Source organism: Falco peregrinus, chromosome 10, assembly GCF_023634155.1.
Source record: "Falco peregrinus isolate bFalPer1 chromosome 10, bFalPer1.pri, whole genome shotgun sequence".
Taxonomy (NCBI): domain Eukaryota; kingdom Metazoa; phylum Chordata; class Aves; order Falconiformes; family Falconidae; genus Falco; species Falco peregrinus.
Genome location: NC_073730.1, coordinates 4,952,016 through 5,017,555, shown reverse-complemented (window position 1 = coordinate 5,017,555; position 65,540 = coordinate 4,952,016). Strand labels below are relative to the sequence as shown.

Sequence of the window (65,540 nt, the reverse complement as noted above, 5' to 3'; positions counted from 1 at the left end):
GGTAAGTTCGTTACTTATTTTTATGCCGGTTTGTCTAGCTTCAGCGCTCCATTCTTCAACTGCATTTGTTTTCTAAAATACCTTTTTTTCCTGTCTTGTCTGATGTTTCAGAGGGACTGTAGGTAGCAGTCAGGGAGCGGGGGGTCGGGCTGTGGGACAGTGCTGACCTTGCGTTGGCTGTGGCTTGTCACGGAGCCTCTCGGAACATCTTTGGGCTGAAATACCCGGCTTGGGAAGCCAGCCTGTGCCTCTTATTTTATCTTCAGGTCACCCACTGTCAGTGCTTGTCCTGTGAAGCCTGGGCAAAATCCCAAATTCAAGTGAAGCTTTTGGCTTCTGTAGGTTGCTGCTGACTCTGGAGCAGATGTATAATGCTGGTCTGAAATAGGAGGTTTCTGGGGGCAACGTGTGCTGCCGTCCGCGGCAGGGAGAGCTGCAGACCCAGGGGAGCATGAGCACTGCTTCCAGCTTGCCAGAGTGTTCCACTGACTTGAAGTCCAGGTAGAAACACCTTCCTCAGATGTTCTTTGCTCAGCGTGGGCTGAGCTTGACCTCAAGGTCCAAGGGGAGGGACCTTGCTGATGAGGGACTGAGCTGTGCTCGGGTGGGTTTTTTATCCTCTGATTCACTGTGTTTTTTCTCATGGTCCAAGTTCAAGCTCCATCATCTCTCATGTGCTCTCTGGAGAAGTGAGAGGCTGGCAGGGGGCGAGGGGGAGCCAGGTGGCCGTGGGAAGGACTTGAACAGAGCGGCATCAGTTAGGGGATCAGTTAGCAGCCAGGGTCTCTGCTGCTGGGTAAAAATCATGGGGGTGCTTCTCGCAGCAGGATGGGAGAGAGCTGCTTGAGGAGGGGGGCTTGGTGCTCCCTGGGGGATGGGAGGTATCATGGGCTGCTCGGGGTGGGGGGCTGAGGTTCAGAGGACCTGACCTCGTGGGGCTGCAGAGCCAGGTTCTTCCTCGCTTCTGAGGAGGGTGAGGTTTTGCCAGGAGTTAGCAAGTGCGGGGAGCGGCTCCAGCATGTCTGTGTGGGTCTGAGGAAGGAGAAGAGGACATCGAGCTGTCCCACCAAGCTGGCAGTGTCCTGCACTCCCCATCTATAGCTGTGACATCTTGGACCACGTTCTGGTTAGTTAATCTTTCTAGTTAGTTGCTGGACTGGTACCTTCAGTGTGCTCCATCTGAGAAATATCAGGAATGCCACTTAAAAATACATCCCACGTCGGTCCCCGGAGGAGCCCGCAGCCACCGCTGCAGGGCACGGGTCGGAGACGGGGACGCGGTGGGATACAGTGCTGCCTTCCCTCATCTCCGCGTGTCGGTCTGTCTGTCCGTCCCACCCCTCACTAGTACCGGCAGGGCACAGGCGAGGCAAGGCCAGACGTGACAGCCCTTCTGTGCCGTGCTGCTGCCCTGCTTGCTCACCGCCGTGACCCCGTGTCCCGCTGCCTGCCGGCTCCCTGCCTGCCTCTGCCCGTCCCCACGGACCATCTGCCCCAGCCACCTCCTCTGCCCCAGATGTCTCTGGCTGCCAGCAGTTAGGTCACCCCCCAGCAAGGGCTGCCCCAGTTGTCCAACCGCACCTCTGGACCCACCCAACCCTGCCAGAAAGTGATGTCTCCTGAAGGAAGCCCTTGTGTTCCCGAGCAAGGAGATAGAGATATGTACAGGTATACACACGCTTTTTTTTCTTTTTTTCTTTTTTTTTTTAATTTTAAAGGATCAACTGATAACATCACAGTCCTTTAAAACCTAACAGATTTTCTGTCTGGAAATCGCGCTGTCTCAGGGAACCACCTCCGCACCGGCACGGGGAAGGCAGCTGGGCGTGCTGGCCCCAAGCCACTTCGGGAAGCCCAGGGCACCCGTCTGGCAGAGGAGAGGCTGAAGTCCAGGCTTTATTGCTGCTGCACCATGCACCTGGCGATACCGGCGCGGCAGGATCCCTGATTTTCCCCACTGAGGAAATCCTGGGTGGCAGGATCAAGGTCTGCTGCTGGACTGGAGGAGAAACTCCTCAGGCTCAAGGAGGCTGGGGGTGAGCACGTGCATGCATGTGTGTGGTGGCAAGGACAGTGGGCAAGCAAAGAGAAAATAGCTCGAGGTAAGGTTCTCAACAAACCCCGCAGGACCAGCCCGCGGAAGCAGCCAGGACCTGAGCTGCAGGAGGATGCTGCAGCTTGGAATGTCCCTTGTGGAGGGAGGCTTGTGGGTGCCAGGGATGAGCTGTGCTGCAAGGACATGTGCAACATCCTGGTGTCGTTTATCTGCCACGAGCCACCAAAATGGGTTTTCTTACATGGATAAAACTATTGCTTCCGGGCTTTCACACATCCATTGCTTGCCACTGGCAACCGTCGGTGAAATTCAGATTATTATGTGGATTCAGATGACCTTGGAAGTGGTTAAAGCTGCCAGGGCCACGTCCTCAAGGACTGATAAACTTGCCAGCCACTGAGGTGTCTCCCTGCAGTAGCAGCTTTCTTAGCTCTGTTATGAAGAATGAGAAACGGGACGTCTTCAGAAGGACTATTCTTATGTTGCAGATTAAAAGACCTGGGTTCTGCAGCAAAGAAATACTGTTTCATTGCAGTGTCTGATGAGCACCGCTACTCTTCACGCCTCCCATTGCTTACACTTCTGCTCACCCTAAAAGGCAGCATTTCTGTTACCCATGTTTATAGGAGACCTTTCCCAAACAGTGCTGCTGTCGTGATGGGTTGCAGTGGGCAGCATTTCCTGTGGGGAGGGTGGTGGGCATCAGGGAGGGTGGTGTTTGTTCCAGATCTGGTGTGTTTAGAACATCAGGGCCCCAGAAAATGTATTTTTGGTACACTCGTGGCACGCAGTCATGTGGCTCTCAGAGGAGATCTTAAGGATGGTGGAGGACGACAAGGTAAGAGTAACCTAAGTAAATATACAGAAATGACTGGAGAGCTGTGTCAGTCCCTTGTTTGCCCAAGTGGAGAGGTGGGGTGATAACGGTGAGATAGAAGCAATAACGTGGAGAAGCCAGATAAGGGAAAAGGTTCCTGATGGTGAAAGTTGGTCTTCCAAGAGAGAAATCGGCCAAGCGCTTGGGCTGGGCAAGGTCCAAGGGAACCGCTGTATTGATGGTGCTGCTGGAGGAGATGGATTTCCTGAGCAGAGGGGTCTCTGTGGGTGGGAAGGATGCAGCAGAGGTGTTTGGGGCAAGTGATGTACTTCAGAGCAGAAGGGGTTAAGTGTTTTTTCTTAGAGGAATAGGTAGACCCTATGAACGGCCAAATCGGTGGGAACACCGTAAGTGGTTTTGTCTCACTTCTTTAAAAAGATAATAATAAAGAAAATACACAGAAGACAACCTTGGGTGCTAAAACCCTACATGCTACCAGCGAGTTCATGAAGCTGGGTTCCTTGTCAACTATATTAAGACCCATTGTGTGAAATTCAAAGGAAATGGCCTGTTTATAAGAGTTGACTCAATCGGCGGAGGCAGGTAAGCTTGACAAACGGAGGCGTGAAGATGTGGTGAATTTGGGCTGGTTGTGCCCATGAGCTCACCAGGAGCCGCAGAGGAAAGCCCTCTGAGTCAGCTCCAGGTGCACAATGTCTGGAGGCTGTTGGGCAATGTAAGTCTCAGATGAGGACCTAAATATTAATCACCTGGGCTTGTTAGCTCTGAAACGAGCAGCGTGTCAGCACCGTTGGGTGGAGTTCCAGTCCCTAGTGCAGAAGGTGACCTGAAAGGCAACTTGTGTCTTAGACTGGGGGCAAATTTGTTAGGTGTCTTCATTCCACCCAAAGGGACTCGTGGACCACTCGCAGTCACTTGTAGGTGTCCCCTGGACAGTCAGCAGGGGAGATGCTGTGGGACCGTCCTTCCTTGTGATCTTCCGGTGGGTGGCTTTTGCCGACCAGGTGGATGTACCAGCATTTCCCTTATCCTGATGTATGCAGGGCCAGGGGGACTCCAGCCTCCGGGTTTCTGTCTTCCCTTGTAGAAGTGGTTACGTCCTCCTTTGAAGCTAAGGTGGGAAATAAGGTGGAACTGGCCTTCATGTCTTCTGTGGCTTGTTGGCTACCCTTGAGGCCAAAATGCTAATGGGCCTGGGCTGTGGAGCCTGGCATCCTCACCCCAGCTCCATCAGCAGCCTCAGGACGCCTTTTCCCCTCTCTGTCTCCGCTCCTCATCCTCTTTCTAGCATAAAAGTGCTTATACCAGGTCAGGCCAAGGAGCTATCTAACCTCACCTTCTGTCTCGGCATTAAATGCAAACAAACATGTGCGGTGATGCCCGGCATCCACCCCATTTCTAGGTCTGGCAATTTCCTGAACGTGATGCTTGCCTGGTAAATCCCAGCAGATCTGTGGTCCCAGTAGGTGGCCAAGCTGATCGCGGGGCCTCATTGCACCCCCAGCAGCCCTCGGCTGTGAGTCCCGCTAAGTCACCTCTTGTGGCTGGTTTTGGGCCCTGCTCTTGTGGGTTGGGTGGCTGGAGGTGGCTGGTGAGCCGGCGGTCCCCATCCACCCTCCCCAGGTTTCCTGTGAGCTCATCGCTTTCATTTCCCTCCCTGCAAGCCTGCATGCCCGGGCAGCCCAGCTCCCCCAGCAGCACCAGTGCCCTGCCCACCGCAGCAGCGGGATGAGCTGGGCGAGGAGGGGATGGGCAGGAGGAGTGTCTGCGGGGGCTGAGGTTTATGTTTCCCTGCGAGGTCGCGCCCCGAGGAGGGTGCAGGCAGGAGGTCCCCGGGGTGCTGCGCCCCATCCATGCCTGGCTGTCGCGGGGCGGGCGCCTGTCTGCGCGCCCTGGGCTGGGCTCTCCCGGCTGGGCGTGAGTCAGCCCACGGCACACGTGCTCTTCCTGTTGGGAGTGACTCCGGTGGAGCAGCCGATAAAAACCACGCAGGGGGGAAAAAAGCAATAGGCAGCCGGTGGGGAGCCCTGCCGTCGCCTGCTGGAGCGGGGGCCGTGCGCTCCCGGCACCAGACATGGCTGGGTGCTGGCTCCTGCCCCTCTGCGGCCTCGTGGCTTCTCTCCTGCCCGCAGCCCGGAGCGCCAACGGAGGAGAAGGTGAGGCCTCGGGGAGGTCGGCTGTGCCTGCTTTCGTGCTGGCGTGTGGTCCGGCTGGCAGCCCTGCCCCAGCGCCGGGGAGCCGGCTGGGTGCTCGCCCCTCCTGCCTTTGGGGTGAAAACTGGATCTATAGGTGCTTCTCCTTACATTTCCCCTGGGGTTAAATATCCCATGGCCATCAAGGCTTTTGGGTTTTTTTGCTGTCATTCCCTTTAAATAACTTCTGTGCAATTACTTCACTGCTTTCTGTATAAAGCCCTGCTACCTGGGTGGGATTTGGGTGTGAGCACGAGCATCGCCCAGGGAGCGGGTGGCTGATCTGCCTGCTGCTGCTGCTGGAACCAAAACCTTCCCTAAGCCCGAGACGGAGCTGGAAGCAGCCAGTCTGCTGTAGCAACACGTGTGGTGTTTGTATTTTGTGCAAGTCCGTAGGGCTTGTGAGATGCCCCCAGCCCCACTGCACCCCACGGGAGGTGGCGAGTCTCCCACGGTACACAGACTGACGGCGAGCTGTAGAGGTCCAGAGAATCCCCTTGCACGTGTAATTGTAGCAAAGAGCGCAGTGTAGGGATGTCTGCGTGCATGCAGCCCAGTGACGATACAGGAATGGGGTTTCAGTTGCATTGGTGAATAGTCTGGAGATGGCTATGTTTGGCCAAAACCAGGTTTTCACATGTGTTTTGTGAACATGATTTAAGTTTTTTCTGTCTGCACTCCTGGCCTTCTGAAACACACTCACAGGGCTGGAAGTTCCAAAAGAGGCTCTTTTATTAATCTTGAAGTGTAGTGCAATGTGACAAGGGAAAAAAGTGCTGAATAAGTGGTTTGCCTTTTTTTTTAAAAAAAAAAAAACAAAACAAAAAACAACCACTAAACCTGATTTGCTTTGCATGCTACTTGAGTAATTATTACAGCAGCCTTAATTGCATGCAAGTTTTAAAATACTCATGTAGATTCTTCCCCTGGCTCTGCCTGGCAGCACTTGGGCAGCTGCTGCTTTTCCATGGGCTCTTGAACCTTTTCTGCACGTATGTAAAAGCCGTAGCCGATAACTGACTGTGCTTTTATGCTGCAGCAGACCTTCCGAGCTGGTTCAGTGGTGCGAATTAGTCTCCTGTACTGTTACTCCTCCGATTGTGGCGTTAGATGTGTGCCTGTAACTAGCAACCGTTTGCTTGCAAATGAGGTACTTGAGTCACACTGGGCTCATGTACCATCTGGTCGAGCGTTGGTCAGGGCGCTTGTCCGGCAAACTGCACGGAGCCTTGCCTGAGCAAGCGAGCGTTGGCCTGGGTGGTGGGTGCCTGCATCACCTTCAGACCCTGGAGGGGTCTCCCAGGCTTTGGGGAAGAGCTGGATGTGGAGGTCAGAGCTCAACAAGGTGTCTAACTCAGTGTGTTGGAAAGAAGGCACCAGCTTTTGGCTCCTGGTGTGTGGTCTCTCCCTGACGATGCTGATGGAGACACGGGCAGGTCTTCCTGCAGCGAGAAAGCTGTGGGGTGGGGGAATGGGGATCCCCAGGACCTGGGGCAGCAGGTGGGACAGTCTTCTGGGTCACTGTCCCAAAAGCACAGAGCAGGGAATGGCTTGTGTTGTCGTGGAGGCTTCGTTGCATGCAAAGCTCTGCTGGATCTCTTGATGAAACAAATAGACATTGCAGACCAGCTCGTGCGTACAGGGCTATCGGATTTGCTCCTTGCAGACCCAGGGCCAACCTCATTTTCTGGTTTTGTGAATTTAAAAAGACAATTTAAGACGTCCGAAGCTGCCCGACTCCTTCTCCAAGCCTTTCTGATGTGGGAATTTGTCTTGGCACAGCAAACCGGCATTTTTCACACTTCGTTCCACTGGGTGGGAGCTGGGGGAGTGATGTCTTGCCGGATGCATGCCATGACCTCCTTCATCCCAACATAGTGCTGAAGAAATACGGCTGGAAACTTCTCCTCTGTAGAGCCTGTTCTTCTCCACAGTTGTCTGAGAACTGGATGATCTCAGGGCAGAGCCTCAGGGCACCTGGATCCAAAACTGATCCTGTCCTCAGCTGGTGCTCATCTTCCAGCAGCTCCTGCATGCTCTGTCTCGTTAGCAACTCCAGCGTCTCGCTCTTGGTAAAGATTAACCTGCCCGAGCTTTCCAGTTTCCAGGAGAAGACCAGCAACAGGAACAGCTACACTGCTGAGGTGGTGGCACTAATCTGTAACAGCATCTTAAATGGCTTCAGATTAATGAACCCTGAACCCATGGCAGCGCTGGAGAGCTGGCTCTTAACTGCTGCGGCCTCAGAGCAAGACCTGAAAAAAGGTTTTCCTTCCCCGGGGGAATGGTGTTCATGCCTGTAATTTAGCAACCCAGTAATCCTCTGGGTTACGTAGATGTAGGGTGATGCATGGGTGGGGTTTAACATGACGATCCTTGTATGGGTCCCTTCCAGTCTGAGGTATCCTAGCTTTTGTGTGGAGGGATGGGGTGGGATGGACCCCAAGCAGTCCCGCTGTGAAGGTGATCACAAACACCTGGAGGAAGCCCTGCACTGCTGCTCTCGGTGGGTTGTCTTGTTTCATCTCTGCCCTCTGGTCACTAGTGATGTCCCCTGAGGCTCTAGATGCTTTCTCGTACCCTAAGTGGCACGACTTGTGCACCCACAGGTGCCCTCCCAGCGGGCTGGGGTGACAGGACACCTTCTGCAGCCAGGTCTCGGTCTCCTGGTAGACTGCAAGGGGAGGACCATGTTTGCTGGGGCTGTGGGGAAAAAAAAAATATACCTCTCTGTTTGCTGGTGCATGAGGTCATCTCTTCTTGGCAGCAGGCTGGGCCGCGGCTCGCTGAGTGCCTCCGTCTGGTATGCAGGTGCGATGGGTGTGTGCGAGGCGCGGGTGTGAGCGCTGGGTGCTGCGTGCTTGGGCAGTGAGCGCAGGAGGCTGCGCCTGGTCCCGGCAATCAGGGATGCAGAAGCCAGGGACCTTGTAGCCTTCGGCTAAGCGGTGCCAGAAGGGCGCTGGGACAGAGGAATGTACCAGGTACAACCCGCTGTCTGCACCCCTGCTGCCATTCCCGCTTGCTGTTGGGTTTCATCCTGCCAGCGCTGCCGGAGGTGACCTGAGCGGGGGGTGGGCAGCTGGGGACACCTCTCGACTCCCAAGGAGCTCCGCAGTGAGCAGAGCTTCACCCATGGAGGCTGAGGAAACCCTGGCAGCACCGGGGTGGTTTGGAGCAGCTCGCTGGCAGGCTCTGCACCCCTGCAGACCCTGCTTTTTCCCTCAGGGTGTGTGTTTCTCCTGCCTGTCTCTGCCAGCCATTCCCTCGGTTGTGTCTGCTCTGCTCCATGGCACTGAGGAGCTCACCTGAAATAAAGGTCCTCAGGCTTACACACTCTATACTGGCCACTGAGGGCTTGGCAGGTATATGAGAAGTGGCTTCAAGAGAAGACCTGGGCAAGGCAATGAAGAAGGTAGCTGGAGGGGGCATGTCTGGTGAGATACCTGCCAGTCTGCTCTCCAGAGGTCCCGTCTGTCCTGGCTGCAGTGGGATGCAAAATCTCATGCCCGTCTCCCCTGGCATCCATCGTGCAGTGATGTGGGCAGCTGTACCCTTTCTTTCTGTGGAGGGTGAGGTGAGATGACCTGTATAATCTTGCCAAAAACATTTTTTTTTTTTTTTTAATCTACCTCTTGGCTGGCATGCTTCTGCCAAGGTTCCTCTGATCAGAAACCTCTCCTCATCACCCGTGCACTTGGCCGGGAGGACACCTGCACGTAGGGACCTGGTGGAAGTTTGTTGAGCTTTTCCTTCTGGGCTCACCCCAGTCAGAGGCTGGGTGAAGCAACACATAACCTCAGGGATCCTTCCCTTCTCCCTGTACGATTCCCCGTGCTTTTCTCAGGATAAAGTTTGGGGTTTTTTTATCATCTCTGCTTACTCAAAGACCTTGTTGTTCTGGAAGACCTCTGAAGGGATGGAGAACATCCCTGGCCATGCTGCACTGTGGGGAGGGGCTGTCTGGCTCAGGGGGGGGTTGTCCATCCTGAGCTGTGTTGGCAGGGAAATAGATGTTGGCATCGCTTCAGAGCAGGAGGGATGCTGAGTGTGGTGTGGGCACTGGTGGCACTGGGGTGGTTGGTGGATGCAGATGCGTGGGGATGGGAGGTTATTAGCAGGGCAAGAGAAGGAGGTTTGCGTTGCCCGGGCTTGTTCCTTGGCCAGCAGGGTGGGTTTACAGCTTCATAGCTGGTGCCCTCATCTCTAAGGATGGTTTGAGATGTGTGTCTCTCTCTCTCTCTCTCTGTCCTCTCCCCAGTCTGTGACTGCAATGGGATGTCCAGGCAGTGCGTCTTCGACTGGCACCTCCTGAGGGAGACGGGCAATGGGTACCGCTGCCTCGGCTGCCAGGGCAACACGGAGGGCGCCCGCTGCGAGCGCTGCAAGGAGGGCTTCTTCCGCCAGCGCGAGCGGGGCTGCTGCCTGCCCTGCCGCTGCCACCCCCAGGGTACGTGGCCTATAGCCAGGAGGGGTTGCGGGGGTCGGGGGGCTTACGGTGCCTGCTGCCACCATGTCCCTAGGCTCTGCTGAGCACGGGGGCTGGGGCAGGCGCTGGGTCCCTGCGCGCTGGGCCTGAGCGCTGTGGGAGGAGGGAGCGGGGCCAGCTTGGCTCCAGGTGTGGGACTGGGGGGTGCTGGAGCCCAGCACCGTGTTGCTGCACCATAAGTTGTAGGAGCTGCTCCTCCACCTGGGTGCTTCACAGCTCGGTGCTGGGAGTGCTGAGCCCCTCAGCAGCTCAGGGCTGCAGCCAGGCTTCAAAACCCACCTGCCCCCTGAAATTATCACAGGCTTACAGAGTGGTTTGGGTTGGAAGGGACCTCAAAGATCACCTAGGCCAACCCCCGGCCATGGGCAGGGACGCCTCCCACCAGACCAGGTTGCTCCAAGCCCCGTCCAGCCTGGCCTTCAACACCTCCAGGGATGGGGCACCCACAGCTGCTCTGGGCAACCTCTGCCAGTGTCCCCCCACCCTCATCACAAAGCATTTCCTCCTTATGTCCCATCCAAACCTCCTCTTTCAGTTTAAAACCTCTTTCCCTTGTTCTGTCGCTACAGGCCCTGGCAAAAAGCCTCTCTGCCATTGCACCACCTCCCCTCCCGAGGCGCAACGCTGTGAATTCAGGAATTACCCTTTCACTTTTATGATGCAATTAAAAGCCTTTGCAAAGCTCGCCTTTACACACCGAGCCCTCTTTTATAAATCGGAAGGCCAGAGCAAGGTCTCCCGGAGCCCTCCCTCCCCCAGGCTGAGCCACCCCAGCTCTCCCAGCCCGTCCCCACAGCAGAGGGGCTCCAGCCCTCCCACCGTCCCCGCGGCTGCCTCTGGGCCCGCTCCGGCAGCTCCATGGCTGGCGGGTACTGGGGACCCAGGGCTCCAGGGGGGTCTCACCAGAGCGGAGCAGAGGGGGGGCACCCCCTCCCCGGGCTGCTGGCCACGCTGCTGGGATGCACCCAGGGCACGGCTGGTTTGCTGGGCTGTGAGCACACAGTGCTGGCTCATGTCGTTTGTCACCCAGCAGTGTCCCCTTCTTGGCAGGGCTGCTCTCCATCCATCCATCCATCCATCCATCCATCCATCCTTCCTCTAGTCTGTCCCAATATTGGGGATTGCCCTCACCCGAGTTCAGGACCTTGCACTTGACCTTGTTGAACTTCATGAGGTTGACATGGCCCCACTCCTTCAGCCTTTCGGCATCTCTCTGGGTGGCATTCCTTCCCTCCAGCACCTCCACCACTGATCCCTGCCTCGCTGAGCAGGACCCTGTTCTGCTCCCCACTGAATTTGGGGGGTGGGCATGAACCCACTGCCACCTGCAGGAGCTGCCCTCGGGAAGCTGCTTGCCCCTCCCAGCTGCCATCCCTTCTCCAGGACTGCGGCCCAACCCCCACGCAGGGAGCGGCGGCTTTTGCCAGCTTTGTCAGTCGGGCTGATGATGCTTCCTGAGTGTAGCAACATTTGGTGGGCTCTGCAAAGGCTTTTAATTGCACCATAAAAGCAAAAGGATAATTCCCAAGTTCACAGTGTTGTGCCTTGGGAGGGGAGGTGGTGCAAAGTGCCCCGGTGCTTGGGGATGGACTGGTGGCTTCAGCCTCTCCAGCTCCTCCAGCAGCTCTTTGCAGACCGCAGGGCTGCCAGGTGGGATCTGTAGCTCTGTGGTGTTTTCGATGGGTCTTGTGGTGGTTACACAGTAGATGCGATGGCTCCTGCATCCTCATCAGGTTTCAGCTTGCTCCACAAGTAGGTGGCTCTTACATGTGGCACTGAGGTGTGGTGGGTACTGAAATGCCTGTTGGTCTCAGCCTGTTTTCTGCACATGAAAAACAGATGGCAGGAGGCAGAGTAATAGGCTTTAGGGTGGTAGGAGAGTGAATATCCCCTTGGCCACCCCCCACGCTGGCATGCAGGGAGGGCCCAGCAGCAGGATGGGTGCCCATGGCTCTGGCATCCTCTCCCCTTGGCACCTGCGTGGGCACAGCATAGGTCAAACCAAAGACTCTGCCATGGCCCTTGGCCCCCTAGGGTCCTTGAAGAGGCACCAAAATCAAGTTCTACTGATGTTTACTAGCAGAGGGTCTGGCAAAGAAGAAGAAATTTCTCTGCCCAGTTTGCATGCCCTGGAGTCCATCTTGTCCTCCACAATGACCTTTATGGTAGGAAAGAGGATCCTTGTCCTGGGCATGTGGTCGATGCCTGCTGGAATTTATCTCCTCCCGCATCAGTCAGGGAGGCCAGAGCAGTTTAAACAGCCAGCCCTGGTGTCTCAGCACGGTGCTGGGATCTCAAGGTGGGACCTGCTGCTGGGGCTGGGTTGCTCCTCACGCTGGTGTGGTGCTTTGTTCCCCTGGCCCACTGGCGGCATCCCAGGGAGGTGCCTGCCCAAACCGATCCTTCCCTTCTTCCCGCAGGCGCCCTCAGCCCACAGTGCAGCAGTGACGGCCGGTGCAGCTGCAAACCTGGCGTGATGGGCAAGAAGTGTGACCAGTGCCAGCCAGGCTTCGAGTCCCTCTCGGAGGCCGGGTGCCAGAGGAGCGGGCAGTAAGTGCTGGCCACTACCCATGGCACGGGGACAGCTGGTGGGCCGGTCTCCAGAGCTCTCCCAGCTGCTGTAAGAAGCCCACGCTGGCTGAAAGCACTCTGGGCGAGGGCAGAGGCACTGTGTTTTGTGGCAGCACAGACAGCCTTAAGCTAACCTTGCTGGCAGAGAGTGGGCTCCACCAGGGCTGGACCTCCGTTCCAGCCTGCAGGGCTCACCGCCATGCAACAGCATCAAAAGCTGAGCTTAACCACACTCTGAGGAGCTGGCTTTATTATCCAGATAACACCAAACAGGCAACAGCCAGGCTAGTCAATGTGACATAAAACCCACCCACGCGTGGGTCTGCCTGGTGTCGGTGCCGCTCACGAGGACTGCTCCAGCACAAAGATGTGCACGCAAAGATCAGCCCCTTCCTTTGCATGAAGCCCTGTTTAAGCACCTTCCACAGTGTTTCTGGTTTGGTTTCCTCAGCATTGTGTCCTCTTCTTTCCTGCTTCACCCTGCTGTTGCTCCTTCGGGGTCCCTGGCAGGCAAAGGGTGGGGGTGAGGGGTGGCTGCCTGAGCTGTGCTGCCGTGCCTGGCCTCCTGCCCGAGCCTCCCCGGGGTGTTGCTGCCTGTTGGAGCCCAGCCAGGGACTGTTAAGCTCAACCAGGGTTTGTTAAGCTCAGCAGAGCTTCGCTTTGCTCTTTTAGGTGGGTCTGGTGCTCGGGGGTGTCCTGGGGCAGTAGCATTGGGCACTACCTCAGCCTGGCACCCATACTGGTGCAGCTGGATTAATTAGGGAGATGGCTCTGCTGGTTGTTTTTCCTCTTCTAGCATGGGACTGGTAGCTGGTGGGGCAGGGAGGGGTTTCTCCACTGTCTTGTATAACAGCTGGGGCCACATAGCTCCCTGGCTGAGCTGGAAATGCAGGCGGAGGTCCCCGCTGTCCCTGTTGCAGGACCCTGCAGTGCGAGTGTGACCCGGCCGGCAGCACGGGGGACTGCATCTCCGGCCGCTGCGTCTGCAAGGCGAGCGCTACCGGACAGCGGTGCGAGAGGTGGGTGGCAGGAGCACTTGTGGAACCACTGTGTGGCATGTCCTCAGTCTCTCTGGCGGTCACACCCCTGGCAGTTGTGCCTGCCCATCTCACCATCCCAGCCCGGCAATGACCTTGACACCTTGGCCCTGCTGTCATTAGAGGGCTGACTGTCTTGAAAAAAAAGAAAGTGGACTTGAATGTTGTCACCTTGTGTTTCCCCAGGTGCAAACGAAACTTCTATAACCTGGATGCAGGAAACCCTGCGGGATGCTCCCCCTGCTTTTGCTACGGGCACTCAGCTGTGTGCGTCAGCGCGGACAACCACAGCATTTACAACATCACCTCCACCTTCCAGCAAGGTGAAGCCCCAGCAGGACATCCCTACGGCGCCTGAGGGTGTTTGCCATCCCTTCTCTTTGACGTGCTGGAGGAGCTGGCTGGTTCGCAGCCCTGCGGGGGCTCCCTGTGCTTTGATGGGTGGGGTGGCTTGGTTGTAGGCAGAAGTGGGGTGTGAGGGTGGCAGGGACCATAGGCTTGCTTCATGTCTTTCCTGACACTTGGGAGGAAACCTCTGTGCCCAGCCTGGCTTATTTACAGATGTGTTGGCACAGGGATATCTGTGCTGCTCCCTCAGAGGTCAAGAGGTAGGGAGCTGAAGGGTTTGGATGCGACACAGCTTGAGAAATTTGCTGGAGTCCTGGAAGCACCTTCACTGTCCCTGCTGACTGGTCCTTGTTGGTGCTCCAGGTGCTGAAGGCTGGAGAGGTATCCATCAAAGTGGCTCCCCAGCCCAGCTCCAGTGGTCCCCGCGCCATCAGGATGCCTTCATAGCGGCAAGGAGATCGGAGCCGATATACTTTGTGGCGCCCGGTAGGTGCAGGAGAGGTGACGGTGTCCCATTTGCTTGGTCTGATTCTGGGAACCAAGCCTTCAGGAAGGAGGAAGGCCAGCTTTTAAGGCTTTAATTTCCTCCCTTTCTTCCCTTCACAGCAAAATTCCTCGGGAACCAGCAGCTGAGCTACGGCCAGATGCTCTCCTTCGATTACCGCCTGGACCGAGGGGGACGCCAGCCATCTCCACACGACGTGGTCCTGGAAGGAGATGGCCTGAGGGTCACTGCCCCCTTCCTGCCCCAGGGGAAGGTCCTTCCCTGTGGCATCACCCAGATGTACACGTTCAGGTAAATGGAACACTGGGGCATTTGGGGCAGGGTAAGCAGGGAAGGCTGCAGCTCTAAAGAGCTCCTGGATTCAGCTGTGATCCCTTGGAGGTGGCAAATAGCTGCCTGGTTTGGGCTGGATGCATCTCAGGTGCTTCTCTCCTGGATGAGGAGGGCACTTTGTGAGAGGGGCAGTAGAAAATTTGGCTTGAGGCTGGGCTGGGCATTGTGCTTGGTGTCAGTTGCATGGGTGGAGGTTGTTCTCCAAAGCCTTGAGCTGAAGGAGGGAGATGGGGAGAGGGCTGCTGCGTTTTCTTTGCAAGGCATCTTATTTTCTTGAAACCGGTTCCACTTCTCCCCCCTCCCACGGGCAGGCTGGATGAGCACCCGAGCAGCAAGTGGAGCCCGAGGCTGAATCACTTTGAATATCGCAGGCTGCTGGGAAACCTGACAGCAATCTGGATCCGAGCCACCTTTGGGGAGTACAGTAAGTTGGAGGAGAGCTTGCAAGCATTAGGTTGACTTCTTGTTGCTGGAGGTGCCAAGTCTCCAGATGGAGGCACCTTTTCTAAAAGGTAGTAAAATAATAATAAAAATAAAAGTAGTGCCTTAAGATGGGCAAAATATAACTATGGAGAGATTAAGCAGGATGGCAACGGTGGGGACAGCAAAGCCTGGGCTCCAGTCTATCTGCCCATGGGTTTGCAATGAAACACACGACCTGCGCAGGTCCCGGGTGCAGGGGACTTGCAGGTGAACCAGCTCTGTCTCCCTCCAGGCACCGGCTACATCGACAACGTCACCCTGGTGTCGGCGCAGCCCGTGGCTGGCGTCCCTGCGCCCTGGGTAGAGCACTGCGAGTGCCCGGCGGGGTACGGGGGGCAGTTCTGCGAGAGGTGTGCCCCTGGCTACCGCAGGGGTGACCCCCACCTGGGGCCCTTCAGCATCTGTATGCCGTGCAACTGCCAGGGGGGAGGAATTTGTGATCCTGACACCGGTAAGAGAAGCCACCGCCACGCTGTGCTTGTAGGGTGTATGGGATCACAGGGTGGCTGCCTGCTTCCCAAGAACTGAATTACAGGGGGGGGGTGGGGCACTGAATGGGGTGAGATCACTGACTTGGGGGGCTGGAGTGTGGGGAACATCATGGACAAAACTCCCCAGAGCCTAGAGATGCTGCAGTCAGAAATATGGGCAAGATGCATTTGGACCAAATCAGGTTTAGATAATGCTCATTCGAGAGAGAAAAAGCATCTCCTACTGCCTGGATAGCATTAAAAATATGTCTTCTGACCTTTTCTTTTAAAGGTAAGCACGGTAACTTGTCAGGCTGAATGGGGCTCTGAGCAACCTGATCTAGTTGAAGATGTCCCTGCTCACTGCAGGGGGGTTGGACTAGATGGCCTTTAAAGGTCCTTTCCCACCCAAACCGTTCTATGATTCTATGTGGTGTGAGTAGATATCAACCATATGATCATGTTTTACTACCTGTCTTGTTAAAATAGCCCACAGTGTTGCCATGTAAAGTCAAAGTAACGTGAAATTAAGCTATCGGTGTTTTCCAAGTCTGAGTTGGAATTTCTAAAAATCTGAGCATTGAACAGGAAGCACAAAAAGCAATGTGTGGCTCCTTGGGAGCTATGTGAGCTGTGACAAATGAGATACAGCCACCTTTGGGTGGTGATGGCCAGCCTTCCCGCCCTGGGATGGGCTCCTGGTGGGGTCTCGCTGGGCTTCCATTGCAGGAGCAGGACATGGTCCTTCCTGCGTGGTGAGGGACTGATGGACAGAGCAATGGAGCACTTATGGGCAGGCGTGGGGATCTCAAGGAGTCCAGTGGAAGATGCTGGAACATGGGTGCTTGTGCTGCTGTGGGTGGCATGGCCACCAGTGAAGGGTAGCCAGGAGGTGGATTGGTGGAGGGTATCCCTCTGGGGGTGAAAGCAAACTGCCCTAAGCCCTTTCCTTCCTCCTTCAGGCGAATGCTACTCGGGAGATGAAAACGTGGCCAACAGTGTCAGCTGCCCCTTCGGCTTCTACCGAGACCCACGGCAGCCGCACAGCTGTAGGGCATGTCCCTGCAGCAACGGCCAAGGCTGCTCGGTGGCACCAGGTGGCGAGGAGGTCATCTGTGACCAATGCCCTCTTGGAGCTGCTGGTAATGCCCTTCTCCAAGTTGCTTCTGCTCTGCCTTTCTCTAGAACTTCTACCTGCTGCACAGGGAGATGCAGGCATCAGCAGGCCAGGATGCTCAGAGCCAGGCAGATCAACCCCTCTTCTCAGCCCGGCTTACCTACGGCACTGCCGCTCCTGCCGGTCAGGGGGTGTTTCAGCCCCAAGGGCTGAGTACACATGCATTGCCCCATCCTGGGAAAGGTTCTTATCTAAACAGATAACGTGGATGGAAAGATGGGTGGAGAGGGAGGGGAATAGAAAAACAGCAAAAAAACCCCCAAACCCAAACAAGAAGGAAATTACTTACCCAAGGTTAGTTGTTGCACCCAGCTTTTGAGTACCTGCCTAGTGTGTTGTGCATTTGGCGGTGCGGGGAGGGGAGATGATGTTGTGAAGGCCCTGATGGGGTTGAACACCCTCATTTCTGAGGGGCAGGAACAGTGAAGCAGCCTCTGCCTTCTGGGCAAGAGCATGAGCTTCTCCTCACCTCTTCTTTCCCAGGAGCCAACTGCGAGTACTGTGCTGACGGCTATTTTGGAGACCCAGCGGCTTCCCGCGCCTGCCAGCCATGCCGGTGCAACGGCAACGTGGAGCCCAACGCCGTGGGGAACTGCGACCGCCGGACGGGCGAGTGCCTCAAGTGCATCTACAACACCGCTGGCTTCTACTGCGACCGCTGCAAAGATGGCTTCTTTGGGAACCCCCTGGCCCCCGATCCCGCTGACAAGTGCAGAGGTGAGAGCCAGGCGCTGTTTGAGCTGGGGGTGAGTAAGAAAATCCGTGCCAGAGTGCAGAGTGCTTGTTGGGAAATGGGATGCTGCAAAAGTTGAGGCTGGAAAGCGGGAGTAGAGAGCAGGAACTGGAGCAGAGGGGGTAAACGGTGGGAGGAAAGCAGGGGGAGAGGGTGGGTGGAAGGATGTGCTAAGACTTGAGGTGGGGACAGGCTCCTTTTGAACCTGTGCCGCTCTGACCTGCAGCTTGCGCCTGCAACTCAGCTGGTGCTGAGCCCTTGAAGTGTGGGAGAGATGGGAGCTGCATCTGCAAGCCCGGCTTTGAGGGTCCCAACTGTGAAGAAAGTGAGTGCCCGGCTTGCTACAGCCAGGTGAAAGCCCAGGTGAGCATCTGTGCCAGCCCCAGGGCCACTGAGTGGCTGGGGGTGCAGCGATACACTTAGCCTCAAGCATCTCCTCCTGACCCCCTCAAGCTGCACCTGAACTTTGGGTTTGTACCCAATTCAACCGATAAAAAAACCTGATGACCTAGAACTGCTGGCCTGCTGTGCACCATCCAAGAAATGAGTCCTTGCATTGCTCTCCATCCTCTGGATGGACCGTGGACATGGTTCCCACCCTAGTCTTTCTAAACATGGGTTTGGCATCTCACCGGCTGATGGCCTGATCTGCTGTGGTTGCAGGTGGACCTGTACCTGCGGCAGCTGGCAGAGCTGGAGCTGCTGTTCTCTGAGGTGCAAGCTGGTGGTGGGGCCGAGAGCCAGGAGCTGGAGGGGAGGATGCAGCTGGCTGAGGAGATGCTGAGGAGCATCCTCAGGGAAGCCCTGAGCCTCCAAGGTACCATCTGCCCCCTGCCCTCGGACGGGGCTATCTGTGCTCTATCAGGGGAGAGTTTTGCTGCCTGTGTCTTTTTGCTCAGCAATGAGTTTCTATTCAGCCTTCCTCTTTCCTTCTCACCAGCCTCTGACAGGTCTCTGGAAAGCCGTGTGGGCCGGATGAAGGGGCAAGGGTCCCGTTTCTGGAGCCGCTTGGATGAGATCAAGGCAACAATGGAGAGGCTGAGGTCTCTTGGGAGCCAGTATGAGACACAGGTGCAGGACACCCGGCAGCTGCTGGAAAGAGCCAGGCTGGACCTGGACCGCAGCACAGCTGCTCTGCGCCGAGTGGTAAGAGCATCCATGTGCAATGTGCTGCTTGTCTAGCCCAGGGCTGAAAAAACTCCATGGAGAAAGCAAGAATTTAACATATTCCAGTTATTACATTTTGTTTGTGAGAGCGGAAAATATTCTGGTGGCCCGGTCTGCAGGGCTGGGAGCTGGAGAGGAGCTGACGGGGGTGTTCGTGGGGCTATGGAGGTTTGGTGGGCTGCAGTTGCCGCTTGCTGAACGGGGTGAAGGGCAGCAAAGAGCACTCATGCCTCTCTTCCTCCCTCCTCAGACCGTTCCTGTTTCAAACCTCCCTGGGGGCTCAAATCAGTTCTTGATGCTAGCCCAGGAGGCTCTGAGACTGGCCAACAGGTGAGTGAGTCGCTTCTGCTGTCAGCTGAGAGGGAGGGGAGTGGGACTGAGATCCTGCTGGGCACCCAAGAGGTCCTTTTGGGGGTCCTCGTCTATTCACCAGGCTGCAGCTGCCACCACCTCTGTGCCAGCCCTGCAGCAGGGGAAGATGTGGCTGCTGGGCTGGCTTCGCTGCCCTACAGGGCTGCCCTCAGTTGTCTTTCAGGGGGGAGTTGGGTGTGTTCTGGAAGCATCTTTGGGGTCAGAGTTTGGCCCATTGGCATGGGCAGCATCTCCCCTGGTGCTTCTCTACCCTTGGGAGATACAGGAGGGGCAAGCAAAACGTGGGCGCCCTTCTCCATCACAATGTGTTTCCTGAGAGGGTGTGATCACCGCTGGATACAGTGGTAAAGCGAGGTGGTGGAGAAGACTCGGGTGGGAACCCTTTCTCACGCGCCCCCTCCCCTGTACCCTGCAGCCATGCGCAAGCTGCCAACACCGTAGAGCAAGCCGCGAAGGCGGCGCGGGAGGACGCGCGGCAGGCGCTGCAGCTGGTGCGCACGGCTGCTGGCGGAGAGGCGGCCGCCTCCGGCTCCCTGCGAGGGCTGCTCGGCAAGTGAGTTCAGGCTGCGCTCGCCCGCGTGTCACGGGGGGGTGCGGGAGGGAGGAGTGGGGTGGCCAAGGGTCCGTGCCCACCCAGCTGAGCCGCAGAAATGTGGTTGGAGGCAGGGAATCACCCGGACTTGGGTGGCCAGGCAGTCTGAGCGGCGGAGGTGCAGGGTGGGCAGCGCTGTGGAGCATCTGCTTCCCACCCCCGCAGACCACGCTGCTCCTGCGGGCCTGCCTGCAGCTGCGGGAAGGGGTTTAACACCACGTGGGTGAACGGGCTCCCCGGAGCACCTTCCGCACACGGTTGCAAACTTGGGCTGGGTTTAGCCCCAGGGTGGATTCAGCCCCGCGTTGGCTGGGTGGCTCTCCAGGTTGGGCTGGTGCCTCCTCAGAGCCCGCCATGGCGTGAGGATCTTTCACACCGCTGGGGGGTATGAGCAACAGCCCCGAACAAAGTTATGGAGCTGAATGGGGATGTGTAGGAGGAAACATCCAGCGGTAGGGCAGGGATTAGCAGCACCCAGGTGGAGCCTGTGCCGGTTCAGCTGGTGTGGAGCACGTTTTGTTTCTGGAGTGGGAGTTAGAAGCCAGTGGGTGCCCGCTGGGCAGAGGGGCTGGGATGTGGGGGGTGTTTGCAAGTAGCTTTCCCCATGTGATCAATCTGCATGGGGCCTTGGAAAGCACGAACAGGTTAATGTAGGAGGCAGTGTCAGTGCTGTGGTGGGAGGCTGGCAGCGTGGCTGGTGCAGTGTCCTTCAACCTCACATCCCTACAGGTACGAGGAGGTGAAGTTGCTGGCCGGAGGCCTGAAGGCTGAGGCTAATGGGGTGGCCTCTGACGCAGACAAGGCTTATCAGGGCAGCCTGGTGCTCCTCAACTCCATGTCCCGCCTGACCAAGACTGACATTGGGTCCTTTGAGGTGAGGGCTTTGTGCCTGCGGGACGAGGAGACCCCCTTTTGCTCTCCCCTATGCCCTCCCTACTAGCAGCTCAGCCCTTCCCAGGGCTCTGTCCCACTGGAGAGCCATTGGATATGCATCTTCCCACTCTTTTGGCCCTGTAGCTGGCCATGGCAGAAGGAGTAAGAGAGAAGCATCTGTTGCTGCTTGCTGTGGGTCCTGGAGAGCACCAGGAAGATGCTGGGTTCTTCCAAGAGATCCCAGTCACTGCATCTCTGTTTCAGGGGGAGGCAACCCGGCTGAAGCAGGATGCCAGTGCTCTCCTGAGCCTGGTGGACACCTACCTGGCACAGTACAGGCAGCTGCAGAGCCGCACGGGGCGCTGGGAGGAGGAAATCAAGCAGCTGCTGCGGCAGGGAGAGGGCGAGAGAGCGGTAAGAGGCTGGCTGGGGGCTGCAGCTTGGGGCATCTTCAGCCCGAGCTGGAGCCACGGTGCAACGGCCACAGCACCACCACGACCACGGGGACGCAGCCCTGCCTGCCTGCTGCGGGGCAGCACCCTTCCTCAGCCGTGCAGCCCCTTGGGCTCGGTTTGCTGGAGCTGGTGGGACCCCACCGCATGCACGGAGCTGCCGGGCAGGGTCTCGGGTGCACATCTCCTCCATATGAGGCAGGTTGAAGACCTGCTCCCGGAAAGATCGGAGTCCAGTCAGGGGCTGGTTGAGGAGCACTGGCACAAGCTTCTGCTGACGGATCAGGCTGTGGTAGATGGATTCAGGCATTTGGGAACAGGCTGATGGGTCTCTTCCCCCAGTGTGGCTCCTTGCAGGCTGTTCTGGGACTGTCCAGTGCTCCCATGCAGTGTCCTTCATCTGTCCTGTCCCTTTGGCCTGTCACAGACACTGACGCAGCTGCTATCCCGAGCCAACCTCGCCAGGAGCACAGCCCTGCAAGCCGTCAGCGCTGGCAACGCCACCTTCTACGAGGTGGAACAGATCCTGAAGAGCCTCCGGGGTAATGTCCTAGAAAAAAAATTTTCCTTTCCCCTCCCTTGTGGGATCTCACGAAGGCAGCACAGCTTCATTGCTTCATTTCCGCATGTGTTTCTTTTCAGGCTTTAACCTGCAAGCAGATGACAAGAGAAGGGAAGCTGAGGATGCCATGAGGAGGCTCCCGATTATCAGCAGCATGGTTGCGAGTGCCAGGGAGAAGACGGACCGAGCTGAAGCTATCCTGGGCACCGCCGCTTCTGAATCCAAGGCGGCCAGCATCGCGGCAGGGGAAGCGAAGGCGATCACCGCAGGGATCCAGCAGGTGAGGACAGGCTCTGGCCCTGTTGCTGGCAGAAAAGCATTTGGAAGGGAAAACCATGGAAGAGGAGGAGATGGTTGTAACCTTCGTGGTGGACCTGATGCGTTGGGTTTTGGCCTGAGATTTGTCTACAGTGGATCCTGCAGATACCAGAGCTGGCTGTAGATGACTGGGGGGGGGCGGGGGCGGGGTGGATCTCTGCAGGCACCTTTGTCCCATGCGGATCTCTGTGGTATATCTCTGTAGCCACCTTTTGGTGACCAAGGGGATTTTTCCAGTTCCACAGTCTGAGTCACTGACAGGCTTGTGAACTCCCAAAACTGATGTTGGTGGGTTCAGCTCCCAGATTTGTAATTCCCCAGGGATCTGCTAATATGTGCAGGAGGGCTTGATCCATGGTTGTAGAAAACCCTCTGGAGCAACTGGTGGGAGGACATGAAGGATGCAGGACAGCCTGTGACAATGTTGGGTCCCTGTAAAAGGAACCAGTCTCCACCAGCTCCATGTCCCAGCACACCCAGATTGATTTCAGCTGTGCCGTGCCCCTCTGAAGGTGCCTTTGCCTTCTCTAGGAGATTACACGGCTGAAGGTGGAAGCCAACAAGACAGCCGATGGTGTCCTCGCCCTGGAGAAGGCAGTGGCCTCCCTGCAGCGTGAGGCCAAGGAAGTGGATGCTGAATTCACGAGGAAGTTCTCGGAGGTTGAGGCAGATGCTGCTGTGATACAGGAGGTCGGTCCCCGTCTTCTTTGCCTTGCCCCCCTTCCCTGTTGACTTTGGGACTAGACTTCGCGTGACAGCTGCTGCCTTGCCTTCCTCAGACAGCTCAGGAAGCCCAGGAGGTCCACGCCAAGGCTGGCCAGGCAGGGGTGGTCGTGCAGGAGATGTTGAGTGCCCTGGAAGAGCTGCTGCGTCTGATGAGTAGGTTTTGCAATGCTGCTGTAGGGTATGGATGGAGATGGGTCCCCGCTGGGCTCTAGGCAGGGCTGCTGGCAGTGTGGTGGGGAGCTGCCTCAGATGGTGCCTGTAAACGGGCCGAGCAACGGAATGGAGATGAAATATCTAGAAAGATCTAGACCTCAGCCTCCATCCATGTTTCCTTCTTCCTGATTTTCCTATTTTGCAACAGACCAGCCTGGTGCTGTGGATGAGGATGGCCTGAAGCAGCTTGAGATGAATTTTCGTAAAGCCAAAACCAGAAGCAACCAGCTGAAGGATGAGATGTCGGAGCTGGAGCAGACAGCTGCGCTGCAGAAGGCCCGGGTGCGGGTGCTGGAAAGCAGCATTGATGAGATCCTGGTGGATATTAAGAACCTGGAGGATATCCAGAGGAATCTTCCTCCAGGCTGCTACAACACCAAAGCCATTGAGCTGCCGTGAGCAAGCTCTGGAAAGGCTGCAGCGCCTGCCAGGCTGAAGGCAGGAGAGCCTGGCCCAGCTGCCCTCCCCAAACCTGGTGGCACCGATTGTGCTGAACTGACCCTTATCCTCCAGTTCAGCGTGGCGGCTGAAATTCACGTCATCACGCTGGCTCTGGAGATTCCCTGATTTTTCAAAGTGGTCCGTCCCTCGGTCACGGGAGGAAGGAGATGCCTGGTTGCGTGAAGGTGCTACTGGCTGAAGAACAGCCCGTTCCAACATTTCTCTGAGATGCAGGTGGGGGGTTGCTTGTGTTGTCAGCCTTGGGAGTCTGCACAGTTCAGAGCCTGAAGTTCATGGCTGAGAGGTTCTCTGCCCGCTGTGGATCCCCTCTCCCAGTTTGGCACACACACAGAAGGACTAGAAGCTGCCTTACTTTTGACACTGCCGCTGCCACCTCCTTCCTCCTTATGTTCTCCACGGCGTCTTCCTCGCCTTCAGTAGCTCAGGAGGCCAGGAATGAGCACTGTGAAGAGGCAGCTGGAAGAGATGAGTTTTGAGCTGTGGCACCGTTGGTGCTTCACGTGGCTTCCTCCTCCCAGCCTGCCCAGTCCTCACCTTGCTGGGAGTGCTGCTGGCATGGTACGGCTGTGGCTTAGACATTTGGCATCAGGCGCCACTGATGACCCTTTTCATAAAGCTGCAGGTCTTCCATGGTGCTTCTCAGTGAGGTGGTTACTGTTCTGCTAAAGCGGGGGGAGGGGGCGGGGGGAAGAGCTGCCAGCTGCTTCCGAGCTTGTAGCGGTGGGCTGGGTGGAGGAAGAGGGGGGTCCCAGGCACAGCAGGTTAGCAGAGAGAACTGCTGGGTCTCCTGAAGTGGAAAATCTTTCCTGCTCCACCTGATCCCTTCAGCCAGGAGGAGAGGGTCTCCTTGCTTTCTCCTGCAGTTCTTTTCAAGTCCCAAAGCCCCTGAGGGGTGGCTTTCTTGTCAAAGCTCCTCCTGGGCAGACACAGGTCTCCTTACCTTCTGCGCTCAAGCACAACCTTTCCTTCCAAGACAGCTCAGTTTGGTACTGGGCAGCTTCCTGGGTGTTCCAGAGCCCAGGAGAAGCAAGGTGGCTGTCCCCTCGGCACAAGCACCCAGGACCCTGCAGCACATGTCGCAGGAATGGGGGTTTTCTCCAGGGACCCGCAGCCACGAGCTCTCATGTCTGAGAGCCCAGTCCCATCCTGCTGGAGTGCCTGTGCCCTGATTTGATCGGTTTGGAAATATCAAAGATGTCTGGAATGTGTCTCTGCCTCTGGTGTGGTGCTGCCCGGTCCCGCTCCCTCCCGTGTGGTGCTGGATGTTTCTCAGGCTCGAGCAGTCGCCCGCCCTATGCTTCCCACCATACGCCTGAGCAGAGCTGGAGGAGCTGAGGACTGGAGCATTCACATCACCCGCCTGCGGCCTTCCTGTGGGTCCAGCTCCCTTCTGACACCGCTCCCAGCTCCCTTCAGATGCCATCTCAGGGGAAAAAAGATCTAGCAGATGCTAGAAGTCAGCTCTGCTGAAGCCCCTGACCTGGGTGGTGGTGAAAGAGGAGGTCCTGGACAGGAGGATACTCCGGGGGACTCACCCCTCACGAGCTCTGATGCTCTGATAAAGCATCACCCATGCTTTTGCTTGATCAGGATATACCGAGTACTCTGTTTGCCTTATACTTCTATTTAAGCCAGATGTCTCCTTGTCTCTGGTACATCTTCCTTCTCCCGTTGTACATCATAGGGACAGGTATTATGGACCTGACTTCATTCTTCCACAAGCTGGGTTTTTTTACAAGGGAGGAGGTCAGTAAATAATGAATACCTTTGGGTGGCATCTTGCAGCCTGTTTTATTTTTCCCGGCTCCCTGGTGTGGGTGAGTTGGGCTACCAGTTGTCCCAGCAGTGCAGTTGCTTGTTCTCTTTGTGCTGACTCAGTCTTGGGGCTGTATTGAAATGACACCAGTAACATCTTTGTTTTGTTTTGTTTATTACATAATTTAAACATTTTGCTGATAAAGTTTTTTTTTTGTCAATGACCATTTTTTTTCATATAGCAACAGAAGAAAAAAAAATAATCAGGCTCCAAAACTTGAAACAAAGGTGAAATCGGTGGCATGGCAACTTCAGCCCCTTCCCCCCCCCCCCCCCCTCCCCCCCCCCCCTTTACTTATTTTTTCCAAAAGGCATTTGAAATTAATTTTTCTTTCAGCAAATTGCACTGTTTAAAAGTGGAGGTTCAAAGACCATAACCCACGAGCTTCTTCCCACCCCTCCCCTGCACCCTGGAAACCCCAATCCCAGGCAGTCACGTGGATCTGCAGGGATAATTCTTTTCTTTTCCATACCTTCCCAAAGACATATTTCCAAACCATTCCCAGAACTGAACAACCAGTTACAAACCCCCCGTCCCCCCCCCCCGGTCCCGTGAGTTTTGCTGAGCGGATACACGAAGGCGCAGGTAAGACTAGTAAGACAGAACGTACTCATCACCCGTACCACAACGCTACGTCTCCAAGGCATGCCGTCCTAACCGCAGCGGGATGGGAAGCCGGCAGGCTCACCCTGCGCCCCATCCTGCGTACCTGAGGGAGGGAGGGATGATCTGAGATGGCTCTCGGATGTGTCACCTGCCTGCCTTCTCCATCTCCTGTGTTTTATCTCCCTGTGCCTTTTCCTCAGTGAAAACCTACTGTCCTTCCTCCCCCTTCAGAGAGGCATCGCTGCCCCAGGGGGGTGAGATCCCTCTCTTTGCGTGTGTGTGTGTGTTTTGGAGGCTGGTTGCCACCAATTGCTTTTTCTCCTCCTGCTTGGAGCCAAGACACGTGGGTGTGACGCCTGGCGAGGAGGGGAGGCTGTCTGAAATCACTTCTGTGTTGGGGTGCAGAGGGGCGAGACACTGAAAAACTGAACATGTAAGAACGGGTGGGGAGGAGTCCAGCTACATACGTGGGTGTCTCATGGATGAGATGTCCCGCCACGGGCACCGGCCTAGCGCGCCAGCTAAAGGGAGCTCAGTAGGGTATTGGTGAACAGCTTGAAGTGGCTGAAGACCTCCCTGGAGAAGGGACATCCCTGCACTCAGAGTCCCACATACACTCACCACCCTCTCTGCTTTGGCATCTCCGTATCTCCTCACCCCATGGCATATGTACGCAACCACCTGGAGATACCAGAGCTGGTGCTGAGGGCTTTGGCTGATGAATTTACGACAGTTCAAGAACAAGCCTCTCCATGTGGAGGGAAATCCCTGGCAAGGAAAGACCTCTTCTGGACTTTGAGCAAGTCACATCACTTCTGTCTCTCCTGCTTTCCCTTCTGGGAAGGGCCGTGCCTCCTTGGAAGCTGTTAGCTATTGCTCACGAAACCCTGCCTGCTGCAAAGAGCCTGTGGCTGTAGGCTACCTGCTTTTGCCCAAAGTTGCTTGCTGTTATGGAGATGTCAGCAGCATTCAGCAGGTCACCAAATTCAGCACTATGTCTCATCTTGGGAGCTTCCACGAGAGCAGCTTGTGACCCTCCATAAACTTTTGTGACCCTCCATAAACTTTTAAGGAAGAAAAAAAAAAAAAAAGGTAATTTTTGATCTTTCCCTAAAATGCCCTGGAGGACTGTTAGCCTTCAGGTGTCTCAGTGTGATGTCCCTTGCTGGGGACTGGGAGCTAGTCACAGCGCTGCCCTAGGAAAGCCACAAAGCCAACATGGGCAATGGTTGTGCTTTGGGAGAGGGTGGTGCTGTGGACCAGCCTGAGCCTAGTTAGCCCAAATGGGTGGGGAGTGTGCAGGTGTCCAGGAGCTATAGGCAGCAGGGCTATACCCAAAGCAACACAAGGTTAGATGGAGCAAAGGGAGAGGAAAAGGTGTGGAGTAAAGCAGGACCATACCTTCCTCCTTGTGGCTGTGGCCTTTCCCAGGGCTTCTGCAGGGTCCTTGCACCCCAGGGATGCTCAGCAGGGCAAGGGCCTGCTTCAGCAACCCTCCTCTCTGCAGGTCTTAAGTAATTTTCTCTTGCTCCATGTTACCTGCCCCGTTTTTAATGCCAGCATCTCCACTAGGATCCATCCTTGGCATTTGAGGGCACGTCGCAGGCAGGAGAGCAGGAGCCTGGCATGTCCCAAGGGATGTGTGAAGTAGCCACAGCCAGTTTGGGAGGGGGAAAGTTTCATGCATTTAATAAACTCTTCAAGGAGAGGGTAGGAGCAGAGGGAGAAAGGGGAAGTTTACAGACAGAAACAGAGAGCTGGAGGATGGGGATGGACCCAAGCCCCCATGAAGCTCAGTGGGGTTTGGGGCAAATTCTCACCAGAGGCTTTGGGTCACTACCTGCTGCTACTTCCCTCATTTTTTGGCTTCACAAATGGTAGGTCCCTTTTTCGGTGCTGTGGGCTGCCCCCTCCAACACTGAGTCAAGAGTTAGAGCATCACCCCAACTCCACTTGCCTAAGGGGTGGCTTGGTTTCACTTGCAGCCAAGGCAAGGTGAGACACATCCCCCCTAGTCATGCTTTGGCAGCAGTGCTTGCCAAGGCTTCTGCTTCCCTTCAGAAATGCCCTCCCTGTGATTTTTCAGGGCCAGGAAGAGGGTTTTGTGAGCTGGGTTGTCTTACTGCTGCCCTGAGGAGGTTCACCTGCCGTGGGGCACCAAGCCAGCTGGGTTACAACTGCCTGTTGCCAACCAGGATTCATTTGGTCATCATGTTGAGAGATCTAACGGGCTCACACTAAAACTATTTAAGAAAAAAACAGTCCACCTAGATCTATTGAGCTGATGTACTGTAAGATGATGCGGAAGAGAAAGCCCCTGCTCTGAGCATGCTGGGAGGATCGACCAGGGGGGCCATCTCCCAGTGATGCTGAGAGGGGGGTGTCTGAGCTACCTCCTCTCGAGCGCACTGAGCACATCGCCTTTTTACTGGCCACCCCCTCCCTGCCTGCATACGCGAAGAGGGCAGTTTCCCCAAAAAAGAGACCAAACCGTTCCCTTCGGGGCCGTGCTGCGGTTCCCTGGACATTGCTGCACGATGGAGCGTTGGTGCCGGGGGTGAGAGGCAGGCACGGGCGGGACGCCATGGGGTGGGGGAGAGAGATGGAGACACGGACTGAGAGAGAGAGAGAGAGAGAGAGAAAAAAGTGATGGAGAGCTGTAGGCAGGCGAGACACGAGGGCTGTCTTGCTGCAGGACCTCTGGCGCTTAGCCGGAGGCGTTGATGTAGAGCTGGCTCTTGAGGATGTAGTCGATGACGGGCTGGCAGAGGTAATCCACGACGTGGCCATCCCCGTGCTGCAGGGCCAGTCTAGGGGTGCGGGGGGAGAGAAAGGGGTCAGAGCCTTCCTGGGTGCATCAGGTGCCCCCCGCAAGCAGAGCGGCTGGTTGGGGGGCACCCCTCTCCCCGCTCTGTGGGGGGAGTCCCCCTGTACCACCCACCTGCTTTTGGTGGAGCTGACGACCGACATGGGGTGGTTTGAATCATCCTTCACCACCAGAATGTTGTTCTGCAGGGGAAGGAGGAAGCGAGGAGTGAAGGGCCAGCCTGAACGTGGGCGTCTGCCCTGCCAGCCTCCCCAGCCCGCTGGCCTCGGGGGGCTGCCGTGCGGTCGCCCCGTTGCTTGTCCCACCTAGCAGCTGAGAACATCTGGCCTTGAGGTGTTCTGTGCCCTGTGGCAGGAGCACTGCCCTGCGTAAGGAGGGGCTGCAGGTCCCTTTGCAGCCTTCCTGGCCATGCTGGCACCCACTTACTTTGTACTTGCGGAGTATGGAGGAGTGGTTCATGATCCGGTCAGGGTCTGCTCCATCCCGAGGCACCACCACGATCCCAAACTCCCCGACAATCACCTCCATCTAGGAAAAACCAAAGTGGAGTGATCTTTATAACCACCCCACGCAAAACCTGCCACTGTCCACCAGCTCCCCTGCACCAGAAGAGCTGGGCCGTGGTTTGGGATGAGATAGAAAGTGAATCTGAGGCTATCACAACTGCCTTTGGCAGAAACTTGGGACCATCATGGCATGGCGAGTGGTCTGCAGGGGATGAAATCAAGAGGCCCAGGGTCAGGTACTGTTACTAGATGTTGAGGTTAGGCTTTAGGGAGGGCTTGCAGCAGAAGGAGAGTGACAGTAGAAGAGGTTGCCCAGAGAGGACATGACTTCTGCTTTGCTGGAAGGCTTTATGAGCAGGATGGACATGTTGGTCCTGAGAGAGGTCTTGAAGGGGCATTCTTCCAAGGCTGTTTGCACCAAGGCTGGTGGCCATATTTTCTGCTCCCGCTTGTGTTGGGCGAGACAAACCAGGCTCATCTGGAAGAGCTCTGGGTCAGCATGTTCAGGCAGCAGGAGCCCGTGAGGTGGTGCTGGTGCAGAATGACTCCGCCGCCTGCACTCTGGTGTCCAGTTTTTGTATCCTTTGTGCTGTTTTTTGCATCAGGACTTGCCTCATCTCCAACTTTGCAGCCCTTCGGAGGAGATATCTGCCAGCTCATTGTTTTAAAAACCTTGGGACTTGAAGATGCGGTAACTGATTTTAGAATTGGTTGAGAGGCTCAACCTCAACCGGGAGGAGTGGGGAGGTTGTGTTGGCTGGCCGATTTCAGTGAAGAGCCAGGTGAGGTCCCATACCCAGCACTAGTCTGGCTGCCAGGAGCAGCATGTGGGTTGGTAACCCAGTTCTTCTCTAGTGCTGGTGTCTTTCCAGGAAAGTATGGCTTCTTCAGGCAGGGACTGTGGTGTTCAAGGTGTCCTGCTGCAATGTTTTACTGGTGGGGGGTGGGGGCACAGAGAAGTGGGCAGTGGGTTTCATCCCTTTGAGCTGAGGCAGTGAAGATGCTGAGATGGGCTGGGATGGGTTTACTTCTCGATCTTTGTAAAGATGGGTACTTGGGTATCCCACGTTGCAGAAAAAGCCGTTTATTAAGTGAAAGCTGTTGTTTTGGCTGTAAACATGTCTAATTTCTAACATCTGGCCAACTTTTGTAAATCCCTTATTTCCTACCTCCACACCTCACTCTGCTGGGACTGGCATCTACTTGATGCTGGCTCCTTCCAAGGGACAAGGAGTGGGAGCGAAGCCTTTGGAGATCCCTTGGAAGGGGGTTTACCCTGCACCCCAAGTGACATCCCCTGTGTGAATGGTGAGTGGGAGCAGGGCTTCAGGTCTGTGGAAGGGGAGGCAGGGTAGGGCTGGTGACCCCGAAGCAGAAGACCCTGTCTCTCAGGCTGCCTGTGTGTAGGAGAGGGGAGGGTCAGGGCTGGGATGGGGGAGGCAGCGGGGATGGTGGGGATAGCTCCTGCCATGCCAGGGGACCTGGGCAGCTCCCAGGAGTGCTGGGTGTGGGAAGCAGAGGAGGAGGAGGAGGAGGAGGAAGGGAGCCAGGGAAAGAGAAGCACGGAGGGGTGCCCAGTGGTGGTGACTCACATCTGCCTCGTTCCAGAGACCAGGGATGCAGAAGGATTCCAGCAGGTCGCTGCCACAGAGCAGTAGGATGCGAAGCTCTGAAGAAAAGAAGAGGAGAAGCTCAGACGTAGGAGCAAAGAGGGCTGAGCAGGCACTGCTACTCCCACCACCCCATTGCACTGCTCGGGGGCACCTTCTTCTGCACAGACCTCCCCTGCCAAAACAAGTCCTGCTAAAGATGCTGTGGTCCTTCCCACATCCCTGCAGGTGCCAAACTTCAAACACCCCCCACCCTAATTTACTTCAGCTCCTCTCCCATGCTGCTGAGTTGCTGTCAGCATTGCTAAGTGCTGGTGAACTGCGGCTGTGGTCCAGCCCTGGAGGTGGGGTATCCCTGGGAAAGGGAGTCATTTCTCTGTGCTGTGGGCACCCACCACCACTTTGTGATCTGCTGCAGAGGCTCCGGCCACAGGGTGATGGGGAGAGCCCAGGGGACTGCCCAAAGCCCTGGGCATGGCTGTGTTTGCATTAGCAAAGCTAGTGGTGAAGCACTGGAGGTTTTCCTTGTTTATCTTGAAGGATTTCCATGTCCTCCCTTTCTCTCCCCAGGCTGGGACTGGTGCTTGCTGACAGCTTGCTTAGAGGGTTGGCTTTGCTGTTCAGTGAGAAAGTTGTCCTGTGGGGAGGAGCTTTCTGCTCTGATGGGCCTGTGATGATTAATTTATTTGCACAACCACCAGAGGAAAGCCATAAACCTGCCCAGAGTGGGGGGAAGAGGCAGCTGCATGGGAAGATGCCTCCCTGCGTGGCACTTCTAGGTGGCCAAAGCCTTTGCGCTCTTCGGGGTGCTGGTGCTAGGACGGGTATTGTGCTAGGCTGTGTGTGAGCTAGCCCATGAAACAGGTCCTAAAATCACCAGCAAGCTCCCCATGCAGAGCCCTGGGTGATGTACAGTGGTGCCCAGTGCATGGCAGCCTGGTGGGTCTACAACCCCTAAAGGGCTTTAGGGAAAGAGGCACCATGGCTGGTCAGGCAGCTGAAATCCCTCCTGCTGCCACATGCAAAGTCTGCAGGGCTCCAGGCACCGCAAGGATGTGCCCTTCACCATGGGAGGGCAAGTTTGATGGCACGTGGGGGCAACTTTCAAGGCATGATGCCATGGCAGGTCCATGCCAGTGCTGGGAGCCAGGTCCCCGTTGCTCGCTCCCTTATTTCAGGCTGCTTGCCTGCCAATGGGAATGGGCTCAGGCCAGTTTTGCACTGGTCCTGTTTCACCCCTGAGCCCTGATAGCTGGCACCAGGGCGAGATGATCCAGCATCCTTCGCTCACCACTGGGTCTGTCATGTAGCTGCTCCCGAGCCACGTGGCACTAGCCCAGAGGAGCTGGAGTGACGTGGAGGGAGGCTGCATACTCACCTATCTCCTCATATCTCATCACCGTTCCCAAGTTGGCATTTTCATCTGGGGAAAAGAAGCAAAAGAGAGGTGATGGTGCCCAGTCTAGAAGAGGGGGCTTTGGAGGAAGGCTGGGGGCTGGAGCTAAAGTGGAGGTGATGGATCTTTCCTCTTACATACCCACGAAGGTGAAGCGCTCCATGGGCGGGCGAACGCAGCAAATCCGGCTCAGGCTTTCTCCCACCTTCCCCAGGATCTTTGCTAAAAGTGAAGAAGGAAATTAATGGGAGAAAAGCTGTGTGACCAAACCACACAAGCACTTCAGCCACCCTGGTCCTGCAAGATACTCCTGAGCCCGGGTGCAGGAACTGCTCTCAGCATCTCCCCACCACCTCCTTCATGGTCTTAACTCCCAAGAGCGCTACGCTGTGCCTTGAAGGAACCAGCTGGACAGCTAAAATCATAGGATGTTCATTTTAATGGGATTTAAGTAATGTCCTCTTTCCTCCCCAGCTGTGTCCTCAGTGTCCCACATCCCATGGAGTATCCAGCCACGTCATTTCTTCTGCCAATTCATCCCTTGCACGAGCCGCATGGGTACCAGGTAACCTTTTTCTTAGCTGATCTCACTGTATGGACACAACCCAGCTGAAGTCCAGTGAGATTTCACAGCCATTTTGAGCCATTCTTGGCTTATCTTCCTATGCTGGATGCTAACTCCTCCATCACAAACCTACCCAATCCTGGGCTTGGTGCATGGAGCCCAGTGATCCAAAAATAAGGTGATGGAGCACTGTTCCTAATGCTCAGCAGCCCTGCTGGGAGGTGAGGGGTTGGGTGCTCATCTCCCTCTTCCCTACCCCGCTGCCACCTACCCGCGGTGGGCTTGTTGGAGACGTTGTTGTTGTTCTGGTAGATAGTCTGCGAGGACTCGTTCTGGGGCTGGCCGATCACGGGGGTGATGGAGGGCGTGTTGACGTTGGAGAGAATGCAGCCAGTCACTCTCTGCAATGAGGGAGAGATGTAGCCTTCACCGCAGCTACCCCCCAAACTCTTTATGACCCCCGTATCAAGCCTGGGCACCCCAGGGTGAAGGTCAGCTTTGGTGACAGGTACACCCAAGCTCATTTGGGCCTGGGGCTAGCAGGACCCTGCAGATAATGACTTGCGATTAAGGCTGGGGATGGTGGGATTAACTTTTTGCGTGGACTCACGGGGCTGGCAAGGCTGGAGCCACACTGCCTGCAGGCAGGCACCATTCTGATGAATAAATAAAAACACAGTGGCTGATGAATCAACGGGCAAAGCCAGTGGCTTATTACCTCAGGAGCACATGTACCCTCTTCTCCTCTACCAGCCCCTGCAGGAGAAGGAAGGCATCTCCAGGGGCTCCCTGGCTTCAACACCACGGTCCCTGGATGCACTGGACACCCCACTGGGCTGGGTAACGCTGCTGCTGCGCCTCTGCTCCGGGCTGCCCGTGAGTTTGCGTGATGCTGTTCTCCCCATTTCCCCTCCTTGGCTTGCTCGCTATGCCTGGCGCTGGCAGCAGCCCTGCCCTCCCTGTCCCTGCCATCACCTGAGTGTAGTCACGTTCTTCCCTGGCTCTCAGGCCTGCCTGGGCTTTGGGGGAACTTTTCCTCCTGGGTTTTGTGCTCCCTGGGGGCTTCCCAGGTGATGAATTTTCCCCCTGAGTTTTGGCTCAGCTGGTGCGCAGGGATGCCTGTTCACCCATCCCTCCCCTCAGGGTGGTGGCCAGCATCAATGAATTTGGCTTATGCCCACCCCTGCAGTTGCCCCTGCTCCCCAGTCCCCAAGTGGGACTGGGACGGCTGCTGGCTCCAACTGAAGGGCTCAACTGGATTTTACCATCAGGGCAAGGAGCTCAAAGCCACCGTGACAAGGCACCTCGCACCACCTCCAGGTCAGGATTTCAGGCACGTTCCTGCAAGCCTTCTCTCTGGCTGTCCCAGTTGTGCTTTGGCTGTTGATGGCCGTGTGGAGAGCACCCCCAATCCTGCATGCTCCCCACGCCCTCAGCCCGGGTGCACCCATGGCGTGGGGGCTGCCTCACCTTCATCAGGTCGCGGTGGTGCTCCAGCACGCTGCAGGTGGTCTGCCAGGTGTCCTGGTAGCACTCCCAGGGGTCCACCCTGCAGGGAGAACAGCAAGGCAACGGTGTTGGCTGGTGGCCACTGCCTGGACCTCCTGGCCATGTTGCCTTCTCCTCAGTGGGCCAGCCAGCAGTGCCGTGAGCAGCCACCATCAGTCCCTCAGCTCTACCATGGACCATGTTCCTCCTCTGGCCCTTCCATCCAGTTCTCCCTAATAGTTTTGGCAAGCTGAATGTGTGCCTGGACACCTTTCCACTCTCAGTACCCAACTCTTGGTACAAAAGCTCGCATTTGGCTTGGATCTAACTACATGTGTTAACTGTTTCCTTAGGGCAGCCCAGAGATGTTTCTGGTCCCGCCTCAGCTGACGGACTCGATGTGGCAATGCTGGGAAGGGGAGAGTCCATGCACAGGTACAGCAGGTGTAGAGAAAGGGAAGGTGCCACGGCACAAGGCTGGGGTGGGCTGGGTGACTTTGAGCTTCACCCAGACACCACAGACTCAGGACAGGGCTTGCAAGACCCCCTATAGCCAAAGGACCCCTCTGAAGGACGGCACAGCATCCCTCATCATGGACTAGGAGAGGAAGGCCTCTGGGTTTTAATCAGGTTTTGGCTGGGAGACGAGAAAGTCTATCCTGGAGCCCTAGCAGCTGGTGGCATCTCCACTCCGCATGCAGGACTTTGTCACCACGGCTCCGGGGAAGGGGCAGGGGCTGCGGGTGCCGCAGTGGGTGCGGGCTCCGCCACTCACCTGATCCAGTCGGAGGACTGGACGGCCAGCTGGCACATGGTCAGGCGGTGCCGGCTTGAGACCAGACCCTGCAAGAGGGGGTGATGGAGGAACAGTTATGGGAGGCAAGCACTGTGCCCTGGCCAGCCTGGGCTTGCAGACCCTCCTGGGGCAGAGCTTCGGGCTTGCTCAGACGACAGCCCAGAAGGATTCCCTCCTACCCACAAAAATTTATCTAAGTTCCTGTTTGCTGGAGGGGAGGAGTTCCTGCCTCGCTTCAGCCCCGGTTACAATACCGGTCGGTGAGATTTGCTCAGCACCACCGCGCTCAGCCCTGCACTGCAGCGGGGCCAGACCCGGGATGGTGGTTTCTTGATGAAATTTCTCCAGCTTTCAGAAGAGGAGGAAACTCTCTCCTAATTTGGATTTTCCCCCACCCCAGAAAGTGCTTTTAAAGGTTCCTGTTTCCATTGTCACCATCCCACAATAAAATTGGCTTTGAAATCATTCAAACAGAAAAAAACCCCAAACAACCAAAGCCCAAAACAACCTAGCAAGATGACCACCACCATTTTGGGTGAGAATGTTTCTCCTTGCTGTCTAGTACTTTGGCTGGTTGTAGGATCTTCCTACACTTTTTATCTAAGAGTGAGTGGTTTCATCCTCTCATCCTCTTAGGGTCTTTCCTATGCTCAGGAGACACCCAGGGCAGAAGAGGTCCAAGAAAGAACCACAGGTACAGGCAGTGCTGCCCAGAGCTCAGCCCTGGCTTCAGAGGTACCATCTCTTGTAGGAGGCAGAAAAGGAAAATGGGGACCACTCACCGTTTTCCCGTAGGAGTCGTGCACAGGCGAGACAATGCCACCGATGACGATGAAGCGTCCAGTCTTGTGCAGGTAATCCCGGGCTCGCTCTGGAGTAGGAGGGTAAGGAAAAGGGTACAGGATGATTCAGCTGGACCCACTGAGCCCCTGCAATGCCCTGCTGCTCCCTGTGGAGCAGCTCATCCCAGCTCAGGCAGCGCTGGGTGGGGAAGGAGACCAAGGGAAGGACTGGCTTCATCTTCACTGCCTGTATCATTTGGCGCCATCCTTGGTGATTCTGAGCATGGACCTTCCTGGGGACCCCAAACCTTCCAGGAAGGAGGATTTGGTGGAAGAAGACAGGTCTTTAGCAAAAGCTAAATCACATTCAGACCCCAAATCACCTTGAACCACCTCGCCAGGGCATCAGAGGGGCAGCCAAGAGCCTGCACCACTGACGGGAGCTGCTCAGCAGAGATGGGCTCTTTCTGCAGCACTGGAGGAGCCAGATCGAGCTCACGAGGTGATGCGTGAAGCTGGTTCACTCACTGCCTGCAGACACATCCTTTCTATTTTTCTTTGCCCATAAACTATACATCCACCCTTTCTCTCCCCAGGACTTCTCCCTTCCTTGCCTACTATGATTTGCTGCTGACTACCAGGCAAAAGATTTCTTAGCAGATGGAAGATGACAGAGGGATCTCCTAACCTCGAGCTGACAAAGACCCCTTAGATGTGGGCAAGATCAAAAACCCCAGGATAATAACAAATCCCACCACCTCACCTGCTGCTGGGCTGCAGGGACAACACTGTGGTTTTGTGAGCCGAAAACTTTTGCTAGCTCATACGTCGGCAGCCAGCTGTGCCTCCCTGCAGGAGGAGATCAGTACAGACTGGGGGGGATGGGGGGATGGATGGATGGATGGATGGATGGATGGATGGATGGATGGAGAGCAGCCCTGCCAAGAAGGGAACACTGCTGGGTGACAAACGACATGAGCCAGCACTGTGCGCTCACAGCCCAGCAAACCAGCCGTGCCCTGGGTGCATCCCAGCAGCGTGGCCAGCAGCCCGGGGAGGGGGTGCCCCCCCTCTGCTCCGCTCTGGTGAGACCCCCCTGGAGCCCTGGGTCCCCAGTACCCACCAGCCATGGAGCTGCTGGAGCGGGCCCAGAGGCAGCCGCGGGGATGGTGGGAGGGCTGGAGCCCCTCTGCTGTGGGGACGGGCTGGGAGAGCTGGGGTGGCTCAGCCTGGGGGAGGGAGGGCTCCGGGAGACCTTGCTCTGGCCTTCCGATACATTAAGGGGGCTTATAAGAAACATGCAGGGTTTTTTAGCAACCCCTGTAGTGCCAGGGCAAGGGACAACAGTGCTAAAATAAAAGAAAGTAGATCTAGGGTAAATATAAGGAAGATTTTTTTTTTTTCTTTTTTACAATGGTAGTGGGACACTAGAATACCTTGCCCAGAGAAGTTGTGGATATCCCACTACTTGGAATATCGAAGGTCAGGTTGGATGGGGCTTTGAGCAACCTGATGAAAGATGTCCCTGTTGGTTGACCGCCTAAATAAGAATTGCTGTCATGTACAGGGCTGCAGGCATGGGTCCTTAGCACAGATGGATCCCTGCCGCTCTCACCACAAGACCCACACTTCATGTGCCGTTGTTTTGGAAATGCTGAAGAGTTCACCAGGAGCTGCACACCACCAGGACCAAGACCCTCGTCCCTATCTGCTCCTCTCTGCTGGAAAGTGCTGGGATGCTGCAGGTGAGTTCACCACCTCTGAGCTCTAACCCTGCTTGCTCCAACTGTTGCTTGTACCCTGCTTGCTCGCTCCCTGCTTGATCCAACTCACAGACAGCAGCTGCTGGGAGCTGCGGGATGAAGCCTTGGCAGAGGAGAGGGAATGTTGGTCTGAGAGCATGTCATCACAGTGGGACAGGGAAGAGCCCTTCCTGCATGCACTGGGGGGAGTGAGGGGCTCCAGTGCCCTGCATATGGGCTCCTGGGGTCTGCCCAGCATGGTCTCAGACAGACGGATGGAGCTGCCCAGTTGGGGAACAGCAGCCCCACTGCAAGAGCAATGCAGGGTCGGTCACAGCATGGTCCCTCATGGTGGCCAGCTGACCCCCAGGTTCTTGCTTCTGACGTTTTTCTCTTCTTTCTCTGGGATGGCCCCCCTGATGCAGCCCCCTACCCTGCTTCCCCCCCCTGCCTGTTGGCAGGGCTGCCTCAGGCTTTGGGCAATAGTGGTTATGTTCTCCCCTTCTAGAAACCTCTTTGACAATGCCTCGTGGGGTTGTACCCACCTTCATCATGGCTCTGCCTCAGCGATGCTGTTATTTGCAGATGCACCTTCAGCCCTTTCTCCCTCAAATCCTCACCACTCCCCCGACACACGCTGTTGAATGTCACCTGAGACATCCCTGGGGGTTCCCTTGGGTCCCCTTCCTATGGCACCCATCACCTGCAGCCCAGCTGGTTCCTCAGCAGCCGAAGGGCTCTTACACCCCCCCTACCTGTTCAACACCACCTGCTGCCTGTGTCCCACCACTGCCAAGAGACAAGCCTGATGCACAGGCTCAGGCTGGTATTTCTAAATGGTGACATTTGAGGATAAAAATGCTGGTGAGGAGTTGTTAATCTGCCGTAGGCTCCTATGGCATATCCAGCCTCCCTCCTCCTGCCCCAGAGCACATGCTTTCGTGCCCCGATGGTTCTCTGAAGATGCTCTCAGAGAAGCAAAGAAGGGTTCTCACTGATGCCGGAGAGGGAACATCCCACCTTCTCATGCTGCAGCAGTGATACCTCCTGCACCCCAAGCTTTTGCAGCTGTATAACCCCCTGCTTTACTCGAGCTCTCCCACTGGGTGCATTGCAGCCGCCTCGTCCCTCAGGCCCACCATGCCTGTGCACGAGTACGGCACCGCAGCAGGGTTGCAGCCCAGCAGAAAGTGAGGAGCAACAGGCTGGGGGTGTGAGCGTGGGGCAGGTCGGTGGTGGCGATGGCCACAGCTGGGCTGGCCCTGTCTCTGTCCCAACATGGGGAGGGTAGTCGGGGAGTGAACAGCACAGCAGTGCCCACCCCAGCTACTGAGAGAGTAGAAAGAAAAAAATACAGCAACGGCAAAAGCAAAAAGGGAAATGAGATTGATGAGTCATTAGAAAGTGCCTCTTTGGGGTTTTTTTGGTTGGTTTTTTTTTGCAAGTGGAGGATCTGGAAAATATTTTGCCTTTACAAAGAAAGCAAGCATTTCTGAAGCTGAGGTGAGTCCAGGATCCAGCAGCCATCCCAAGATGTCCCTGCACATCATACCTTGCAGGAGCCCATTCCAGCCGCCGGTGTTCGCCCAGGGGACCGGGAGCAGCCCTGCCTGAAGGGCTGGTGCCCGCCTGTGTGCCAGCAGCTGGGAGAGGCTGGCAGGGAGCCTTCCCCCCCCTTGCCACCTGCACCCAGCCCCAGCTGGCACCTCCTAAAGCTGATGCAAAGCTCTTCAGCCTGCGTGGGATGGCTCCTGCTTCCCTCGGCGGTATAGCTGTGGTACTCCTTGGGAATAAGCAGCATGGCTCGCTCCTGCTGTCTGGGGAGATGCTTCCCCATCCCGGCTGCTCAATGTGGCACTGGTTGTTGGGGCAGGGGACACAGACTACAAACACATCTTTGCCAAAGCAGCCACGTTCCTGTTTCCCCTCCAAAACAAACTTTCCCAACGAGAAATAGGAAAAAAGAGGGGAAAGAGAACAGCCAGTGTTTGCCATGTGCCCAAGCACAGTCCAGTGGCCACAAAGAGGAACGATGAGCATACTGGGGATCCTGCTACATCTTCTGGAGCTGTTGAGCTGAACTGGGGCTCCTGGCCTCCTAATGGCAGCAGAAAGACCTTGTTGTCCTGCTGCTGGTTGAAAATTAACCACTGGCTTGTTACTGCCTGCTAGTGCCATGAGGGTGACGCCAGCTGGGTTCAGGCACGTACAAGTGGCAGCTGAGCCCTGGGCTACAGCTCAGCATGATGGGCAGATGAGAGCATAGCTTGGCAGGACCAGCTGTGGGGAAAGGGGCTTTTCCATGGGTACATCGATGGGTACGTTTTCCCTGCACGTTTCCTGGTCAAATTATTGTCTCAGGGTGGTGTGGATGGGGTTGTGCTGTTTTAGAAAGGACTGTTCTCCCAGTGGCGCATCTTTGCAGCTCCCATGCCCTTGTTCCTGCTTTGCTTTGGGACAAAAAATTAGCTTTGAAATTATTTCAGAGCTCCCTTGCAACAGCTTGGGATGGATGGGGAGCACTCATACATCGAGGGAGGCGAGAGGGGCTGAGCAGGGCAGGGAGGTAGGCATGTCGGTGAAGAACTGCTGCAGTGAAATGATTTTTTCCCCCTCCAATTTCTAAAATTTCTACCAGGGAATATTGTTCAGCTATTGGGTTGGTGAAAAGTCAATTAAGGAACTATAATTGCCATGGACTGTTTCCTCACCTGCCAAGAGTGTTGAGCAGCTCCAGGCCCCCGTGACAGCCTGTGGGAGATCTGCCAGTATCAATAAAACCTTTTCCTCAGACTCACCTGAAATCCTTTCCCTGGCTCTCTTCCCAGCTCTGGTGCTCTGGGCGTGCCAGCCCCCAGGGAGAGGAAAATGGGCTTCAATCATTTGCTTGGTGCAGCGAGTAAAATTCAACTGCCTGAATTAGATGTACTGACAGTTTCCCTCCCTGCCCTCAAAATCCTGAGCTCAGAGGGGTTAACACCAGCAAGTTCATTCAAACTGTATTTTTTGCTAGCTATCCGCCTGCTGGGAGCATCTCCCTCTGCCAGCGGGTTTTCTGGGGTGGTGAGGGGACCGGACCCAGCCCTGTGCATGACCATGGCTATCTGTGCACCAGGGGACACCCAGCAAAGCACCCTATAGGGGAGCATGCACAGAAAAATGCAATATTCTTGGGTTTTTTTCCATGGGCAGCAGGGTTTGAGGTTGAAGGTGCATAGTAAATAAAAGCACCAAACTCTGTGGGTGGTGGGGTTCCCTTCACAGCCTGCCATGACAGCCCTCCCTAATCCCACGCCCAGAAAGCCAAATGTGCAAAAATTTCCTCTTTCTTCTCCATTCTGAGTTTTAAAAAGAGGAATCAGTGGGTGCCAGCAGCACTTCTCCCTCTCCTGTCCTGCACTTGCCTTTATAAATGCTACTGGGTTTCCCACTGGTGCTTTCAAAGCTAATCAAGAGGGAGAGAAAAAAAGTGCCTTTTTTTTCTGATTCTGCTTTTTGGGGAATCTTTCACACAAACCCTGTCCTGGGACCTCTTCTAGATAAATTCTAGAAAGATGAAGACTGCATAGCATATAAGTTACAGACAACAGCATCAAGACACTTTTATAGCAAAAAAAAAAAAAAAAAAAGGAATTGAGCCATGATGTTGGAAGATAAATTAAAAGGGCTGAAGAAGTGGTTTTGGATGAGCCTAGGAGCAGAGAAGTCTGCAGGAAAGCTATCCTGACCTCCTTGGAAGCATGCACAAGTAGACAGCTGAAACGCTCAGAGCCGATTGCTGCCAGGCAGGGACAAATCTAGGCAAGATTTTTGGAAAAGCCAAAGCAGAGCATCCCCGATGCACGCTGCCATGCAGGAGAGCTGGGGCTTTCAGTGTGCAGAGGAGCCAAGATCGATGGACCCGCATTTACCTTTACATTGTAATGCTATTTAAAATGGAAATTAAAATGAAAAGGAAATTCCCTAACAAAAAAGTTGCCATCAAGTTTTAAATGAACACATCCTCTCGTTATTCCCTGCTTTGCCCCGACTTGATTTTCCTTGCCAGAAGGAGATTAAAAACACTGATCCATTCATCCCCACACCTGTCTCCTTTGCATACAGCACCTTTATAAAGCTCGCTCTGAAGAGAGACTGAACTCCTTGCACGTAACCTCTGCTTCAGGGTGGCTGATGGTATTAATTTACCTTGATTTTTGGTGGCAAAAGCCAGAGATTTTGCCTGGCCATCAGTTTATCAAGATCTGTATTTAAATAGCCGGGTGCCAAGCCTGCATCTTCAGGGGACGTGATCCACGCTGGAGGCACAACATCTCAGCTCTGGCTCCTGGGAGCTCACGCCAAGTCCTCACCACCTGCCTTAATAAAACACCTTTTCCTGCAGAAAACAGTTCATCTCCTCCAAACACATGCAAAGTATTGGAAATCGAAACAAAGTAATGTAATTCTGGAGGTGGAAAACATATTTGCCTGTTTCTACAGCAAGGCCAACAGCTTCAGCGGGACAGATCCTATGGGATGCTGGTGCCTCGCAGTGCTCATGGAGGGGTGTGCTGCTGGGAGGAGATGGGTGCTGCTGCTCTCTGAGTCACCCTCGAAACTGTTCATTTGGTTTTTAATCTGCACAATGATACTTAGAGAAACCTGTAAAAATGATGCTGCTCTCCAAAATACATACATAAAAGTTGAGATCTGCATTTTCCAGAGTGTGTTGTCTACCTTAGAAATACCAAACAGAAATAAATCTGCATGGAAAAAAAAAAATATTTATTGACTATTGAATCTCTGCAAGGCAAGTATTTGGGCGAACACACAGGCTATGAAGCAGCAGTATGGTATAGCAGAGGGCTGAGCTGGGAATGGGAAGACGTGCCTCCTGGTCCCGCCTTGCCTACAACTTGCAGAACATCTCTTTGCATCCCAAACTAGTCCGTTCTCACTTGTTTTGGGGGCAGAGCACGTCCATTTGCAGGGCTGTGTCCATCAGGTGGCTCTGCCTGCTTGCTCGCAGCTTGGCTGGCTCACTGGTTGGTGTAACTGTCAGCTAAGCCAGACCTTCACAGCCATCCACTTCAAAGCAAAAGCCTTTAAAAAGATTGCATTTTCTGAAATGCCATCTCAAGTCTTGCTTGGGGAGGAGCTGTGGGGGGTAGTGGGAGGCCACTAGTGGGGCCAGCACCATGGCAGGGGCGGGCACCCTCACTGCATGGTGGCAGAGGATTCGGAGCCAGTGGCACTGTGGCTTTGGGGTGGCACAAGATTGCATGGCAAACTTGCAGCATCTAGATGTGTCCGCACTGCAATCATGATGCTGCGTTTAAAGCTTCAGTACTTATATATTTTTTAAAAAAATATTTTTAACAGGTTGAATCTTCTTAGACTGACATGCTCTTCAGTGGCTAAATGGAGAGGGCAATAGGCAGCTGTAGCTGAGCCTGTCTGAATGCATTAGCTCATAGAGCCTGGAGCCTCATCCTCTGTACAAGGTAAGACAAAATTGCTTTAGCTCTTGTAAGAGACACCAGGGAAGTTGGTTGTTCATTCCCCACCCCAGGCTGAGGCCACAGTGCCTCCTGCCACCGCATCTGCTCCTGGCACATGCAGGAGGAGGTGTGGGTCTCAGCATCTTGAAATGATGGGCAATCAGCAATGTGGCTCCATGTGAGAAGCCACTAGGAGTTGGGCAGCCAGGGTAAGGAGATGGGATGGAGGTCATGGCTGGCACAGAAAGGGCAAAAAGGGTGAGTCTCCTGCTGTCCTTGGGTGTCTTGCTGCCTTTGGGTCTTCCAAAATGAAGAAAGTAGGGCTGTGCATGGCATGAGGGTCCACACTCAAGCACTGCACTTGTTGTTCTTCTGGGTTTCTGGAAATGGGTGGGTCGTTTCTTGGAACTGCTGTGGCTGCTCTGATGTTGTGGTGCTTCCTCCAAACCCCCAGGTCCATGTTCCCAGAAAAGACCTTTTTAAATAAAATTTCTTGCATCTTTCATGCAAAATACGCTGCTTGTGGAGACCAGCTTCATGCTTTCCCTGCAGACGTCACTGATGCCAAAGACACTGAAGCAGCTTTGTATTTCTCTTCTCATCCATATTCCTTACAGTCAGCCATCTGGGCAGCTCCCAACATTTCTTCCCTGCTTGTACAAAGATTTCTGCCTGGGAAAGACTAGGTTTTGGTCTAAAAGCCATCCATCTGGGGAGGCTTGCTCCTGCTTCTCGGCTGGTGTGTTGGGTTTCTGGCCTGGCTGTTGTCGTTGAGCTCACCCTTCTGTCACGGCTTCCCAGCCTGTTCCTTGCCTGTTGAATACCTGTGATGTCCAAGAGACCACACCAGACCCCAGAAAACACCCTCTGGTATTTTCATTCTCTAGAAGCACTTCATAGCCTGCAATACCAATGCAAGGATGTTGGGTTGGAAGAGAAAAGCTCTTTTCTTTTCCGGTATAAATTGTCCTTAATGCTCCAGACAGTCTTGCATGGCTTTTAAACCCTGACAGAAATAAACTGCCAGTGATGGCCCCTGCCAAGAGGTGCATTAGCCCACCGGCAGCGTGCTTTTGCAGCAGAGAGCTTTCAGCCGCGGCTCCCAGCTCCACGCCTCCCGGCTCGTGGTTGGGCTTAGTCTTGCTGTGTTGGGGAAGGAAGGGACAGGGGTGACACTAGGACCCTTCCCAAGCACTGGTGACATCTCCCTGCTGCCCCAGCCCAGCTTTGCTTACCTCCCCTGCAGAAATATTTTTGGGTCTACCACTTTCCTGCAAGGTGATGGTGGGGAAAGAGCAATCAGAGATACGGTCCAGGGCTACAAAAACATAAGTGATGATTTTGCCCAGATTGAATGAAAAAAGAACATCCTGCTTCCCCAATAGGAAATCAGTGCTTATTTAAGAGATGTTTCTTTTTGGCGGTTCTCACCGAGTATATTTAATCATGGCGATTCGGTTCCCTTGGCACTGCTCCATCACCTAAATTGATGTTAATGAAATCAAATATTCCTTGTGTTCAACTTTTCAAGGTGTAATTTCAAATTCTATTTACTTTGCCTTTGTACTTCTTTCATCCACACCCCTAAGACTTCCTTTTTTCTTTTATTTTTTTTTTTTTTTTTTTTTTTTACGCTGCTGGCCAGCTCTGATTTATGCCCTTCTCACCACGGGGAACTGAAGCCGCAGACCGTTCCCGCTCCGCACCAGCCCTCTGAAAACACACAGGAGGTAGCAGGGAGGCAAGAAAGTTTTGCACAGTCTTAATTGCTCTTCCCCGAGAGCCAGAGCAGAGGAGGGTGCACAGCCACGAGTGATGAAGGCGGCAAAACCATTTCCCAGCTGTCTCATTTTCATCTCGAGCAATTTGGCCTCCGACATCCTTGGGTGGGAGGCGGGAGGCAGCCATGAGGTGCCGAGGGCAAGGCAGGCGCTTTCTCACTGTCTAAAATACCTTCTTCTGCAGGGGAGAGTGACCCAGATACGCCAGCACACTTTGCTTTATTCTCAAGCTAGCAGCACTTGCAGGACCTAAATGTTGCTTCCTACCCCGAGCTCAACTCGGGCAAGGAGCCAGCAGTTTTTCTCAGTCTAATTGAGTGGTGCGTGTGTATATATTTATATATATATTAAAAAAAAAAAAAAAAACACCAAAAAAAAACCCCCCAACAAAACGAAAAACCAACTTGGAATGCCAAATCAGGGATGTACTCATCAGAGATGTACTGATCTCAAAGCCCAGCCCTCCCGCCTGCCTCAGGGCCACTTTCTCTGCCCCCTCCTGTGTCTTTGCCCACCCACCACCTACAGCCGCCCCTTGGCTGGAGCTGGAGTAACCACTGGCACACTCATTCCTTGGACTTCCTGGAGGGACGAGGTGATGTTTCTTTTAGGAGACCAAGCCTTGACTGCTCTTCAAGGGACGTTTCTTTTTGGGAAGAAGCAGGAAGAGGAGCAGAGAGTAATTCTTCATCATGGGGTTGACCCTTCCCCAGGCAAGTGCAGGGAGATCCCAGTGTGTCCCACTGACCCAAACAGCTTGTCCTGCCTCGAGCTCAGTGCCTTTTAGATGATCTCAGTCAGATTCCCAGGAGACTTTTGGTTGGTAGAAAAATCCCATTAAGCCCCCTAAAGCTTAATGATTTTCATCTCTGAGCTAATTTGCTGTTACATGTTTTTCCCCCCACCCCGTTAGTCCATAGCTGCACCCAGGCATTGTAGAAGTAACAGATTTGGAAGGGGCTTCCATGCTAAATGGCTTCACTCATTGCTGCACATTTGTTTTAATGGCTTTTCTTAGGCACAAAAAAGCATCGGCCACCAAATACCTCAAAACTCGTGGGTGGACGCAGATACTACGGCAGGCCCCAGAGAAGTGATGTTGCAGCACCTGACCCTCCTACCTGCCAGCCCACCGAGGTCCCCCACCAGTGTCCAGCTCCGAGAGCTGCCGGAGTGATGACTAACAAGCACCATCTGTTGACCACTAATGGCTTCATGACAGAAAAGAGGAATGAGATGTTTAAAACAAACCAAAAAAAAAGGTTGAAGACTGAGTCACAGTGAGCTGACCTAGAAATAGCAGAGCATTTGCTGGAGACCCAACAAGATGGGGCCTGGTCAGGGCACCTGGCTGGTCTCAGGTGATCTGGGTTTCTTAAATGAAGCTGGGGAGAAACAGGCTGTTTGATATTATTGAAATTGAAGTTTAAATTCAAGGCATCATCCTGTTTTCCCCTCTTCTTTCAGCACTGAAGTACTGCAAGGGGTCAGTGGGTGTGAGAGGGCATGCAGAAGCCCAGTAAGAAACTCTCCAGCTCCCAGAGCTTAAGAAGAAGCATCTGAGGAAGAGCCTGGCAAAACAACACAGGCTGAAGTGCTTTTCCCTCCTAGAGCATCCCACCTGGCTGTGTTGAAGCAGGTGGGAGCAGGCAATGACCATCAGGTGAGCACCATAAGGACAAGTACAAGGAGATGCTTCTTGAGTTGAAGTTGCCACCAGCTCCTCTAGGTAGGGACTGGACCTATTTTTCTGTCAGGCAGGTGATTAGCACAGCACAGCACTGTCACTGTCACTACTGCTAAGGAGAAGCAATATCATTTATTGCCCAGAGATCCCCATCCTGGTACCACAGGGTGAGGAGGAACATGCTCAGCACCTTGCTGGGTCTCACCTGAAGGCTAGGCAGCTGAGTTCTGCCAAGGTGGACCATCCTCCGCTTGGTATCTGACATCCAGAGCTGCTGCTTGGGCATCTTAGAGGTCCTGAGGCTGGCCAGGTGAGGGTCAGCATTTAACCTGGTAAAAGCAACTCTTAGCAGGTAAAAATGGATGAAGAAGATGACTTCACCTAAAGAAAGATGTTTTCTGAGCTCCCTGCTGCAGGACATCACTGAAACGCCCTGCTTAGAAGGCTTTGGAAAAGGATTACGTGTCTCTAGGTAAGATGAGTGTCTGTACACACATTGTTGAAGTGAAATGGGAGAGGTCACTACCTTTCCCTGGCTGCTGCAGTCGCTGGCTGCCCCCTAAGTCAGCAAGGGCCGTGCATGGTGGGGAGGAGAAAATTTTCCTCTTCCGCAGTATTTTCGTTGGGTTTCAGAGGCAAATGTACCAAAGTGTGCATTTGCCCATGCTCGGTGTAAAATGCTCCTCTGAGCACCAGGCTTTATCTAAGTACAAACCAGGGGAGTGAACGTCACCACAGCTGGACTGGGCAGAAAGCAGTTAGTGTGGGTTTGACTGAAATCTGTCTCTCCTAGGGGTTTTTTAAGGGTAACAGCTCTCCAGCTGGTGTAAAGCGATGTAAACTCAATGCCCAAGGTAAAGTGGCATCTATTTGCGGCGTGAATCTGGCCTGGAGCTGATGTTCTGTGGCTGTATCTCAGCTTCAGTGAGAGTCTAAATATCAGAAGCAAAAATAATTGTTTGGCAAGCAAAGGGGAGGGTATTCCAGATAGCCCCAACTGCTCTGTTTCAAAATGATTTTTATCACCCTGGGCCCACCGATAGCATCCATCAGGACAAGGGAAGCAGCAAAAGGCACCTGGCGAATACTTTCATTATCCTGCCATGAGTTTGTGTTTTGCTTTCACCAGGATGTGGGTGGCACGTCCGAAGTAGGACAGGCACATCAAAGCTCATCCCTGGAGAGGTCCCAGTCCCCATCTCAGCCAGCCACAGGCTGGGAAATCGGTGTCACTTTTTTTTTTTTTTTTAAACGGAGGGGGGAAAAAAGCCCCAACAGATTTCCACACTTGTTTTCTGCTGCCCTAATTTCCCTGTGCAAGCGCTCCGTTTGTTTTCATTTCCAAGCCGTTGTAGCACATCAAAGGCAGCGCTTTGTACACCCCGGTGCGTATCGTGCTGGTCCTTTGGGATGACGTGCTGTGGGATCACAGCCTTACTAGCAGCAGAGGATTTACGGTCCCTGATTCCCCACGGAGCAGAGATGGGGAGCGTTTTCCTGGCGGCTTTTTGTTGGTCGTGGGTTGCCTCTATGTGGGGCTGACCCCTGTGCCGTGAGTCTAACCACGGCTTGTCTTTGCTGGCAAAGCATCCAAAGATGCTGACCATGGCAGGGATTTGTGTTGGCTTATCCAGGACTGTGCAGGCAGAAAATATCCCATCTACAGAGATGCAGAAAATCTGGGGGGATGCTGGTGACAACATGGGGTGGCGGAGGCAGCCAGGGTAGGACTTTAGTCCCATGGTAACACCAAAGAGTTGTCACGTTCCCATTACCACAGCTGTATCTCACCTGGCTGTATGGCTCAGTGGAACCCTCTGCCTTTGCAGATCTATTCCCAAGACTCCATTTCCCCCAAAAGAAGCATCAATGATGTCTTTAAACAAAACAAAGGCACCAGAAGCAAAGCTACGCCTTTCAGCATCCCCAACACAGCTCACAAGATCTCGCTGGGAAAACTGGATTTTCTTAGTTCCTTTGCCAATAAGCCTTAGCAAAATGTGATCTCCTCAGGGAAGGCTTAAGCTCAATTAGGGGCTGTTGGATTTTCAGTGAAAGTAGAAACCTTTGTGGAGCAGGGGCTGAGCAAGTCTGTCCTTGCCTGGCTGAGAGACAGGCTCCCCACCCATCCCATGGGGATCTCCTCTGTGTTGGCCTCCTACTCCACCTCCAGAACAGACTTTTCCCAGTACATCTCCTCCCAGGGCAAGACCTATAGTGGCTCTTGAAAATATATATTTCTAAAGACTCCAGCTTCTTCTTTTTCCCAAAATATGGATTTGGCAGTTTTCTGCTGGTATGACCAAGCTACATCCAGCAGCTCAGGTTTACTGGAGGAAACTAGTTGATGCTGGAAAGGGAGAGCAAAAAAAACGTGCTCCCAACCTAGCCTGTCTTCTCCAGGTATGACTGCACACCATCAACATGTGCAAGCAATGCTGCTTTTGGGGGGACAAGAGCTGTGCCCTGGCCCTGGTTTGTTTTCAGGGCTGTGATGGGCACTACAGGCTTTGCCTGACCTTCTCCACGAAGGGCAATCCAAAATTCCAGCCCTGCTTGGCTGGGCACCAGTGGCACCACACAAACCCTTGGATTCAGGGTTTATAAATGTCAGAGAGGGCACGTTTGTCTCAAAATGCAGAGATGCCCTGGAATTGTCTCCATCTTAGGGTAATTTTTCTGTCTTAGAGGTTGTTGGGTCTTTCCGTAGCTGCTCTGGGCTCCCCCGTCCCAGGTAGATATTAATGCTGGGGTTACTTGTGCTGCACAGTTAACACAACTGGACTGTTTCTGCTTGCCCATTGCCCCCTGGCCACAAGTGGTGGGATGTGGTCTTGGCCCCAGCTTCAATGCATCTCTACACCTTCTTCCTCAGCTCAGGGGACCCCTCGCAGCCCCCCTGCCTTGCTGCCAGAAGGGATTTCAGAGATCAGAGCATGCAGGGGTGAGGATGTCTATTTTGGGCCAGCTGCTGCTCAGATGCACAAAGATCAGCCTAATCACGAGCCGCTCCTACTTGTGTCCCCCATTGCTGCGGTACCTGATGCTAACCCACAGCATGGCAGGGAAAGCCAAGATGTGAGTCCCCCCCATTGCACCAGTAGAGAGGGATTAAGTGACTTGCCCAAGGTCACAGGAAAGATGTGGGCTGCCGCTGTTGGGATGTAGCATTCAGCTAATTTATACCCTCGGCATTGCACAGGCTGCTATCAACATGTATCAGAGAAGACGATGCGGGAGGTGCGAGCATCTTAGCGAGCGCAAACAGTATTTAAATAGAAGCAGAGCCCCTGTTTCTTTCTTGAATGAGGTTGTAGGACTGGATTTCTCACTGCTGGGTTTGTTTATAGTCAGTGGAAGTAGGAGAAGGTACGTGGCGCATTTTGGGAGGTGGCATTGTCATAGAGACAATGTAATGTCTCACAGACAGTAATAAATACTGCTAAATATTTAAGAGCCTATAAATATTTTAAAAGAATCCCTGAGTAGTTATTGATGGAGTTTAATCTGGTGCTTGGGAAAACTCCTCCTCTCCTTGGGTCATAAAAAGGAGATGAGATGCTTGAGATGCAGGAAGCCGGTGATAAAGGCCATGAAAAAAGTCTGTATGGGGCGCAGCGATGGGAATGTGACATTAACTGATCTATAATGGCACCCAAAAGAGCCATGGGTGCTGCAGTCCTGCTGGCGCTGCTCTGTCCTCCCAGCACAGCACCCAAAAACTGCTGTTTCAGCACATTTTGGGCAAGTACTGGGAGTGGAGGTGTCGGTGACTCACCAGCCACAGCACCAGGCTGGGCTGACCGGTTGCCCTGTCTGCCGCCAGGCCAGGCACATCTTGCCCTCCCAGTCCCCTTGTGCCTATGGAAGATTTTGGCTGTTTGCAGAGATTTTGGCAACTTGGGTATCAGTGGAAGCTCCTCTACTGTGCCACAGAGCCCAGCCAGCATTTCAAAAGCTGCCGGGAGGTGAGAACAGATACTACATCTCCCCATGTCCAATACATCACTCGGGGTGTTATAAGTAATGCCTGTCCTGGCTCTGCCCCAGGTCACATCCTGCCCGCTGCCGCTCCACCTGTGCTCCATGAGCCCTGCCCGTGCTAAGCCGTGCTGGGCTCAGCCAGGCCACCTGCCTGCCACCTCCTCCCACAGTCCCATCACCCTCCGCTTGCTCTATCGATCACTACGGCTAATCACGCATTCAGGTTTCAGCCCGGAGATGAAATGGCAACACGAGGCAGCCTTGCAGAGGCCTTGACTTCTCACTCATGTTGCAGACAGCGGAGGCGAAGCCTCTCTCCAGCTCCTGACGAGCTTTTGCTAGAGGCGGGGTAGGGAGGGAATTTTGCTTCTGGTCATTTGCAGATATATTCGTGTTTAAGCCCAAGGGGAAAGGGTGAGCTGTCATCCTGCTCGCACATTTCTCCCAGCTCTGTCCCAGGCAGCAATGCTCTCATTAAACTGCTCTGCAGTTCAGTCATCTCAACAAACTACGAAAAAGTGATTCTTGACATTCAGGATATTAAAGCAACACACCATAAACAAAAGCCGCAGCTCCTGCCTCTTCCTCTCTTTTTACTAACAAAGCTCCATCCCTTCATCTCTAAAACCCGCATAGTGCGATGCAGCAGACCTCGGTGCTGCTCCTCGAGAAAGGCTGCATGGCATAATCAAAGAGCAGCCTGCTGGGATGTTTAATTGCTCAAATTTTCATAAGAAGCCATGCAACAGAGAGTTTTACTTTCATGGCAGAGTCCTCTTTCACTGTTTTCCATCAGGAATGGTTTTTACCCAGCTGTTGGCTGGGATATAAACTCTCTTCAATAACAGGTGGACCTAGGACATAGGGGAAAACTTAATTTTAATTACACAGAAAGGGCGAAGAAGAGGAAAAATAGTGGAGATTTGCTGACTTTCAGGATTCACCCCATCTACAAGCTACATTTTTCTGCATAAGTCCAGGTTTTGGCACTGTTTGAAATGAAGTGAATGGGAAACTATGGCCAAACAGATTTAGAACATCTAAGGTACCAAGGCTCCCTCTGAGAAGGCCACAGCTGAACGACAGCTCACACATCCCTTCCTCCCATGTGAGCCGACCTGGAGCAACTCTACAAACCAACGTGCAGGAGATGGAACAGGGGAGGTACATGCAGATGGCACAGATTTGACTGAAATTGCCTGTTTGCTGCCAAATGCTTGATAATGCCCCCAAAAACAGCTGTAAAAAGGGCCAAGTGCTTCTGGCAGAGTCTTATAATAATGTCCCAACCCTTTCCTTGGGGGTCACCCAAACTGCTGCCTCTGAGCCCAACTCTGAGCATCCCCGTGGCCCCCAGCCTCCTCAGCGCTGGACCTCGTGGGCACCATGCCACCGGGAGAGGGGAAGGACAGCTTGAAACCTTCCTCTACAAGGGTAGGGAGGTCCCCAGTAAAGCTCTTCTAATCAAAGGCTGATGAGCAGAGGTGGAAAGGTGGACAGAGATGTGTCAGAAAGGGTTGGGCTTGATTGGTGACCCAAGCCCTGAAGATGAAGCTGTGTCAGGCTGTTCTTAGAGCTGGGCAGAAACAAAACTGTGTTTGATGACCAAGGCCGTTTCCTTGAAGCCAGAAGTTTGCACGTGAAAGGATGGGTTGTGAGGAATTTCAGAACTTTAAAAAGGCAAGACAAAAATGTCTAAAGTGCTAAAATGAGGAATGCGAGCATTTACAGAGAGGCCTTTTCTTCTATAATTTAAGAAAAAGGAATAAAAAGAAAATAGAAAGAAAATCAATATCAAAACACTGCATCTTGATCGACCTGCTACCATCTCGCCTCACCAAACCCCTCATTCCAGGTTGCAGAAATCATCAGAACAATCCTTGAGTTCTCATATGCCCACGGGACAGTACAAGACCTTTCCCCTGTAGAACTATGAAGAAACTCAGCATCTTCCTTCCAAATCTGGTGGTTTTTTGGCTTCTTCTCCAATCCTCAAATCTGTGTGGTTCTCCCCAGGAGGGAGAACCACACAAAATCTGGAGCCTCTGACCTCGCACAGTGACGTCTTTAATCCCAGTAGTTTACCCGAGACCACCTTCAAAGTGAATTCTTTTTGAAAAAAAATTTGAAAAAATATGCTTTCTACCTTACTCTGCAGGGCTCCTCTTTGTCTTTCATGCTCTGAACCCCAGGCAGGAGGAGGTCGTGTTTGGGTTCCCTGAGTTGGGACAAGGTGGGGAAATGATTGAATTGTCAAAGCAAGCACAAGCTCATCAGCTGGAAGAGTGCCAGCATGGGCCTTGATTCGTTTGCAGGGCTGCACGGATTAGGTTTTGCTTTTGACATTGGTTCGTTGGCTTTTGTCCTTTGGGTGGCATCACTTGCACGGGGAGGAAGCAGCAGGGGAACTGCAGCAGGGCCAAGATGGAAGGAGATGTCCTTTAGGCAGCAAATCCTGAGGCTGGCAATGATGTGCCGCTCCACATGTCCCCAGTGGTTTGGCACCGAGATGCCAAAGCCACCATGGGGACATCTCAGAGGTTCCCCTCCCGAGCTGGCTGCGGGGGAGGAGGGTTAAGCATCTACCCCGTGTTCAGTGTTTCTCTGAGTGTCAATGGGAAATTAAAGTGAATTGGTTTGAATTCGGTGCCCAAGGTAAGCAGCCGGGCTCGCCGGCACCAAACAGTGGGGGGTTTCTTGTGGCTTTAATGTGGGACTTTGCTCTGAATCTTATTTTTCTCAAATTATTAGGACTTCCTGCATGAGATCCGCTTTTCCTTCTCTATACCTCTTTAGGATATATCTGGAGCTTCATTGCAGGCTAAAGGCCACCAATGTTCATGTCAAGCCTTAGAAACCACCTCTGCCCTCTTCTCTCCTCTCACCCTGCCTCCCCGCCACATTAGCATGCTAAACTCTTTCTCATAGCCCCATAAAGCTGGAAAATACAACTCATATTTGTGACTCAGAACATATGTATATCTCAAAGCACATCTGATACCACAAATAACTCCAAGTGTTTTCAGGGCTATGTGGGTGTTTGTCTCAACCCCTTGGTATGGATGGCTGTATAGCACTGTATCTCACCTACCTTTTTATTATACATTATATATCTTAAGTATTAATTTATATGCATGATATTGATTTTTTATACACAGACTTGAATCAGTCTCATCTGGCGAGCCCTAGTGACCCAGCCTTGCAACTGGCAGAGGATGGAGGGAGCCCTGTTGCAGTAAGTTCAGCTCCATACGAGCTCAGAGCTCAGAAGTTCAGCTCAGATGCGAGGGTCAGCAGTGGTTGCAGTTGCTGGTCTGGGGTTGTAAGAAGCAGCCCAGCTTTCAGTATAATGATGATACTGAGTCTTCAGTTCACATGACTGGTGGAAAAAATAACCCAGTGGGAACCTTTCCCCCCACTAGGAGAGACTTCCAAATAGGTAACCCATCTCCTAGTCAGGGAAAAATCTATGGGAAAAGGTTGGCTTTCGGCACGAATAAAACATGGTGAGGTCCATACTGAGAAAAATTATGGTTGGCATGCAATGGTATGTCTATAGTGGCATACCAGTGCAAATCTTATACTTCCTTTTGGCTTAATTAGTACCATGTGTTAAATAGATAACTTGTATCTCTCTATGTTAAGCAAAACATCCTCCTATCAGGCTCACGAAGCCCAGATATTTGCCTGAAAGATAAAGACAATATTTTTGCACAGATTCAGCTGTTTGAAATGCAACATTTACAGGATGGAGTACTGTTTGGGTTGGATTCATATAGCAGAGAGCTAAATGAGTAACACAGATTTCGGATGAGATTCCCATGGTTTCATGTGATTATTCTTTTAGAATTAAGGGGAAGTCTTCCTCAAGCAAAAATGAGGAGGGACTTAGAAGCTAAATTGTGTCCTTTCCTTGTGAAAGACTCATTTGTCCCCATCAGGTATCTCAGGACTTAAATTCCAGGATCTCTATAGGACATACACATAGAAAATTTCCACAGCAAGCCATCCTCTTGGAGCTAAAACGTATCTTCCTGAAAGATGTCTGAGTCTTGATTTACAGCCTTCACATGACAGAGAATCCATCGGCTACCCAAGTACTTCTTTGTACTACTTGATTACCTTCACTCAAAACCACACGCTATATTTCTAGTCTGAAGTTGTGTGGTCTCCAGAACTGCTCCTGGCATCTCACCAGTCCTTATTCTGCTGAATAAAGAGCCCCTTTCCCTCACATATCACATACCCCCTCCCCCAGGCAGATCCTTAAAGGCCATGATCAATTTGCTGCTTAACATCTTTAAGGATGGGTCTGGACTGAGCCTCTTTAGACTCTTGCCACAAAGCCTGGTTTCCGGAGCTAATGTAATTCTTGTTACTGTTCCTCCAAGAAAGGTTTTGTTAATGCCATACATGAAAATAATACAACCTTTCTTCCTCTGCCTGATATTCCCCTGCTTGTATCTACAAGGATTGCATTTGCTGTTTTATTTACAGCATCACACAGAGTTTGTATTCAGTAGGCTGTGTACAATCACTCCTCAGTCCTTGACACAGTCGCTGTTTGGCAGAAGACATTTGCCTGTTGTTTATATTTGACGTGCGTTCCTCCTTGCCGGACATATGACTTTGCATTTGACTTCGGTATTTGAAGAAGCCCTTTATATCAAACAACCAGAGTAAGGCAGCACAACTGACTCATTACCATAATTAATTGCTATTCTACCCATTTTGGGGTTATTGGCACTTTTTCACTGGTGGGAATTATACGTTTTCTTCCAGGTCATTGATAAAGATACTGAACAGTATTGAGGAAAATAAAAAAAATCTCATCACGAGCCTAGTAAAAACACCCACTGCATACCAGTATCTCACCAATCCTTATTTTCTAAAATATATTTTGTTACCGGTTTTCAGTTCACTGAATATGTGCCACATTAATATTTTTAGTATTACTTTTCTCGATCAAAATATCATCTAGAGTCAATAATATGAATTACAGAAATCTGTTTTATCAATAGTTCCTTCTATTAACCAAGTCCCTGTAATTTCATTTAATTATTGTTTTTCTTTTTGAATAGTTCCTCTTGTGCCTTGTTGTTCGCAGTTGCTTTTAGCTTAGGAAAAAGGATTTTTTTGAAGTTTCAGATATATTGGTGCCCAGGACTACATTGTGCTGGCAGTTATGAAATGGAGTAACAATGTGATCATTTGCATCTCGAAAGCCATCATTTTCTAGCCTGCTGCCCAACTCATTAAGATCTGCAAAACCAAGGCCTGACAGAGAGATACCCCAAGCTGTTTTCAATTATTTTTGTGCTTAGAAACTTAGGTAAAGCTTTTCAAAACCCTAGGGATGCTTCTCCAGCTGTGGCATGAGACCTTCAGCATCTGCTCCCCAGCCTCAGATCTCCTATGAGACATCAAGGATGGTTCCTCTCTCTGCGCTCCGGGAAGGGATATTAGAGGAGCTGATCTTTCTACTCCCGTTTTTTTCTGCAGTGGATACTTCACCCTTACAGCACTCCTTGCCACCCCAGGTAAGTCGCCGTTCACACAGGGATCTCCAGGCATTTCAAGCTCTCCCCAAACCGTCAGTATTTATGGCATGTCAGACTGCCTTTGGCAGAGACTGCCCTCCCTCCCTCCCTCCCTCCCTCCCTCCCTCCCTCTTGTCTTGCCTGAACAGGCTGTAGCAGCAATTCTAGCATCCCCGTCATCTGGATCATCTCATGGATGCTCAGTAATCTCAATCATCTCACACAAACATTTCCGATTCCTTTGACCTGTTATCAGTCTAAAGCTTGGATATTCCTACGTTTCAGTTAACTGCCTATATTTTTGCTCACTGGTGCCATACCTGGCTTTAGCTGCTCGGCCCGCTCCCTCCCTCCCTCCCTCCCTCCTTCCCCGGCCAGGGAGGATAGAAAAGTGCTGCAGCGGCCGCAGGCTCGCAGAGCCAGCCGGCTCACAAACACGGCCAGGAGCCCTCGCCAGCACCGACCCGGGGGGCTGCGGGGGCGGCAGCGTGGCCAGGTGAGTGCGGGGGGGGACACGACCCGGCTATGTGAGGGCAGCACGGCCCGGGGCTGGCTGCCAGCCCCTCCGCCGCTGCCTGCCGGGGCGGGCGGGGGGTCCAGGGGGCTGCCTGCGCCCTCCGCGCCTTCAGCACCACCGGCCGCGGACAGCGCCCGGCCGGCCCGGCCCCGCCCCCGCTGCGGTGCCCGCTGGCTGCGCCCCCCCGGCGCCCCCCGCCCCCCCCCGGGGTCCCGCCCGCACTGACCGAACATCTGGATGTGGCCCTTGGTGATGGGATTGAAGCTGCCGCAGGCCAGCAGGATAACGTGGGTCTTGGTGGTCTCCGTCATGGTGCCGGCGCGGCCCTGCCCGGCCCTGCCCAGCCCTGCCCCAGCCGCTTTTTGTGTCTCGGTGCGGCTGCGGCGGCGGCGGGAGGGAGGGAGCGGGGCGGGAGCGGCAGCGGGGCCGGGGCGGGAGCGGGGGCGGTGCCGCGGCTGCGGGAGTGGGGAGGGGGCCGGGGCCGGCACCGCCCCCCGGCGGGCACAGCCTGGGGCACGGCACCCCCGCGGGCACGGCGGGGCACGCGCACAGGTATGGCACAGGCACACACATGTATGGTACAGGCACACACACATATACGGCACAAGCACACACACACACACACACACACGTATGGCACAGACACACACACAGACGCGTATGGCACCAGCACACACAGAGACACGTATGGCACAGGCACACACACACATATGGCACTGGCACACACACAGACGTATGGCACTGGCATGCACACACATGTATGGCACAGACACACACACATGGGTATGGCACGGACACACACACATGCAGGTACAACACAGACACACACACACGTATGGCACTGGCCCACACACATGGGTACGGCACAGACACACACACACACACGTGGGTACGGCACAGACACACACACATATGGCACAGATGCACACACACACGTATGGCACAGACACACACATATACAGGCAGGCAGGTGGTGCAGCCCGGGCCAGGGGCTACAGCCAGACACCTGGAAACTATACACACATACATACATATATATATATATATATATATATATGTATACATATGTGCATGCATGGCCATGCACACAACCATCTCCACAGGCACAAATATAAGCACATGCAGTTGCGGAGACACATGCCCACCCACCCACACATACACACACGTGCACATACCTATGGGCACACCCCCTGTATATGCACACACACACATGTGCACACACATGTGCAAAACTTCCCATGTGCACAAACACAGACGTACATGTACGCAGAGATGCATGTGCCTCCTCCGAAGAGGGCTGGGGAGATGTAGCCTGTGCCCCCCGTCATGCATTTACACACACACACACAGAAGAGCTGTGGCCCCCCAGCCCCTAACAGTGGTGATGTACTGGCATTCCCAGGGCTGAGGAAATCTCTCCCTCTCCCTCTCCCTCTCCCTCTCCCTCTCCCTCTCCCTCTCCCTCTCCCTCTCCCTCTCTCTCTCTCTCTCTCACACACACACACACACACACACACACACACAGACACACACACGTCGGTATTCAAGAGCCACTATGCTCTGCACATCCCCCCAGTCCTGCTCAGACAACCCTGAAGACCTCAGCCCCAGCCCCCCGTAGCCCCAGCCCAGGACCCACACGGTGGCCCAGCTGCCCCAGCCCCCCTGCAGCATCCCTGCACACCCTTTTCTGGGCTCTGTGGGGAAACAGGCCTGGGGGGCTTCAGCTTCACCCAGCACCTCCATCTCACTGTCCAGAGGAAGTGAACACTGAACAGATGCTGTGGGTGCACCAAAAGCCAGTCTCTATGACAAGGTAAACCAGTACCAGCCTGACAGGCTGACTAATTACCTTCATTTCTTCTTTGCAGGATTGTGGCATTGCTGTTCTTCCCCAAAGAAGCCCCTCTGCCCCAGTCAGGGCAGCCGGAGCCCCCTCTGTGGACACCCACCGCAGGCAGGGCTGCGGGCACCTGCCTCCAGCGGCCTCCCAGAGGCTGTCCCTGGCCTCTTGCTTATGCGCAGCCTTCCCTCCCACGGGCAGGTCTTTGCCACCCAACAGGTTTCCCTTTCTCGTCCCTCACCCGCCCTCCTCCCTCTGTCCCCAAGAGGCACCCACTGCAGGGCTCCTCTCCCCACTGCCTTCCTGAGGCAGGGGTGCTCAGCCCTGCCGGCAGCAGCGGAGTGTGTTTCTTGCTGTCCTGCTAAGATGAATTATTTCTAGTCCTTTGCCCTGCCAGCTCAGCCAGGTGCCGGGATGCTCGTCAGTTCTATCCCCAAGTGATCCAAAGGAGCAAGACCCCCAGGGAATGAACCCAAGGCGATACTGAGTCCATTTGCTGGGGGAACCCTTCAACTCCTGCTTGCCCCGGCTGCAGCCCTGCCCTTCAGAGCACGCACTGCTACCCAGTGCTGGTGTCCCTCACCACGTACAAGTGCAGCAACACGCCCCAGAATTATATTTTTTTATGCTGGTTTTTAATTCAGACTAAGCTGGCACTGAGGGAGAGGGATGCTGAGACAGCTGGTGGTGCCCTGCCCCTTGCTCCCTGCCTCTCCCCTTCGACTCCATCCAGATCCCCAGGGAGCTGTGGGATACATTAATGGGATGCTCCTCTTTGGTGACAAGCTGGCTCAAAACCCACGGGTGTTTGAGAGCTCGCAGTCCCCTTTGAATAGACTTTGCAGGTTCAAAGCTGCAGGATGGGGATCAGGAGGGAAGCTGATAGATCCATCACAGTTTAACAAACCATTAAACCCCCCATCCATACAGCACGTGCAGTATGGAAAGGAGAAAACAGTTTACATGTGTTCCCAGAGGTTTTTACAGCCAGGAAAAAGTAAAAATAATAACAAAAAAACCCACACTAGGAAAATACTGTCAAGTAAGAGAAAAAAAAATGGTGTTAAGGATGTAAATGTCTGTCTACAGGCAAAAATCCTTCAGGGAATTTTGTTTTCTCACCAGCAGAAATCTGAGTGGGGAGCTTCCTGCTGCAAACACAAAATGAGTTGGGTTCTGGGAGGTTCACTCTCCATGTCAGTCTCAAAGGCAAACAAACCCCACCAGAACGGGCTGGTAGGTGCAGGGATGTGGCAGATCAGCCCCAGGGCAGGCTCGGCTGGGGGAGGCAATGGGGTGAGAAAAGCAGACCAGCCACTGCCCTGCTGGGGTGGTGGAAGTGCTGCCCCCACAGCTACCTCCCCTGCCCCCTGCCTAGAACCATCCTGGTGGCAGTGTGACCCAGGTGCAAGCCTGGGTGAGGTCAACCATCAAGTGAGATGCATGCAGCAGCTCCTAACCCGTGCAAAGGGTCCCGATGGTGCCCTAAAAACGTCGGTGCTGCCTTTGCCTGCTTGGCTCAGCTGCCAGGGGAAAGGCCAGGGGAAGCAGATCCATCTCTTTCCTTTGGCTGCAGGGGGAAAGGGTGATAAATAAATGAACAAATAACATCAATATGGTGCTCTGCTGTCTTACTAGCTCTGTACAGACATTTGCTCATTTGATGGGATGAGATTTTGGAGGTTGTGTTGGGCTTTTTTTTTGCCATGTTCCTCCAAGCTTACTCTGAAAGGGAGAGACTTGCTGCTTTGGGACAGGCTGTGGCTCTCTGCAGTTCAACACCGGTGCTGTGTGCGTTATAATTGCCTTCAAGCCAACAGGCTTTTATGAGCATTTATAAGCCTTAAGGTAACAGCAGGAAACAAGGATATTCTTCAAGCATGCCTAGGTCACACGTGTGTGCTGACCAACCAGTCCTCTGTGTGCACATCTCGCACACTCTGTTTTCACAAAACTTGTTCTCCAATTTTGTTACAAATTAGCCAATAAGTTCAAAAGTTGGAGCCTAATACACTGAGGGACAGAAGCATCTCTACATTTGGAAACCAGGGAGCCATGATCTTTCTGGGTAAGCTGGTTTCCACACCGGCAAAGTGGGATAACGGTCCTTGGTTTTCCATTGCAGAGGCTCCAGTGTCTCTACCGGAGGCAGCAGCTGTCACTCGTGTGAAGTGATGGAACAAGCTGCAGGTCACCATGGTTCCTGCACAAGAGCCAACCTTGCCCTCTTCTTACTTCAGGCTTTTCCCCTGGTGATGGGCCCAGAGCTCCTTGGCTCGCTCCGCTGTACGTCGGTGCAGGCTTTGGGTGGGAACGGCACCATGACACTGCTGGTGAGAAATCTTGTCAACAGGGAGCACAGTGCTTCTCTCCTGCACGTTCCCACCTAAGATGGTGCCCTACCCCCTTCCCTCAGGGTGGCACGACTGCACCGAGATGAAATGTGGGGGTTTGCTCTTTACAAGAAGACTCCTTCACTGACTCCCTTCATGCAGAAGAGAATGAAGATCAGGTGAGACACTTGAAAATGAATTTTTTGTTAATCCTAACCCCATTGCCCACTAATTTTGCACAGGAAATTTTGCAGGAAGGCATCTTTTCCCTTCAGCCTTCTGTGGGTTGCATTACAGGAGCATCAGGTGCTGCTGTTGCAGGAGAAGGCGCAAATGGAGAAAACCACGTGTGGCTGAGCTCTCCCACTCCCTGGCGATACCCACCACAACCCACTGGGCCCACCAGCTCCTGGCACGCACGGCCAAACCTCTCCACCTTCTCCATTTCACCAGTGTTAGACCTTCAACAGCAGACAGCAAAAGGTTAAGGTGGCCTGTCCAGATGTGGGTTACACACTGCCTGGCCGCGGTGGGGCTGAGGTCCAGCCAGCACTGCCCATACCTCTTCCTTGGCTTTCCTGCTGCATCCCAGGGTGGGTAAGCGATGTGGTAAATCAGCTGTCACTTAGCAACGCTGCAGGTTGGGAGAGGTGGTGGGTTTTGGTGCGGAAAGCGATGCTTGCGAGGCTGTGCAGTGGATCAGCCAGCCCGAGGCACAGCCTGCGGCGATGTGCACCCAGAGCCAAGTACTCGGTACAGACTGGGGTGCAGAGGGAGCTGCGTGCATGGGGGGAGGCTCCTCTCCTCCAACACCGACTATGTGTTCATCTTTTCCCCCCTCAATGTTTTCCAGCCCAGCCTTTATTTTCTTTTCCTTGCTGCTTTCCCTGAACACATGGGTGCAAATTTCCCACTGGTGAAGACAATGGCCCCAACCAGATGTTCCCTGCCAGCCCCTGCTGTGATCGCCGTGCAGCGCCCTAAGACTCCCAGCTGATTTGGGCTCCAACCCAGCCCATGGTAGCAAGCAGCCATCTGCCATCTGCAGAGCTGGTACAGCAGGTACAGAGGGCAGAGGGATGATTAGCTTGGGTTTACTCTCCGAGGAAGAAAACAGCACAGAGAAATACAGCAACTTGCCTACCCCGACACAGGTAGCTTGTAGCAGCACTGCAAAATCTTTGCCTGTGGGACTCGAGAAGCAAGGCTAGAGCTGTGAAGCACACCTGAAACATCACCTGTGGTTCACACCCGGGGTATTTCTGCATGCAGATCTGTCTGGCTCTTCGCCTTCCAGACAGCCGGGCCCTACGAGCAGTGGGGCTGTGCAGCAGAAGCAGGAAGGTGGTGCCTGTGTTCACTGGGGTGAGGGATGGGGGCTCCTCGGTCCTCCCAGCACTGCCCTTCACCTTGTACTTTCCTCTTGGGCTTGGGAAGCAGAAGGGAAACCTTCCAGCTTAAGGCTTTTAAACTCAAAGTCTGCAAACTGTTTAAAATAACCCAAATCTACTGGGGAAAAGGGCAATTATTCCTGGGGGGGGAAGCAGAAGAGGGCTGCTCTGCAAGGGCAGGTGAGCAGGCAGCCGAGCTTAAAAGCATCTCCTAAGTAGAGGATGGAGGCCCTGCAGAGGTTCCTCACATCTCTCCTGGCTCCTTTCTCCATGGGCTGATCCCAGATGGGACCTGCCATATGGGAAGTGACCCTGATCTTGGACAGCCTTTCACTGCCCCCCACCCCATCTCTCTGCTGCTGGCCCCAGCAAGCACAAACCAAATCTCGCCTTGGCCATGTTACCCACAGCTGAGCGACCGTGAGGTGCAGCTGAGGAGTTAGAGGGGCTTAAACCAGTCCTGAAACCACCCTGGCATAGTTCAGAGCCTTTGCTGTCTAGAGCTAACAAGGGGGTTCAGTTTTGCTCCCCACATACCAGCTCTGAATTAATGAATAAGAAATTTTTGTAATGTGGAAACACATATTTAAAAAACAAAAAGGCCTTCCCTTGAGAATTAAGCAGCAAAAGATCTTGAATTAGGCAGGCACTTACTTTGTGGCCCAGTCGGAATAAAATCACGGGTTCCCACAAAAGCAGGTTTTTAATTTATACCCGCTTTTGAGCTATAATCTGAATATATCCAAACAAAACTCAGGCCTGCAAACCCAGCCCCTGGGAGGGAAAGATTTTGCATATATAAGGAAGACAGATGGGACTGGCAGATTGGGCCGGGCTGGACCAGCTGAGCTGAACCAGTTGATCATGGAGCAGCCACACAGGACAGAAATGGAAGCACATGGGCAAGGCTCAGGGGTAGCTGCTGTGGTGGGAGCCTGGCTGAGCTGGAGGGAGCTGCCAAACCCATGGTGACCAGGTCTGAGGCCACATGGGCTGGGACAGCCTGGCCCAAAGGGAAAAACTTTCCTGTCTGTTGATCCCAGGTTGGAGCAGGCATTCAAACAAGGAAGGAGGAAGCAAAACTGAAGAGCAGCCAGTGAAAGAGATGACTTATAACCGAGGTCTGAAAATTCATGAGTCGCCTGTGGAGTATGGCCAGGGACCAACTGGTGACTGCCTCTTCCAGCTCAACAGCTCTTCTCAGGGCATGGTTCACCACGTCCTGGCAGAAGCTGCCAAAGGGCACCAAGGGATAAAGCTCCTGTGGGCTCCTGGAAATGTGTTGAGGTTGTGGACCTAACACCCTGGTGTGGTGGCCTCTGCAAACTGATCCCAAGTGCCGTGCAGTGTTTCTAGGACACTGGGCAGACTTTTCAAGATATCTCCTCGGGAAGGTCAGCTTGGTAACAGATTTCTCCCTTGCCCGTATTCAGCAGCTGAGCATTGGCCACAGATGCAATTAGCTCTGCAGGCATTTTAATGTCTCTAATTCTGTCTGAGGTTACAGCTCAGCTGTGCAGGATGAATCGATCTGCACAGTCACGATCTGAGCAGGGTTAGGCGGGATGGGAATGGGAGGCAGAGGCACTTGGCATGGCTGCCCAGGAACTGCTTTCTCTTCCCCTTCCAAGAGGGATCTAGCTTTTATTTAGTGTGAAATGGTACTTCTTTCCAGAATGCTCAGCGCTTGCTCTCAAAGAAATAAAAATAAATCCATTAACTATTTCATGAATTATAAGGTTTAAAAGGGATTTCTTTAAGAGATGCAGCCTATTTTACAATTTTTTCTTTGTTTTAAGTGATATTTGCAAGAGAAAAATGAAGACTTGACAAACCTCTATACCGTCAAAATTCCTGAAGTCTTGCATATAGACTATATTTGGAGAAATGAGGTTGTAATTAAGGTAAAATAAGACTTTCATTGCTAACAATTAAAAATTGAACTAGTATAATCTGGGATGACAACAGATACGTTTTGATCATGGTAACATAATTACTGAGAGGGATGAATACATGGCAAAATTAAGATTGTTTAGATATCTTCATCCTTTGTTTCTTCCTTCAAGTTCTTCATTTACTTTTGAGTGCTAATTTCCCACGTTCACAACATTTAGATTGAAATAATCACCAAACCCGCGGAGAATCTGGCATTTTATCATTCAGTTGTTGAGCTGTACTCTTATCTTTCCTTGATCCCAGGTTTTCACCCTGAGCAGCAGGAAAATGTGTTGTCTCAAAGATCTAAAAGCCAAGGCTTGGCACTGAGACAGAGGGCTGTCCAGCAGCCACATCTGTATGTGAAAACAGGGGGAGAGTTTATGCACACAAAAAGGAGACTTTGGACTCTGCAATGCCTGCAGAATATTCCTGGACAATTAAAGATGTTAGTCTTAATGAAGAAGGATGGGAGTGGGCTGTGATTTGGTCCACCTCCCCATTCTTGTCTTAAAGGACACTGAGGAAATCTCCTGTGACTATCTGTTAAGTGTGGATGGTGGCTCACTGTCCTCTTAGAGCAGGTTAGATCCATGTTTTGATAAACTCATCCAAGGTCTGTGAAATGCTGAGCTTGTACAGTAACAGAGGCTGCTGAAGGATGTAAAACAGATTCACATTTGGGATTATGAGACTTTCCCTCCGGAAAGCAGAGCAGCTTCGCTTCTGGGCATTTTGGCTGCGTTGCTGGCTGAGGGCCAGGGTTATTCAATGGGTTCACAGTGCCTCTAGTCTACTGTCCTCATCTGTGGATCAGGGCCTTCCTGATGCTGTGTAATTAATAAAATGGTAGGCCACAGTTATTGACCCATTAACAACAAAAAATATGTGTTGATTCCTATGAGAAAACTGCTTCTTTGAAGATAACACTTTCATCACTAATGTCTTGGAACAAAACTTACGGGAGATTGACTTGTGCCTCTCCCTTAAATGGGAGGAAATCAGCCCCCTTGCTGTCTGCACCAACACGTTCAGAGTATTTCAGAAGAAACAGAGCAGAGCAATCAGCAGCAATGCCAAGTCCTCAAAAAAGTTTTGTGGGAGAAACTGAGGCCAAATCTGGAGGTGTGGGATGTACAAGAGCTCTCCAAGAGGCAAAAAGAGAGGGCAGGGGAGAGAAACTCATGGACATGCTGTCCTAATGGACAGATCCGTTCCAACAGTGCAGAAACTCTGAGGGAAATGGAAAACCCCACAGTTCAGAGGAAAAGCCTTGAAAAGCAGAGAAAAACCTGCAAAGGCTCTGACATCTTTTTTTTCTGTGTCTGGAAGATATTCAAGACGGGTGAGAAAAGGAAAGGGAGACTTTGTGGCTGGGCAGGTTGCCTGATGGGCCGTAGCTTCCCTCATATAGCTGCCTGAGGTATGGCTCCACGGGGCAATTTATATTGGCGTTAAATAATACTGGCAACAACACCCATCAGGCTCTCTTGAAAATACCCAGGGCTGCCTGTTCCCCACTGCCCAAGATGCAGAAGTTGGTTCTGCCCCGTGCAAACCTCTCGGGTCTCTGGAACTGGACTGGACCGAGACAAGACCAAACAAGACAGCCACTGAGTCAGCGCTGCCCGCTCCTTGCTTCTGCCTGACGTGGCATGAACGTGATGCCTCGAGGGAGCATTTTTTGGCCTCCTGGATGAGACCTGTGTTTGTCAGCTGAAGAGATAGTGCAGAAAGCCAGAACATGCCACCCCTTCCCTGCCCAAAATACCCCAAATCAAGCTTATGCCTTTAAATTTCCCCTCTCCTATCCACATGCAAACACAGAGGTCAGGGAGAGGCAGCCCTGGAAGCACCTACATGTACAGATCCAGCTTGTTGAGCTCAGAAGTGCACCTGCAGTTGCAGAGAACATAAGCCTGTGCTTCAGTGACTTTGTCTAAGGT

At 53.6% G+C, this 65,540-nt stretch overlaps 2 protein-coding genes across 2 annotated transcripts; one reads left to right on the top strand and one right to left on the bottom strand.

The window, feature by feature from the left end:
* Nucleotides 1–4,968: 4,968 nt before the first annotated feature.
* On the top strand, nucleotides 4,969–23,579 carry LAMC2 (laminin subunit gamma 2). The gene is made up of 23 exons (XM_005231604.3): nucleotides 4,969–5,050; nucleotides 9,345–9,533; nucleotides 11,993–12,122; nucleotides 13,064–13,162; nucleotides 13,367–13,503; nucleotides 13,892–14,014; nucleotides 14,135–14,324; nucleotides 14,678–14,790; nucleotides 15,082–15,300; nucleotides 16,282–16,461; nucleotides 16,980–17,213; nucleotides 17,456–17,592; nucleotides 17,893–18,046; nucleotides 18,170–18,375; nucleotides 18,647–18,726; nucleotides 19,184–19,321; nucleotides 20,090–20,234; nucleotides 20,498–20,647; nucleotides 21,113–21,227; nucleotides 21,328–21,527; nucleotides 22,097–22,255; nucleotides 22,345–22,444; nucleotides 22,653–23,579. Exons 1-23 carry the CDS (start codon nucleotides 4,969–4,971, stop codon nucleotides 22,901–22,903), a joined length of 3,531 nt encoding a protein of 1,176 aa, XP_005231661.2. The 3' UTR covers nucleotides 22,904–23,579.
* A 2,862-nt stretch (nucleotides 23,580–26,441) lies between these two features.
* NMNAT2 (nicotinamide nucleotide adenylyltransferase 2) lies at nucleotides 26,442–56,519 on the bottom strand. The gene is made up of 11 exons (XM_055815806.1): nucleotides 56,319–56,519; nucleotides 35,359–35,447; nucleotides 34,556–34,623; nucleotides 33,763–33,841; nucleotides 32,564–32,693; nucleotides 31,869–31,949; nucleotides 31,710–31,754; nucleotides 30,314–30,390; nucleotides 28,642–28,743; nucleotides 28,330–28,397; nucleotides 26,442–28,198 (listed from the first exon to the last, which is right to left on the bottom strand). The coding sequence occupies exons 1-11, from the start codon at nucleotides 56,401–56,403 to the stop codon at nucleotides 28,096–28,098; spliced, it is 927 nt and encodes a 308-aa protein (XP_055671781.1). The 5' UTR covers nucleotides 56,404–56,519; the 3' UTR covers nucleotides 26,442–28,095.
* Between the last annotated feature and the right edge of the window lie 9,021 nt (nucleotides 56,520–65,540).

Excerpts from the sequence above, each read along its gene's own strand:
- LAMC2 (XM_005231604.3), top strand. The coding sequence starts at position 4,969 with ATGGCTGGGTGCTGGCTCCTGCCCCTCTGCGGCCTCGTGGCTTCTCTC. Across the intron at positions 18,376-18,646 it reads CAGCTGCTCTGCGCCGAGTG|ACCGTTCCTGTTTCAAACCT; the intron begins GTAAGAGCATCC and ends CTCCCTCCTCAG. Across the intron at positions 18,727-19,183 it reads GCTCTGAGACTGGCCAACAG|CCATGCGCAAGCTGCCAACA; the intron begins GTGAGTGAGTCG and ends TGTACCCTGCAG.
- NMNAT2 (XM_055815806.1), bottom strand. The coding sequence starts at position 56,403 with ATGACGGAGACCACCAAGACCCACGTTATCCTGCTGGCCTGCGGCAGC. Across the intron at positions 33,842-34,555 it reads CAGTCCTCCGACTGGATCAG|GGTGGACCCCTGGGAGTGCT; the intron begins GTGAGTGGCGGA and ends TTCTCCCTGCAG. Across the intron at positions 28,744-30,313 it reads GTCTCTGGAACGAGGCAGAT|ATGGAGGTGATTGTCGGGGA; the intron begins GTGAGTCACCAC and ends GGTTTTTCCTAG.